General features: G+C 46.3%; 1 protein-coding gene across 1 annotated transcript; it reads left to right on the top strand.

Annotated features, from left to right (window-relative positions):
• The first annotated feature begins 16,640 nt into the window (after positions 1-16,640).
• LOC136577726 (uncharacterized) lies at positions 16,641-49,753 on the top strand. Its single transcript, XM_066577650.1, has 10 exons — positions 16,641-16,663; positions 23,968-24,249; positions 25,475-25,669; positions 27,095-27,129; positions 29,467-29,520; positions 33,511-33,564; positions 42,319-42,372; positions 42,699-42,752; positions 45,762-45,814; positions 49,484-49,753. Exons 2-10 carry the CDS (start codon positions 23,988-23,990, stop codon positions 49,485-49,487), a joined length of 765 nt encoding a protein of 254 aa, XP_066433747.1. The 5' UTR covers positions 16,641-16,663; positions 23,968-23,987; the 3' UTR covers positions 49,488-49,753.
• The last annotated feature ends 22,336 nt before the right edge of the window (positions 49,754-72,089 follow it).

Here is a 72,089-nt window from a genome sequence, read left to right as displayed (position 1 = left end):
CCCTCTGAAGACCTGTCCTGTGTAGGCGTTGCACACCAGGTAGGGTCAGTCACCTCATCGTCCTGCTGCTCTTCCTCCGAATCCTCTGTGCGCTCCTCCCTCGGACTTACTGCCCTTACTACTACCTCACTGCAAGACAACTGTGTCTCATCGTCATCGTCCTCCTCACCCACTGAAAGGTCTTGAGACAGTTGCCGGAAGTCCCCAGCCTCATCCCCCGGACGCCGGGAACTTTCCAATGGTTGTGCATCAGTGACGATAAACTCATCTGGTGGGAGAGGAACCACTGCTGCCCAATCTAAGCAGGGGCCCGAGAACAGTTCCTGGGAGTGTTCCCGCTCCTGAGCAGGTGTCATTGTAGTGGAGTGAGGAGGCTGGGAGGAAGGAGGAGCAGCAGACAGAGGATTCGGATTTGCAGCACTGGACGGCGCAGAACTCTGGGTGGATGATAGCTTGCTCAAAGCACTTTCTGCCATCCACGACAGGACCTGCTCACACTGCTCATTTTCTAATAAAGGTCTCCCGCGTGGACCCATTAATTGGGCGATGAATGTGGGGACGCCAGAAACGTGCCTCTCTCCTAATCGTGCAGCAGTCGGCTGCGACACACCTGGATCAGGAGCTCGGCCTGTGCCCACACCCTCACTTGGGCCGCGTCCACGTCCTCTCAGCCTACCCCTACCCCTCAGCATGCTGTATTACCAGTGATTTCCAAGCCAGGAAAGAAATTGGCGCAAGCCTGCAGCCAAAATAGAATTTTTTCCCTTGTTTTTCAAAGGACAAGCCACACTGCGTGTATTCAATGAATACTACTAAGTTTAATAACTGTGTTGTGGCCCTGCAAATGTGTCAGAGAACTGCAGTGATGCAAAGTTATTGGCTCCAGCAGATCAGGGATTTCCCATGCAGGAAAGAAATTGGTGCAAGCCTGCAGTAAAACGTAGCTGGCTGCGTCTGATTTTTTTTAACGTTCTGCACGCAGCACACACGTACCCAGAGCCCTGAGGACTGTCAGAGGCAGCCAAAATAGAATTTTTTTCCTTGTTTTTCAAAGGACAAGCCACACTGCGTCTATTCAATGAATAATGTATGTCTTCTGGCCCTGCCTACACAATTCTATCCCTGTAGTATTAATGCCGGGTGCAATGGTCTGCACAGCCGGTTTTGAGAAAAAAAAAAAAAATGCAACACTGCTAACAGCAGCCTGGACAGTACTGCACACGGATAGAAGTGGCCCTAGAAAGGACCGTTGGGGTTATTGAAGCCTACACTCACTGCTAACACTCTCCCTGCCTAACCACCACTTCTGTCCCTATTGCAGGGCGCAATGCTCTGCAGATCCAATTTTGAAAAAAAAAAAAAAAATACAGTGCTAACACAGTACTGCACACTATTAGATGTGGCCCTGAGAAGGACCGTTGGGGTTCTTGAAGCCTACACTAACTCCTAACGCTCTCCCTACAGCAGCACCAGCAGCAGCACTTTCCCTCAGCTAAGTCACAAGGCATCTGAGACGAGCCGCGGGAGGGGCCGACTTTTATACTCGGGTGACATCTGATCTCCCCAGCCACTCACAGCAGGGGGGTGGTATAGGGCTGGAACAACACAGGGGGAAGTTGTAATGCCTTCCCTGTCTTTCAATTGGCCAGAAAAGCGCGCTAACGTCTCAGAGAGGAAACTGAAAGTAACCGGAACACCGCGTGGTACTCGTTACGAGTAACGAGCATCCCGAACACCCTAATATTCGCACGAATATCAAGCTCGGACGAGTACGTTCGCTCATTTCTACTAACTAACAACAATAAAATTTAACTGAACTAACTCAAGGTCGTCAGTTCTGTCAGATTTCTTTTTATATATTACTAGCTGATTACCCGGCGTTGGTCGTGTATTATATTTTTAGACACAAAAATAATTTAAATATCTTTGTGTGAGTCTATTGTTCTGGATCCAAATTACTCCAGCAGGATTTGAGGTATTCTGCAGCCTCCTAATTGTATAGCATGGTGTGTACACACATTAAGAAATCACTCTGACACACGTATCAGTAAGAAATCATAACCAGCTCTGGCCCAGGTACAATCCCAGAGCTTCTTTTATCTGCCCTTTATGGCCGTATAACATATGACACACATGGTATATACTCATTATTATAGCTTACGCTATATAGAATCTTCTCCCCTTCCCCCCTCCCAGGTTCTGTAATGCCGTGTGCAATCTGGTCTTTGTCCTCTTGCTATGTGGTCTGTGTACAAACTTCTCCCTTTGTTCCAGGAGTTGAGAAGGGGGAGGATAGGAGGGACGCCTAACGTGTAATTTCCAGTTAGTATATGAGGAGGAGGTCGTCTGTGCAATATCTTACTGCATGAGGAGGAGGTCGTCTGTGTAATATCTTACTGCATGAGGAGGAGGTCGTCTGTGTAATATCTTACTGTGTGAGGAGGAGGTCGTCTGTGTAATATCTTACTGCATGAGGAGGAGGTCATCTGTGTAATATCTTACTGTATGAGGAGGAGGTCGTCTGTGTAATATCTTGTTGCATGAGCAGGAGGTCGTCTGTGTAATATCTTATTGCATGAGGAGGAGGTCGTCTGTGTAATATCTTACTGCATGAGGAGGAAGTCGTCTGTGTAATATCTTGTTGCATGAGCAGGAGGTCGTCTGTGTAATATCTTATTGCATGAGGAGGAGGTCGTCTGTGTAATATCTTACTGCATGAGGAGGAGGTCGTCTGTGTAATATCTTACTGCATGAGGAGGAGGTCATCTGTGTAATATCTTACTGCATGAGGAGGAGGTTGTCTGTGTAATATATTAGTATATGAGGAGTAGGTCGTCTGTGTAATATATTAGTATATGAGGAGTAGGTTGTCTGTGTAATATATTAGTATATGAGGAAGAGCTCGTCTGTGTAATATATTAGTATATGAGGAGGAGGTTATCTGTGTAATATATTAGTATATGAGGAGGAGGTCATCTGTGTCATATCTTACTGCATGAGGAGGAGGTTGTCTGGGTAATATATTAGTATATGAGGAGGAGGAGGTCGTCTGTGTATTATATTAGCATATCTTATGGCAACCAATCATAGCTTAGCTTTCACTTGTTATACTGCTGAGCTAAAATGAAAGCTCTGCTGTGATTGGTTGCTATGGGCAACACAGATTTCCTTTTGGCCAGCTTTCATAAGACTGGGTGCTGGGCTCATTTCTGTGTGGTACATTGTGGCTTAGTGCTGGTGGGAAGCTGTCTGGTAGTTGGAGCAGAGGAGGAGGTTGTCTGTGTAAGATATAATTATCTGAGGAGCAGGAGGTCTGTGTAATATATTAGTATTTGAGGAGGAGGAGGTCGTCTGTGTAATAGATTAGTGTATGATGAGGAGGAGGTCGTTTGTGTTAGATAAGACTGTGAAATAAAAACCATCTGCTCAAGTACAATTCCAGCATTCCCACCACTCCCACCGCAGGGGGAGAGGGGCTATCTTATCCCCCCAAATGTATCCCCATGGAATGAATTATATATGTACCAAATTAGGTGGAAATTGCTCCAGGCGTTCATGATATATATATATATATATATATTATATTATATATATATATATATATATATATATATATATATATATATAATAAATAGCCAGCTCTATTCAACAGGTTTATAGCCAAACCGGCACACCAGCTCACTTTAGGTCGACAGGAGGGTATGCCGGAATCCCAGAATATCTACCAACTCTATCCAGGGTCCCCACACCTGCCCATATCTCTCTAATGAGTCCAACCCTATAGCATGCAGCCTTTCGTGCAACGCAATCTGCAAAATTCTATTCATCACATCTGGAAAAGAAAGGTGTGGTTGCTCCTATCTGGCTGCAATATGAATTCCGGCTGCCCTACAGATAATCTGAATCAATTTATGCACCCGGTATTTACCCGTTGGCTAACGATCTCCTAGGAGAAAAACACCGAAGGGGATTTTTGAAATGGGCCTGCAAATAGCCTATGTAGTAGACTATCCGCCTATCTAGCTGTAGAGGGCGAGGCCTATCTGCCTGTAGAGGTCTACCAAATGCGTAGCCGAGTTCCCTCCTTCATACATCCCCTAAAACATAGGGGTGAAGATGTTTGTTAAATTTTGTTCAATCCGGCAGGCACCATGTGGGTACAGTGCAATATTTTTAAGGATGTTTCCATTAATGTAACCTGATAACTACCTTAAGAGACTGTTTCACAGCAATGGCCCCATCTTTCCACTGACGTGTTAATTCCTAAATCCATCTCCCATTTTGTCAATAAAGCAATCCGCCATCCCCTGTTGGGTTATTCAGGATATTGTTAATTAAAGACACAGTGCCTTTTGTCATGGGATCTTGCAAACACAGTCTCTCAAACATAGTCATGTCTGGAAGAACTTGTGATAGCTGGAGTAATTATGGAAAATGGAAAACTTGATTGACCTGATAATTTTGAGATAGGGGAGGATCAAACTTGGCTTGGAATTGAGCCACTGCTAGCAGGTGGGAACTCTCTACCAAACAATGGAGGCTAGTTACTTCGTTAATTTTCTACCACTGGAAATGAACCAGGTCCAAGCTTGGTGGGAAGCTCACATTTGGTATTAGAGACAACAACCCAGAAGGGTTAGTAGAAAGCTTATATTTATAGCGAATGTTCAAGTACGCAGTGAATAGTAGGTAAACAGGCTAATGCTATATAAATTGGCGACCAATAGGACCATTTGACTATATCAAGTCCAGAAATGTGTGCGGGGCTAATCTCACTGCCTCCAGATCCACCCAGAGCAGGGCTCCATCTCCCTTCAGAGTCGCAATCCATTGGGCAGTTCCAGCAGCTGTGTAGTACTTCATAAAATTAGGGGCAGAAAGACCCCCCTGTCTTTTATGGTAGTACATTACGCTGATTATTTAATACCCCCCCCCCCCCCCCCGGAACTGGAATAGGCAGGGTTCGAAAGAGATATAATATATATTGAGGCGGGCTCATTTTGACAACATGTGTCCTTCCCACCCAAGACAACTTTGGGTCATCCCACTCAAGTAACTCTGAAGAGAGTTTCCGTATCAGGGGGGGATAATTCCACTTATATAGGGTGGACAAGTAGGTGGTTGAGTTAACAACCAAATAAGGGATATAGTGGGCTTGTTAAAAGCCGAAAGTCAATTCACTAATTTTGATATGGAGGGTGATGTATTAACGTAGGCACTATCAGTTTTATCAGAGTTTACTTAATCCCGTGATAGCTGCCCATTTATCAAGCAGTCTCATCAAATTTGGCGAAGAAATTAGCGGCTGGGTGAGTGAAAGCAGAAGATCATCTGCAAATAAGTTTAGTTTGTATTCCTCTTCCCCCAGGCTAACGCCTTTTATATTGGGATTCCGTCGAATCGCAATAGGTTCCATCGCTAGTGCGAAAAGTTTTTTTAGTAGTTGGGAGTTTTAAAAGAGTGGAAGGAGAGGAGGAGAGGGACCTAAGGGCCTGTATGAACCCCATTTGCTGTAGTACAAAGAATAAGTAGTCCTAGACAGGGAGTCAAATATCCAAGGCTAATAGAGTCAGGGGAGTTTTACTCTTTTGTGCCTGATCAATAATATTTAAAACTTTTCTAATATTATCCAGAGCTTGTCTGCGTTGGATGAGCCTACCTGGTCTTTATGGATCAGTTCAGGAAGAAACTGATTTATGTGGGTCGCCAAAATAGCCATAAATATTTTATAGTCTATATTCAAAAGATAGATGGATCTATAATGCTTAGGAGAAAGAGGGTTCTTATTGGCTTTGGGGATCACCGTTAGGTTAGAGTTTCGAAATTCTTGTGGGGGGATATCTCCCCTCATCAGGGTCTGGCGCATACTCTACAGGGGCTTGATTATTGCTTTGTAATAAATGGCTGTAAACTGTCCGGGCCCGGGGTCTTCCCCAATTACAATTTATCGATGGCGTCAGCTATTTCCTCTGCAGTAATATCTGCGTTCAGAGAGTCCATTTGTTCTTGGGAAATGGTGGGTATCTGGACAGACTCCATGAACTTGTGCCCTAAAATCTCCGCACCCCCCTATGTTCCTTGCATAGAGATGCATAAAAATTAGCAAACGTATAATAAATCTTATTTGGGTGGTAGTAGTGGTATTATGGGGGGTATATAGCTTAAATACCGAGTTCAGCTTTTGTGTGTCTCACAATTTTGCTGCTAATAACCTATCTGGTTTGTTTGCATCCACTCCATTGGAGTGCCTGCTCCACCTTTTCTGACAAAAGGGCGTTAAGCTGCAGCTTTATATCTCTGATCTCTTTGGTCATTGCCCATGAAGGAATGCGCTGATTATAATTTTCCAACAGAAACAGCCTCCTTTCCAGAGCCAGGAAAGCTTGTGGCTTTTCCTTTGGGATGGCAACCATATAAGTGGTCCTTGAATTTATGCTTTATGGGACAACCAAACCCATTGAGGCCTCGTCTCTGGGCTAGTGTTAAAAGCCAAAAATTCAGAGATCTGATTGGAAATTTGACCTGAAATGATAGAAACTCGAATAAGGGCCTCATTCAACCGCCATCTGAATAGGTTTACCAGGGCTATATCATCATTAATCTCCGAAAACACAAAGTCATGATCTGAGCAGACACATGGGTAATGTTTGGTGGTCGTTAGGTGGGGTAAGAGGCATGTGGATACCAAAATATAATCAATTCTCAAGTACAGTCTGGGAAAAAAGTGTAACCCCTCTCTTTACCGTGAATCTCCCTCCAGCTATTCGCTAGCCACAACTGAGACAGTTTAACCTCTCACTCCCTCCGCTGCAACTCCGAAAATCTGTCTGGCTTATTATTTGATCTATCTAGAGTTGAGCTGAAAGTAAAATTAAAATCACCTGCCCATAACATCTTATATTGTGGATAAAGCAAAAGCTTCTTAGAGACCGCTCGCATAGCGGGCCAGGGGTTCTCCGAGGGGCATACATATTAATTATGGCCAAGGATTGGTCATGTAATTTGCCCAAAACAATACAAAATCTCCCTTCTTGATCGCTCTCTATCTGTTACACTTGGAGGGGGAATTAATTATGCAAAAGTGTCAAAACACCTCTGTTTTTTTAGGGGCCGTGGCCATAAAGTATCTAGAATAGTGGTGATATCTGGGCGCAGAATTGTGAGAAAAATGGGCCTGCTGGACACAGATTACATCCGGCTTGTGTTTTGCGTATGTTAGCAAAGCCTCTCTCCTTTTACTTGGGGAGTTATACATTATGTGAGATTAAACAGACCATAGGATGGCCTGGCCTAGGCAGCTTTAACTTCTCCTCCCAAGACCTGCGGCCTTCCTTCTAATTGTCCTTTAACCTGACCTATCGCGTACCTGGCGACCTGTGTCCTTAGTAAAAAGAAAATAACATACAAACAGATAAATGATGCAACTCCCTTCGCCTAATGCAAGGAGAAATCGTATCCAGAGCAAACATTACGATAAATGCGATTCTAAGACCTTTGTGAACAAGAATGAAATCGGTCTTTCCTATCAGGAAGCCGGCCTTCATTGAACTACCCGGCAGCTATCAACCCACCTTTGGACTAGCACTTAGTGTCATATTAATTAGCATATTCAAATACTCCTAATCAGCATGGCAGTGAGTTCCCACAGATTAATCTACAGGACTCACATTTGTGTTATAGAACGTCGGCGGTAATAAGTAGAGTCCACACAGTGTTACCTTTTTAGTACCCCAGTTCCTGGGAACAGTCAGGAGGGCCTGGGAGAACTTTATTGTAATAACTGGAAGCCTTTTTGCAAAGGTACACTGATACACCAATGCAGGCAACACAGAGAAAGAAGGTCTGGGAGGAACTAAGGATGATGCAGGTCCTACAATCCTTAGGGTTTGTACGGAACCACTCCTGGAAGGGGTATACTCAGGATGACACCGGCCAGACAGTCCTAGTTATCTTTCCGGGACCGCTCCTGGAAAAAGGGGCAGACTCTCCACAGATATACCCTGGACACAGTACCTCTGCACGATGATCCGGGTCTTTGGTTACTCTTTCACTCCACTCTTAAATGTTCCCTGGCACAGAAACTCTCAGGGAACCGCTCCTCTTCTTCCATTCTCTTCACCACATGAGGATTGAAGGTACCCCCATGGGGCCAGCACGGTGCTGGTATATCTTGATGCCACCACAGTAATGGGTGGAGACGTGAGCTGGCCTGCAGGAACTAGGGGGAGAACCCACAGCTCCGGATTGGCTGGTGGGTACACAAACACACACACTTGCACCGGAGGAGGCCGCTGCTGTAAATGTGCCGCTGGCATCTCCCTGCTGCTGATGCCGGCGGCCTCGCCCAGCTCCCAACCCCCTGCCGCACACCTGCAACCGGAGTCTGCAGCTGTAAGTGTGCCACTGGCATCTCCCTGCTGGTGCTGCTGATGTGAGTGTTCGGAGGATGCTGTCCGGCAACATCTCCCAGCTCCTGACCCCCCGCTGCACACCTGCTCCCTGCCGCTGCTGATGTGATTGTTGGAAGTCTGCTGTCCGGCGGGTTCTCCCAGCTCCTGACCCCGCAGCTGCCAGCAGCTCTGGCAGGTCTGCTCTGGCGGGCTCGCATGTTGAATAGCGGCGGCCTCCCCGCTGTCACAGTGCCCGGTGGGGGGGTTTTCAGGTGTCGGCGCACGGCCCAGCGCACAGTCTCCCTGCTGGCTGCCTCCCCTCTGGGCCTTCCCGGCTGCAAGTGCTACGATGCATCCATCCAAGCACTTCACCGCTGGCTCACACCAGATCACTGCCACCCCTCCTACTGCTGCTGCTGGTTTATTCTGTCTGGCAGACGCTCAGTGTCGCCACCTGCCTCGCAGCCCCCAGTCACTACTTTGAGTCGGGATACACAGTGTCCTACTTGCTCCTTCTCTGCCTGTTACTTCTGTATCTTATCAGCCAATCCGAAGCTAGGGGAGTGACACAGGTATTCACTCCTGGTGACACCTGTAACACCCCTAGTGGCATCAAGATACACCAGTAGCGGCCGACACTCTCACTGCTGACTGTTTGTCCTCCTTATCTGAATCTCCACCTTCCTCTACCACACCCAAATCACTCAAACTTATATCCTCTAGCATACCACATGACATGAAAATGGTTACATTCACAGGCATATCCCAGCTTCATGGAGACATTAACTCTTCACTCGCTGCAGCTGTGCAACACACATGACAAATGACTAGACAACTTCTGCACAGTGCATCTACACCAGACATTACCTGCATGACACTGATGGAGGGGCCAGGAATATATGTTCTGGGCCACTGCAGTGTATATCACTGATAATTGGTGAAATATTATCAGTCACTAATGAAATGTCACCGGAAACAAGTGTAGTAGCACTAATCTAAAATCACTGGATTATCACTAGTGGAATTTAGCTGGAAATGAGTGTAGTATCAGTGGGTATTATTGTATCTTGACGCCACCAGAAGCTCGGGGTTTGACAAGGCTTCCATGGAGAAACGTCCCTGTCACATCGCTAGCCTCGGTAGTGATTTTAGCCAGGGCTGCAGTGTAAGGGTTAGGGTAATTTTTCCTGTTCGCTGTGCATTAGTTGCTGTAAAACGTATCGTAACCCTCCAGCCCAGGCTACAATGAGTACCGCCGCTGTCCTCCCCCTTAGTGTACCGCTGAGAATGTGCACAGCGGAGGAACTGAGCACTTCAGCGGGGTGTAGACCGGAGGAGCGCTGATAGACATCCGATAGCGGGGGGACGGTTAGTGTAAGCAGCAGAGGTCAGCATCTGGAACATCAGCACGCTCCTAGGACCAGAGGAGCGCAGCAATAGATGGACGATTGCAGGGGGTGAGAGTGAGCAGCGAGGTGAAGAGCAGCTGGCCTGCCTGGACCTGCAGGGGAAGCATCTATGCAGTCAATGAGGTAGAGGGGGCATCACCGGGCTTTCACGCTTGTCTCCACTAGCGTCAAGATACATGACGCGGGTATCACGGAGTGAGCCTCTGTGACCTATCCCCCCACTTCCTTGTAACCATCCAAACAATACGCTACTACTTCTAGCTTGGATAATTTTGGCCACAGTGGCCATTTATTTAACTTTAAATTTAACAATGGGTAAAAAACACATTAAAGAAACCAAAAGGGGGGAAGTCCCTGGAGCCTACAACCCCCTCTGTCGCCTCACTACAGGGAAAAGGATCTTCCGTACTGCCTCCCGCCGCTCTCCCACTATCCGACTCGGGAGACCAAAGATCCCTCCCGCTACCGCCCTCCAGTCGCCAGACCGCCGACTCGGGAGGCAACACACACACGGTTGCCCCTAGTCGCCCACCTCCCAACTCAGAGACCCGCTAGCTGTTCCTAGGCCAGCCCACTCATCTCCGCAGGGACTCCGGCCTGACAGAGCTGGGAGGCGACAGACCGACCACACACTGTAAACCAACAATGGGGCGGGAAGGGGGGACAGGCAGCCATCGGCCCTCCGCTCTCCCCCCCCCCCCCCCCCCGCCCCACATCCGAACTGGCTCCGAGAACTCCACCCCCCCCCCCTCCAACTGCCACAGCCAGCATGGCATGACCACCTCATGCCTGCGCAGCCCCCCACAGAACCAGTGCGCGTTCTATCCCATCCTGTATCCCCTCTAACCAAAGATCCGTCCCAATTTCGTTGAGGTGGACCCCATCGCCTCTCCAATAATTTCCCACCCCTTTCTCGAGATCAATATGCCGCACGGCGACTCCTCCATTCCGCACCACAAAGCGAGACACCTCACGATTCACCTTGATCCTTGCTTTATCTATCCCTTGCACCGAACGCACATTCCGCCAAACCTTACGAGGGACCATCTCGGACCAGACCAAGATCAAGCCCCGGTACATCTGCAACAACCGAAGCATATCGTACTGTATGTCTCTGCCTAGCTCTCTGAAGGGTCTACGCCCCAAATTGTTGCCCCCGACGTGTAATACTAGGATGTTGGGCGTCCTGTCTAGAGAGACTAGGCGCTGTACATCCTGCAAAACCCGGAACCAGGCCATGCCCCGCACTCCTATCCAGCGAATTAATGCCGCATCCTTACTCAGTCTGAGTTGCCTCCCATTAGGCCTGATCTTTGCCCTCTCCCCCCCCCCAAAAAAAACATACGAGTGGCCCATTATCCACACGAGTGCAGCACGCGGATCTGTAACAAAAAAGAACAAAACTAACCATAAATAACGCCCCCACCATGTGCCCCCTACCCGCCCTTACAGCAAATGCTGTCTAATATACCGTTTGAACCTCTCCGACTTCCACCGACCAATTCCCATCACCGCCCGACTATCCATACCCCTCGCTGCCGCCTCTGTCGCCGCACCTATTCTGAACGAATGCTTTCCGAAACCTGAACCATCCAGTCCCAGAACAGCTATCGCTCTTTTAAACACCGCCTCAAACTGAAACCTTGATAAATAACAACCGTCCTGATGCTGTAACAGGGGCCCTACCCTGGCCCCTGCTAGAGAACAGTAGTTCTCCTAACAACTAACCGGGCACATGTTTTCCCCTGGAATACGCCCAAGCGACACCCGACGACCCCTTCCGACCTGATCCGTCTTAGAACGCCGAATGACTATTTCCAAACGCCCCTTTATAACTCTAGTGTCCTCGGCTTTCAAACCCCCCCCCTATCTTTTTGCTGGGAGAAACCAATTCCCCCACTCGTAACGCCCCGAAAAAGGCTAACGAAAAAGCGTACTTAAAAAGCGAATACTCAAACCCGTTCCCACAAACCTCCTGCAACGCGAACCCCAATTTTTGTAGTAACTCAAACGAAACCGGGCGACGCGTATCTGGACCCCCCCGCCCCCTTCTAAACCCTTTTAGCGCCTGCCTCACTACAAAGTTCTTCGTTACATCCGTTACACCCCTCAACTTAGCGCCAAACGCCACCCCCCCATAAACCTATTAACTGTAGCCACCGACAAACCAGCCTCCGCGCTTTTTGCCAGCCACCCCAACAATGCCCCCGCCGCGTCCTCGTCCGTCCGTACATCACCCCACTGCCTCAACCACTCCTCCCATTCTACCCATGCTGCCTTGTAAGCCGCCCATGTGCTCCGAGCCAAGGAGGCACCTATCAGGTGCCTCACTGCTCGCTGACCACGCTCCATATGTGTCTCGGGCAGGACACCCCTTCTTCTTCCGCTCCTGGGGCCAACCGTCGGAATCGCTCCCACTGAAAGCGGGAAAGAGCATCCGCTATTGAGTTGCTTACCCCTGGCACGTGTACTGCCCCAATCCAAGCGTTCAGCGACAACGCCTGCAACACCAGGTGGCGCAATAATGCCACCACAGGGGGGGATGATGCAGACAATCTGTTTATTGCCTGCACTACCCCCAGGTTGTCGCAGTGAAAGCGCACCCTTTTATCTCTAAACTGAGTTCCCCATAGCTCCACGGCTACTATTATGGGGAACAGCTCAAGCAGCACCAGGTTTTTTACCAAACCCGACGAAAACCATTCGCTCGGCCACCCGGACGCGCACCACCGGCCCTGAAAGTATGCTCGAAAACCCGAACTTCCTGCGGTGTCGGTAAACAATTCCAGATCGAAATTGTCCACCACCTCCTCCATCATCACTGACCTCCCGTTATAGTTTTCCAAAAACGCCGCCCATACTGCAAGGTCCTTCTTGTGGCCCTTGCCCAGCCGTATAAAATGGTGGGGTAACCGAACCCCTGCTGTGGCTGATGCTAATCTCCTACTGAAAATCCGACCCATCGGCATAATGCGACAGGCGAAATTGAGCTTGCCTAACAACGACTGCAGCTCTCTTAACGTAACTTTTGTGACAACCCTTGCCCTGTTCACCTCGGCCTTTAATTCCGCCACTTTGTCCTCGGGCAACCTGCATTCCATTGCCACGGTGTCAAAGGTAATGCCCAGAAACTTTAAACACGTTGTGGGCCCTTCGGTCTTCCCTGGTGCCAAAGGCACCCCGAACTGACCGGTAACCCATTGAAGGGACCCCAGCAAGTTTGCGCAAAGTGGCGAACTTGCCGGACCTATGCATAGGAAGTCATCCAAATAATGGATAACCGACCTAATCCCTGTGCAATCCCTAACTACCCATTCTAAAAATGAGCAGAATGCTTCAAAATAAGCGCACGAAATAGAACAGCCCATGGGTAGACACCTATCCGCGAAGTAACTTCCTTCCCAAAAACAGCCTAACAAGCGAATACTTTCTGGGGCCACTGGGAGTAACCTAAAAGCGGACTCAATGTCCACTTTAGCCAACCTAGCCCCTTGCCCGTACTTGCGCACCCATTTTGTAGCGGCGTCAAAAGAGGTATACACCACGGAACATATTTCCGGATCGATACCATCATTAACTGACGCCCCTTTAGGGTAAGACAAGTGATGTATGAGCCTGAACTTGTTTGGCTCTTTTTTAGGAACCACTCCAAGCGGTGAAACCACCAAATCCGCAACCGGAGGGGAGCTAAACGGCCCCGCCATGCGTCCTAACTGAACCTCCTTACGCAATTTCTCTGTTACAACCGCCGAGTACCGGAGCGCCGACGGTAAATTTTTTGTAGTAACAGGAACCCTATGAACTGGGGCGGGAATTTTAAAACCATCCCTAAAACCTTCTAACAATAAACTCGCCTTATCTCGGTCGGGGTACCTATTTAGAAACGGCACCATCTTTGCCAGTTTCACTGGTGTCATCCCTTTTTCCAGCTGCCCCGAAAAACTTTCCTTTTCCCTTCTTAAAGCACTTTGCTGCTCCGTGTGATGTAGCGTTACACAGGGAGCAAACGTGCTTGAACCTGCAGCTACTTCCGAATTTGCATTGGCCGTCGTTAAACTGCCAACACAATCCGAGCCTATGACTCCCCAACTGTCCGCCCTGACTTCCTCCCTGGGAACCGCTGGCCGAGCTGCTCGTCCCGGCCCCCCCTGAAAGGGCTGCCCGAACCTAACTGGGGCCATTACCCTCAACCACAGCCCTATGTCTTTCTGATCCCACCGAATAGACGGTTGGATCGCTTTTCTTTGACGAAACTGCTCGTCATACCTAAGCCACGTCTGGCCCCCGTACACCCTGTACGCCTCACCTATCGCATCGAGGTAACAAAAGAGGCCGGATCAATTCTCCGGCGCCTTTTCACCTATAACGCTGGCCAGAATAGCGAAAGCTTGCATCCAATTAGAGAAAGTCTGTGGAATCAGTCGCCACCGACGTTTCTCTTCCTCCTCCTTCTTGTATTCCGTCCTTTTCTCTTTATCCAAATTAAATTTTTCTAAAGGGAGAAGGGAAAAGATCTCAACATATTCGTCACGCCAGATCTTTTCTCTGACCTCCTTTTTCAAGTGCGCACCTAGGGGGCCCTCGAAGCACACGTACACCTCCCCCTTCGCTCTGTCATCCAGGCGAATCCCATCCCCGTCGTTATCTGTCTGAACGCCTACCGTAACAGGTGCTGTTTGCTGCCCCACCGACGATCCCGTCGCAACTCCCCCCGTGTCGCTATCGCGACCACTCAACGCATTGGACGGTAAAGTCCAGGCAGATAGAGGCGACGGCCCTGGCCCTGTCTCTTGCTTGCGCCAAAGCTCCAATAATCTGCCTAAAATTAACCCCAACTCGCTCGCTGCGCCCCGAGTGCCTACCGTCGCCCCCCCGCCCCCTGTCCCCCCCCCCCACACACACACTATCTGCCGCTGGCGCAACGCGGCTAACTGCAGTATGTGTGTCCCCGTGTGTTCGCTCACCTGGCTGCGTAGGGGCTGTAGTCCCACCAGCCGCCGATCCTCCCTCCAGCGGATCCGCGCTGGCAATCGAGGTCCTCATCTGGCTGCAGTCGCCCCACCGGAGTCACAGCCGCTCCTCTTCCGCTCGAACTGGCTCCCGTGGGCCGCACGTCCTGTAGGACTGAAAGAAAACTGTGAGGCTGCTCGCCGACCACCACCTCTCCCGGCAAGCGGCCCCACGCTGCTCCAGCTCTCTCTGCCGACAGTCCGGTGCCAGGCCCCGCCCCCCTGGCAGCACGGGACCTGGAGCCAGACGCTGCGCTGACCCGCCTGGTGAGATTCCTCCCGGGCCTGCGCTCCCCACCTGCTGTGGAATCTGCTGGGAGCCGGAGGGGCCCGTGAGGGACTCTCGATGGGCGCCGACGCTGAGGGGTTAACTTGGGGCTTAGACGCGCCGTAGCGCGAGGCCTCCGTGGCCTCGGCTCTCTCCTCTCTGCTGCCGGCGCCCCGCGCCGCCCGTCTGCTGTGGCATTGCGGCCATTGCCAGTCCCCGGCCTCTGTCCCGCTGCTACTTCCGGCGCACTTCTCACAGCAGCAGCCGGGCTCCGTCCTCTTCCTCTCGTCGGGGCTGCTGCTGCTACCACGGGCGCCGCTCCCTCCGTTCCCGAAGGCTGTGCCGGACCCACTCCCACGTGCTCCGGGCCAGGGGCCCCTCCGTCCAGGATGCTCACCAACTATTCTAAGCCCCGCTCCTCCACCGCTGCCCGGATCCTCTCCATGACGGCGTCCATCGGTAAGTCCTCTTCTGGGCTCTTCCAGACGCTCCTCTTCGGGCTCTTCGGTGCTTCCTGCTGTCTTCACTCTTCTTAACTCTCGGTGTCTTCGCTCTTCTTAACTCTCGGTGTCTTCACTCTTCTTAGCTCACGGTGTCTTCACTCTTCTTAACTCTCCGTGTCTTCACTCTTCTTAACTCTCGGTGTCTTCTCTCTTCTTAACTCTCGGTGTCTTCTCTCTTCTTAACTCTCCGTGTCTTCACTCTTTTTAACTCTCGGTGTCTTCACTCTTCTTAGCTCACGGTGTCTTCACTCTTCTTAACTCTCCGTGTCTTCACTCTTCTTAACTCTCGGTGTCTTCACTCTTCTTAACTCTCGGTGTCTTCTCTCTTCTTCCTCGCTGTCTCCGTCTTCTTCTCTTCTGCTCCTTCTTCCTTCTGCTGCCGACTGAAACTCTTCCTCCTGCTTTTCCCGCACTTTCTAACTGCTCCCCCCTCCCTATTCTCCCCCCCCCCCCACCTCTACACTACTGTTAACCCTAGCCTCCCCGTTAACCCCGTCATGTGCTGCCTACATATATGCGCCTGCGGCTGATATTCCGGCGCTTCTATAATACTGTATAAGTGTTCTAAAATCACTGGAAGCTAATATATTATCACTGTTAATTGGTGAAACATTACCAGTCACTAATGAAATGTCACTGCAAACTAGTGTAAAGTCACATATTGTTGATGGAAACTCGTATTTACCACCAGTGCAATGTCACCGGTCACCGGTGCGCTCTCGATGGTCACTATCATAATGTCACTGGTAACTGCTAACATTTAGCTGGTCACTGCCGTCTTATCACTGCGAAACTAGAACTTGCAACCAAGATTAACATTATTACTGATTCAAAGTAGAAGAACTTAAAAAATTGTATCCTTTCCAGAAATATGTAAGCGATGTCTGATAACAGAGAGCAATAGCTTGTATTCAGATATAGGGATTGTGGGTGTACTGGCCCTTTAAGCAGTCTCATGTGATATAGCGAGTCCACAGGGCACGGGGTAAAGTACCTCCAAGAACGAGAAGCTTTCATTTTCACTTTCCTTTAATAAAAGAGGAGGAGGAAGAGCAGGAAGTCTGTGAAGCAGCAGAGCGGGCAGGTATCACCGGGCAGGGGACGGTTACCAATGTGGGATGATACTCCACTGCAGTAGCTGACAGATATTATGAGGTTCTGCAGCAGCTGAGGTGTATTATGAGGTTCTGCAGCAGCTGAGGTGTGTATTATGAGCCTCTGCAGCAGCTGAGGTGTGTATTGTGAGGTTCTGCAGCAGCTGAGGTATGTATTATGAGGCTCTGCAGCAGTTGAGGTGTGTATTATGAGGTTCTGCAGCAGTTGAGGTGTGTATTATGAGGTTCTGCAGCAGCTGAGGTATGTATTGTTAGGTTCTGCAGCAGCTGAGGTGTGTATTGTGAGGTTCTGCAGCAGATGAGCTGTGTATTATGAGGGTCTGCAGGAGCTGAGGTGTGTATTGTGAGGTTCTGCAGCAGCTGAGGTGTGTATTATGAGGTTCTGCAGCAGCTGAGGTGTGTATTATGAGGCTTTGCAGCAGCTGAGGTGTGTACTGTGAGGTTTTGCAGCAATGTGGACTTGTATTGAAAGGTTCTGCAGCCGCTGAGATGTGTATTATGAGGCTCTGCAGCAGTTGAGGTATGTATTATGAGGCTCTGCAGCAGTTGAGGTATGTATTATGAGGCTCTGCAGCAGTTGAGGTATGTATTATGAGGTTCTGCAGTAGCTCAGGTGTGTATTATGAGGTTCGGCAGCAGCTGGGATGTGTATTATGAGGCTCTGCGGCAGCTGAGGTATGTATTATGAGGTTCTGCAGCAGTTGAGGTGTGTATTATGAAGTTCTGCAGCAGCTGAGGTATGTATTGTTAGGTTCTGCAGCAGCTGAGGTGTGTATTGTGAGGTTCTGCAGCAGATGAGGTGTGTATTATGAAGTTCTGCAGCAGCTGAGGTATGTATTGTTAGGTTCTGCAGAAGCTGAGGTATGTATTGTTAGGTTCTGCAGCAGCTGAGGTGTGTATTATGAGGCTCTGCAGCAGTTGAGGTGTGTATTATGAGGTTCTGCAGCAGTTGAGGTGTGTATTATGAAGTTCTGCAGCAGCTGAGGTATGTATTGTTAGGTTCTGCAGCAGCTGAGGTGTGTATTGTGAGGTTCTGCAGCAGATGAGGTGTGTATTATGAAGTTCTGCAGCAGCTGAGATGTGTATTATAAGGTCTTGCAGCAGCTTAAGTGTGTATTATGAGGCTCTGCAGCAGCTGAGGTGTGTATTGTGAGGCTCTACAGCAGCTTAAGTGTGTATTATGAGGCTCTGCAGCAGTTGAGGTGTGTATTATGAGGTTCTGCAGCAGCTGAGGTGTGTATTATGAGGGTCTGCAGCAGTTGAGGTGTGTATTATGAGGTTCTGCAGCAGCTGAGGTATGTATTATGAGGCTCTGCGGCAGTTGAGGTGTGTATTAGGAGGTTTTGCAGCAGCTGAGATGTGTATTATGAGGCTCTGCGGCAGTTGAGGTGTGTATTATGAGGTTCTGCAGCAGTTGAGGTGTGTATTATGAGGTTCTGCAGCAGTTGAGGTGTGTATTATGAGGTTCTGCAGCAGCTGAGGTATATATTGTTAGGTTCTGCAGCAGCTGAGATGTGTATTATGAGGCTCTGCAGCAGTCGAGGTGTGTATTATGAGGCTCTGCAGCAGTTGAGGTGTGTATTATGAGGTTCTGCAGCAGCTGAGGTGTGTATTATGAGGGTCTGCAGCAGTTGAGGTGTGTATTATGAGGTTCTGCAGTAGCTGAGGTGTGTATTATGAGGTTCTGCAGCAGCTGAGATGTGTATTATGAGGCTCTGCGGCAGCTGAGGTATGTATTATGAGGTTCTGCAGCAGTTGAGGTGTGTATTATGAGGTTCTGCAGCAGCTGAGGTATGTATTGTTAGGTTCTGCAGCAGCTGAGGTGTGTATTATGAGGGTCTGCAGCAGCTGAGGTGTGTATTGTGAGGTTCTGCAGCATCTGAGATGTGTATTATGAGGTTTTGCAGCAATGTGGACCTGTATTGTGAGGTTCTGCGGCAGCTGAGTTGAATAATAAGGTTTTGCAGCAGCTGAGATGTGTATTATAAGGTCTTGCAGCAGCTTAAGTGTGTATTATGAGGCTCTGCAGCAGCTTAAGTGTGTATTATGAGGCTCTGCAGCAGCTGAGGTGTGTATTATGAGGGTCTGCAGTAGCTGAGGTGTGTATTATGAGGTTCTTCAGCAGCTTAAGTGTGTATTATGAGGCTCTGCAGCAGCTGAGGTATGTATTATGAGGCTCTGCAGCAGTCGAGGTGTGTATTATGAGGCTCTGCAGCAGCTGAGGTGTGTATTGTGAGGTTCTGCAGCAGTTGAGGTGTGTATTATGAGGGTCTGCAGCAGTTGAGGTGTGTATTATGAGGGTCTGCAGCAGCTGAGGTGTGTATTATGAGGGTCTGCAGCAGTTGAGGTGTGTATTATGAGGTTCTGCAGCAGTTGAGGTGTGTATTATGAGGTTCTGCAGCAGCTGAGGTGTGTATTATGAGGCTCTGCAGCAGTTGAGGTGTGTATTATGAGGGTCTGCAGCAGTTGAGGTATGTATTATGAGGTTCTGCAGCAGCTGAGATGTGTATTATGAGGCTCTGCAGCAGTTGAGGTGTGTATTATGAGAGTCTGCAGCAGCTGAGATGTGTATTATGAGGTTCTGCAGCAGCTGAGGTGTGTATTATGAGGCTCTGCAGCAGATGTGGTGTGTATTGTAAGGTTCTGCAGCAGCTGAGATGTGTATTATGAGGCTCTGCAGCAGTTGATGTGTGTATTATGAGGTTCTGCAGTAGCTCAGGTGTGTATTATGAGGTTCGGCAGCAGCTGATATGTGTATTATGAGGCTCTGCAGCAGCTGAGGTATGTATTATGAGGCTCTGCAGCAGTTGAGGTGTGTATTATGAGGTTCTGCAGCAGTTGAGGCATGTATTATGAGGTTCTGCAGTAGCTGAGGTGTGTATTGTGAGGTTCTGCAGCATCTGAGATGTGTATTATGAGGTTTTGCAGCAATGTGGACCTGTGTTATGAGGTTCTGCAGCAGCTGAGTTGAATAATAAGGTTCTGCAGCAGTTGAGGTATTTATTATGAGGTTCTGCAGCAGCTGAGATGTGTATTATAAGGTCTTGCAGCAGCTTAAGTGTGTATTATGAGGTTCTGCAGCAGCTGATATGTGTATTATGAGGTCTTGCAGCTGCTTAAGTGTGTATTATGAGGCTCTGCAGCAGTTGAGGTGTGTATTATGAGGGTCTGCAGCAGTTGAGGTGTGTATTATGAGGTTCTGCAGTAGCTGAGGTGTGTATTATGAGGTTCTGCAGCAGCTGAGATGTGTATTATGAGGCTCTGCAGCAGTTGAGGTGTATATTATGAGGTTCTGCAGCAGCTGAGATGTGTACTGTGAGGTTTTGCAGCAATGTGGACTTGTATTGTAAGGTTCTGCAGCAGCTGAGATGTGTATTATGAGGCTCTGTAGCAGTTGAGGTGTGCATTATGAGGTTCTGCAGCAGCTGAGGTGTGTATTATGAGGTTCTGCAGTAGCTCAGGTGTGTATTATGAGGTTCTGCAGCAGCTGAGATGTGTATTATGAGGCTCTGCAGCAGCTGAGGTGTGTATTATGAGGTTCTGCAGCAGCTGAGCTGTGTATTATGAGGTTCTGCAGCAGCTGAGATGTGTATTATAAGGTTCTGCAGCAGCTGAGGTGTGTATTATGAGGCTTTACAGCAGCTGAGATGTGTACTGTGAGGTGTTGCAGCAATGTGGACTTGTATTGTAAGGTTCTGCAGCAGCTGAGGTGTATTATGAGGTTCTGCAGCAGTTGAGGTGTGTATTATGAGGCTCTGCAACAGCTGAGGCATGTATTATGTGGTTATGCAGCAGCTGAGGTATATTATGATGTTCTGCAGCAGCTGAGATGTGTATTGTGAGGTACTGCAGCAACAAGGACTTGTATTGTGAGTTTCTGTAGCAGCTGAGGTGTGTATTATGAGGTTCTGCAGCAGCTGAGGTGTGTATAATGAGGCTTTGCAGCAGCTGACGTGTGTATTATGAGGTTCTGCAGCATCTGAGATGTGTATTATGAGGTTTTGCAGCAGCTGAGGTGTATTGTGAGTTTCTGCAGCACCTGAGGTGTATTGTGAGGTTCTGCAGCAGCTGAGGTATGTAATATGAGGTTCTGCAGCAGCTTAAGTGTGTATTATGAGGCTCTGCAGCAGTTGAGGTGTGTATTATGAGGCTCTGCAGCAGCTGAGGTGTGTATTATGAGGTCTTGCAGCAGCTGAGGTATGTATTATGAGGCTCTGCAGCAGTTGAGGTGTGTATTATGAGGCTCTGCAGCAGCTGAGGTATGTATTATGAGGTTCTGCAGCAGCTGAGGTGTGTATTATGAGGTCTTGCAGCAGCTTAAGTGTGTATTATGAGGCTCTGCAGCAGTTGAGCTGTGTATTATGAGGTTCTGCAGCAGCTGCAGTGTGTATTTTGAGGCTCTGCAGCAGTTGATGTGTGTATTATGAGGCTCTGCAGCAGCTGAGGTATGTATTATGAGGCTCTGCAGCAGTTGAGGTGTGTATTATGAGGCTCTGCAGCAGTTGAGGTGTGTATTATGAGGCTCTGCAGCAGCTGAGGTATGTATTATGAGGCTCTGCAGCAGTTGAGGTGTGTATTATGAGGCTCTGCAGCAGTTGAGGTGTGTATTATGAGGCTCTGCAGCAGATGTGGTGTGTATTGTGAGGTTCTGCAGCAGCTGAGGTGTGTATTATGAGGCTCTGCAGCAGTTGAGGTGTGTATTATGAGGCTCTGCAGCAGCTGAGGTATGTATTATGAGGCTCTGCAGCAGTTGAGGTGTGTATTATGAGGCTCTGCAGCAGTTGAGGTGTGTATTATGAGGTTCTGCAGCAGCTGAGGTGTATTATGAGGTTCTGCAGCAGTTGAGGTGTGTATTATGAGGCTCTGCAACAGCTGAGGCATGTATTATGTGGTTATGCAGCAGCTGAGGTATATTATGATGTTCTGCAGCAGCTGAGATGTGTATTGTGAGGTACTGCAGCAACAAGGACTTGTATTGTGAGTTTCTGCAGCAGCTGAGGTGTGTATTATGAGGTTCTGCAGCAGCTGAGGTGTGTATAATGAGGCTTTGCAGCAGCTGACGTGTGTATTATGAGGTTCTGCAGCATCTGAGATGTGTATTGTGAGGTTTTGCAGCAGCTGAGGTGTATTGTGAGTTTCTGCAGCACCTGAGGTGTATTGTGAGGTTCTGCAGCAGCTGAGGTATGTAATATGAGGTTCTGCAGCAGCTTAAGTGTGTATTATGAGGCTCTGCAGCAGTTGAGGTGTGTATTATGAGGCTCTGCAGCAGCTGAGGTGTGTATTATGAGGTCTTGCAGCAGCTGAGGTATGTATTATGAGGCTCTGCAGCAGTTGAGGTGTGTATTATGAGGCTCTGCAGCAGCTGAGGTGTGTATTATGAGGTCTTGCAGCAGCTGAGGTATGTATTATGAGGCTCTGCAGCAGTTGAGGTGTGTATTATGAGGTTCTGCAGCAGTTGAGGTGTGTATTATGAGGTTCTGCAGCAGTTGAGGTGTGTATTATGAGGTTCTGCAGCAGCTGAGGTATATATTGTTAGGTTCTGCAGCAGCTGAGATGTGTATTATGAGGCTCTGCAGCAGTTGAGGTGTGTATTATGAGGCTCTGCAGCAGTTGAGGTGTGTATTATGAGGCTCTGCAGCAGTTGAGGTGTGTATTATGAGGCTCTGCAGCAGTTGAGGTGTGTATTATGAGGCTCTGCAGCAGCTGAGGTATGTATTATGAGGCTCTGCAGCAGTTGAGGTGTGTATTATGAGGCTCTGCAGCAGTTGAGGTGTGTATTATGAGGCTCTGCAGCAGATGTGGTGTGTATTGTGAGGTTCTGCAGCAGTTGAGATGTGTATTATGCGGGTTTGCAGCAGTTGAGGTTTGTATTATGAAGTTCTGCAGTATTTTTAGGTGTGTATTATGGGGCTCTGCAGCAGCTGAGATGTGTGCTGTGAGGTTTTGCAGCAATGTAGACTTGTATTGTGAGGTTCTGCAGCAGCTGAGGTGTATTATGAGGTTCTGCAGCAGCTGAGATGTGTATTATGAGGGTTTGCAGCAGTTGAGGTGTGTATTATGGGGGTCTGCAGCAGTTGAGGTTTGTATTATGAGGCTCTGCAGCAGCTGAGGTGTGTATTATGAGGTTTTGCAGCAATGTAGACTTGTATTGTAAGGTTCTGCAGCAGCTGAGGTGTGTATTATGAGGCTCTGCAGCAGTTGAGGTCTGTATTATGAGGCTCTGCAGCAGTTGAGCTGTGCATTATGAGGTTCTGCAACAGCTGAGGCATGTATTATGAGGTTCTGCAGCAATGAGGACTTGTATTGTGAAGTTCTGCAGCAGCTGAAGTGTGTCTGATGAGGTTCTGCAGCAGCTGAGGTGTATTATGATGTTCTGCAGCAGCTGAGGTGTGTATTGTGAGGTACTGCAGCAATGTGGACTTGTATTGTGAGGTTCTGCAGCAACTGAGATGTGTATTATGAGGTTCTGCAGCAGTTGAGATGTGTATTATGAGGCTCTGCAGCAGCTTACGTGTGTATGATGAGGCTGTGCAGCAGCTGAGGTGTGTATTATAAGGTTCTGCAGCAGCTGAGGTGTGTATTATGAGGCTCTGCAGCAATGAGGTCTTGTATTGTGAAGTTCTGCAGCAGCTGCGGAATAAGTTGGCGCCATACAAATAAAGATTATTTATTATTATTATTAGTTTGAGGTTCTGCAGCAGCTGTGGTTTATTATGATGTTCTGCAGCAGCTGAGGGGTTTATTGTGAGGTACTGCAGCAATGAGGACTTGCATTGTGAGGCTCTGCAGCAGCTGAGGTTTGTATTGTGAGGTTCTGCAGCAGCTGAGGTGTGTATTATGAGGTTCTGCAGCAGCTAAGGTGTGTATTGTGAGGTTCTGCAGCAATGAGGACTTTTATTGTTTGGTTCTGCAGCAGCTGATGTTTGTATTATGAGGTTCTGCAGCAGCTGCAGTGTGTATTTTGAGGCTCTGCAGCAGCTGAGGTGTGTATTGTGAGGTTCTGCAGCAGCTGAGGTGTGTATTATGAGGCTCTGCAGCGGCTGAGGTGTGTATTACGAGGTTCTGCAGCAGCTGAGGTGTGTATTATGAGGTTCTGCAGCAGCTGAGGTGTGTATTGTGAGGTTCTGCAGCAATGTGGACTTTTATTGTGAGGTTCTGCAGCAGCTGAGGTAAATTATGAGGCTCTGCAGCAGCTGAGGTGTGTATTATGATGTTTTGATGATTGCTGTGGCCTCTCTTTCCTCTGAGCCTGACTCTTCGATGTTCTCCTCAGTACTCCAGAACAGCCTGACCATGAAGCGGGTGGTTGGGATCTTCTCCCGGGAAGCTCCCAACTCCTTCCGGTTCCTCAGTGACTTCTTGAAGGGTGAGGACTGCGTTACAGAGGTGAGAAGCTTCAGCATAACCAACAATGGCTACCAGAGGCTCCAAGAAGAGGCGTCCCGCTGTCACTTTGCCATCCTTTATCATTCCAAGGACAGGGGGAGAGTCAACATCACCGACGTGACCGACTCCCTGTATGACGAGGAGCTCAGATGTCTCTCCCAGACGTTGGGTAAGAACAGGCTGGAGTATCAGGAACTTCCCAACTGAGAGGTCGGAGCCACAGATTTCTCGCATGAGTGTAAAATATGAAAGCAGGAGATTCCCCACTGAGAGAATAGAGAAGGAAATTCCCCCACGTGAGGGGTCAGAGTGGGAGATTCCCCCACGTGAGCGGTCGGAGCGGGAGATTCCCCCACATGATGGGTCGGAGCGGGAGATTCCCCCACGTGAGCGGTCGGAGCGGGAGATTCCCCCACACGAGGGGTCGGAGCGGGAGATTCCCCCACACGAGGGGTCGGAGCGGGAGATTCCCCCACACGAGGGGTCGGAGCGGGAGATTCCCCCACACGAGGGGTCGGAGCGGGAGATTCCCCCACACGAGGGGTCGGAGCGGGAGATTCCCTCACATGAAGGGTCGGTGCGGGAGATTCCTTTACATGCGGGGTCAGAGCTGGAGATTCCCTCACATCAGGGGGTCGGAGCGGGAGATTCCCCCACGTGAGGGGTCGGAGCGGGAGATTCCCCCACGTGAGGGGTCGGAGCGGGAGATTCCCCCACGTGAGGGGTCGGAGCGGGAGATTCCCCCACACGAGGGGTCGGAGCGGGAGATTCCCCCACACGAGGGGTCGGAGCGGGAGATTCCCCCACACGAGGGGTCAGAGCTGGAGATTCCCTCACATCAGGGGGTCGGAGTGGGAGATTCCCTCACATGTGGGGTCGGAGCGGGAGATTCCTCCACATGCAAGCCAGAGCGTGAGATGACGATTTGTAATACGGATGACTTTACATGTGGCTGAGGGAATCACGCCGGCTGACGCTTTCCATAGTTATCCATAGCATTGCTATGGAAAGCGCCAGCACCTGTCCATGAGTGGAGAATCATTGCGATTCTCTGCTCACGGCGGGCAATTTGGAGGCCGGTCAGCCCTATCTGATAGGCGGACCCTATCAGATAGGGCTGACCGGCAGAGAATCGGCGGCGGCTCCTGCTCCCGAGCGGCGGCTGCCGCGGCGGAGATCTCCCACGGGACTTCGCATCGCCCATGGACAGGGGGCCTTAGATAGGTTCATAGTGGAAAATCGCGGTGACATTAGGGCTCCCCTGTGGCCGAATATCGCTTGCAATAGTCTGTCTTGCCCGTTGACACTCAGCCTAACTATGATGTTTCATTCTACGCACCCACATCATAGTGTTTTTGCCTCTGTCACAATCTTATAATGTCTTATTACTGAAGGAAAGAAGAACGTGCTGGTGGTGGCCGATGACCTGGACATCAGCTCTCCAGAGCTGAAGATGAGGATTCTCGGGAGCCAGCCTCTTATTGATGAAATGGCTGCTGATTTTTACCTATTTAGCAAAACAGATAAAAATTCAAGGAATCTTCTGAATGAGAAGCTGCAGAAAATATCATCTCACATCCAAAGAAAAGGTAGCACCTTCCCTCCTCTCCCAGCGAGCAGTCACAGCACAAGCTAAGTTAGTAACAACCCATATATAAGCCAGCTCTCCTCTTTAGGCCTCCTCTACACTAGCGTGTGGCGACAGCTTATTACATGTGGGTTTTTGTGTATGTAATACACATACAATCTGCCATAGGCTCCCATGTTTCCGCTCACACATATTGCGCAAAATACACGCATAAGAAAGATTGCATCATGTTCTAATTTGGAACATATATGCCAAGATAGTGCATGGTGATTGGCGCACGTAGTAAGTAGGCAATGTCATTGCGTACTTGCTACGTACCTTGCAAATGTCTCTCACAAGCAGCGAATTACGCTCGTGTGAAGCCGCCCTTATGTCTACTACAACATCTTTACCTTATAGACAGGGGGCAGGGCGTAACCTCTATCTGATTAGCTAAGACAAACATGGAAGCCTCAGAAGGGGGATGAAGACCCCTTCTGTTTGGTGGATGGAAGAGTGTCTATGACCTCATCACTGAGCGATGGAGATTTATTGTGATCATGGTTGGGTCCCTGCTCCAGATGCTTCCATCTGTGGTCCATTACTGTTGTATCTTGTCTCCACCAGAAGAATGGGTGGAGACAAGCTGCACGCCCACAAGCAAGGCCCACAATTTGATTGGCTGGGCCAGAGAATGGGTTTCCATTATGTCCCCTCCCGCCTCATTGTGCCACTGACGCCAGGTTCGCTCTTCCTTGTGCCTTTATGGGCTTCTGCACTAGACTGCGGCGGAGCAGGGATGGAAGAAGAAGGCAGAGCACCGGGGGCAGTGACACTCCGCCGCTCTCCCTTGTCCTCTTCCCGGCTCTTGCGCTGTCAGTCTCCTTGGTGCCGTCACATATTGCAAGCATTATATGTCGCCAGTGAGGAGACTGACAGCGGGTGACCGACCTCAGCGGAGCAGGAACGGGAGAAGAAGGCAGAGCGCCGGGGGCAGTGACAGTGGGGAAATGCATCGAAGGGGGAAATTACAGCACCGACGTCACCAGGGAAGGTCGCCGGGGGAAGTATCCCTGCAGACCTATGAGCCCCCAGCGGTGCCTGCTTGAGGGGTTGCTGCCCCAGGATATTGACAGCGGGGGAATGCAATGGATGAGGAGGATGGGGGGGGGGACTTAAACCGCCAAAGGTGGAAGGGAAGAAGGTCGTCGCGGAAATTATGACAGCGGAGCTACGAGCACAGGCCAGCGGATTCTCTGGCCCAGCTGATAAAGTTGTAGGCGTTCAGCTTGTCTCCACCCATTCTTCTGGTGGAGACAAGATACAACAGTACTCTGTTGTCCTCCTAACAGAGTCCTGTGAAGAGCAGCCATCGATCTAATATAGCCTAGGACTTGTGTTGGGATAACGTCTCATCTGACCTCCAGTCTCGTCTATGTTTCTACAGATTCAAATAGCAATGAGCTGATGAGGAGCGTCCTGGTAAGTAGTAGACCTAAACATCCCCTTGTCCACATAACGTCTTCACCATTGACTTGTCCACAATTTGTCCTTGACAATGACACTTTCACTCCTTATCATTTCCACTAGGGGGCACTGCTCGTACATTTGTGCTCACTAATCCCTATAGAAGGTCCAGATTTCTGTATATCTAGAGTGGATGATGTTTTTGAAACAAGCTTGAGAACCTTGATCTAAAACTAGATGTGACTTGTTTCCCTTCAGGAAGTGGTGGATTATGGTACAGAATAATCAAACTTTATATACAAGATTGCTGATTTATCCATCTAGAGTATTGCTATCCTCTGCACACATCGCCCTCCTTTTGCTTCCTCTCTCCTTCCTCCTCTTATATTTCATTCACTTCATGCAGAACATTGTGTTCTATGGGACTGTCATAACAGCTTTCCATGTGGTCGTGAATGGTATAACAAAAAACAAGGTCAATTTTTGTAATGTACAATAAATTATGTCATGATGGTTATCTTTGTCACCTGCAGGCAGTTTGTATGTTCTCTCATGGTTGTACACAGGACTCATTCCCAGTTCCAAAAAATACTAATAAATAAGTGAATTGGCTTTCCATGAAAATGAAGAGGCCAGAGACCAAAGTGACAGCCAGTGACCCATGTGATAGCCAGTGACCAATGTGAGATTGGGAATGCTGTGACACAGGGACATATGTAACACATGGGGACAGATGTGAGACACTGTAACGTGATGCTTCGTAATGTAAAACCTCAGACTTCTAGTCACTATTAGATTTTAACAGATGAGCACATCACGTAATACACTCGCTTCTGCACAATTTTTTTGCACAGTGGACAAGTGTAGGTTGCGCTCATGCCTTCGCAAATACCGAGAGTATTTGGACAGCCACCACCCATTCACATGGGCAGGGGAATCACCCCACCCTGATTTAATTGGCTAATTAGCTTAACGTGGTGTCGGTGATGGCAGGTATGTGCAGCATTTAGTGTGTTTGCACACCTCCCAAATACTTCTATGAGGCTCTTTGGCGCACAAACACATGCAAGATAGGGTATTTGTTTTAATCCTGCGAAAACAGCGGGTGCAAAAAAAAGAAGCAAGGTTGAACCCATTGAAATCAATGGGTTCTATTCTCCGTGTTATGTGTGCGGGATTCTCCCACGCGCAAAACTGTACAAAAACACGCACGTCTGTTTAAGTCCTAACAAGAAAACCTCCAGATACGAGCCTGGGGTAGAAAATTAAAGTCCAATGTTTATTTTGGTAAAATCCTACATCAGACTCGTCCACCAGACTACAACCCTGTTAGGACCTTCCACACAGTAACTTTATCAATTTTTAGTATTTGGAGGTAGTAACCTGAATCATAATTTCTAATGTTTTTGGATATGAAGACTTGTGATTTTATAACTACATGAGATGTGATTTTATGCTTCCCTGTACATGGTGATGGGAGTTACTCTGCTTATTTATAAGGTATTAGTGTAGTATGTCTCCACCGGAAGTATGAGTTGGCCAATCTCACCTACATGTAATGCACAGGTCACAGCCAAAGCTGGTAAAAGCACCCGATTGGTGGAGACCAACCAGGAGCTTAGCGGTACTACACTAGTACCGCTAAGTACTATTAGGAGACTTCCAGGCCGGCAACGGTTGGGAGGATTGTTCAGAGGCAGTTTCTTTGCTGCAGTTATGCCGGACCGGAGTGTCAGCCCTCCGCATCCCGACTGGTCCCGGAGTGTCAGCTCTCCAGTATGGCACCGGTCGAGAGGAGTATCCGGAGGGAGCTTCCTGGCTGTAGTCATGCCGGAGCTGGGAGCTGCCTACTAGTACTGAGCGGCACTAGTGTAGTATGTCTCCACCAATCAGGAGCTTTTACCAGCTTGTGGCGGGACCTGGGCATTCCCTGTAGGTGAGCCCGGCGAACCAACCCATATTTATGGTAGAGACATACTACACTAATACCTATCCATAATAGGGCAGCCCAAGGTATTGTGATAAGCAATCATTAAAATTTATATAATTTACATTATATCACTGATTTATCCAGCTAACAAGAAAGTACATAAGATAACATTCTATCTTTGGTAAACTCCTGGAAGCCAAACATTCTCAAAGACCTGTGCTCTATTCATTTCTGTATTAGAAGCTTCTCGACAGTCTTGCCAGGACCTTTCGCACAATCATGTTTTGGTTTATCAGTCTATCAGTTTTTTAGTATTTGAAGGTGTTTCTTATTTGCAGTGCTTTAGAACATTCTAGTGATATTGGAATATAAAGTCTGGAGAATCCTGATATAAAACCAGATGTGACTTTGTTTCACTTTAGGTAGTGGTGGGATTTGTTCAGTCCAGCTGCGCCATGGTCATCCACTGTGTCATGGTACGTAATTATCAAACTTTACATTATATTCCTGAATTAATCAACTAACAAGAATGCACATGAGTGAATAACAAAAGTCCTATGTCTGATATAATCCTGCATGAAACCCAAACTTCTTGAGGACATATACTCCATCCAGTTCTGTAAGAGGCGAGGCTTCTCTATACCCTTGCCCGAGGCCTTACACATAGTGATGTCATGCTTTACCTTATATACCTTATTTATCCAGCTAATAAGAAAGCATATAAGATAATAAACATTCTATCTCTGGTAAACTCTTGCAAACCCAACTTTCACAAAGACCTGTGCTTTATCCATTTCTGTATAGAAGCTTCTCTACAACCTTGCCAGGACCTTCCAGGCAACCATGTTTTGGTTTACCAGTCCATCAATTTATTAGTATTTGAAGGTGTTGATATTGGAATATAAAGTCTGGAGAATCTATATATATAAAGCTGAAAGCCCTCACTGACTGACTGACTGACTGACTGACTGACTGACTGACTGACTGACTGACTGACTGACTGACTCACTGACTGACTCACTGACTCACTGACTGACTGACTGACTCACTCACTGACTGACTGACTGACTGACTGACTGACTGACTCGCCAAAAGTTCTCCAACTTCCCGATGTCGTAGAAACATGAAATTTGGTGCAAGCATAGATTATCTCCAAAATAGGAAAAGAAATTGGGCCCCAACTCGATTATTCAATTCTAGCGCAAAAGAATTGGCGTCGAAATTTAACGTACATAATCTAAATCTCTCACTTCCCAATGTCATAGAAACAGGAAATTTGGCACGAGCATTGATTATGTCATAAATAGGAAAAGCTAATGGGTCCCAACTCGATTATTCAATTCTAGCGCAAAAGAATTGGCGTCGAAATTTTACGTGCGGAATGTAATTTCTTCACTTTCCGGTGTCATAGAAACAGGAAATTTGGCACGAGCATTGATTATGTCATAAATAGGAAAAGCTAATGGCTCCCAACTTGATTATTCAATTCTATGCGCAAAAGAATTAGCGTCCAAATTTTACGTACGGAATCTAATTTTCTCACTTTCTGGTGTCATAGAAACATGAAATTTGGCACGAGCATTGATTATGTCATAAATAGGAAAAGCTAATGGGTCCCAACTCCATTATTCAATTCTATGCGCAAAAGAATTAGCATCCAAATTTTACGTACAGAATGTAATTTCCTCACTTTCCAATGTCATAGAAACGTGAAATTTGGCACGAGCATTGATTATGTCATAAATAGGAAAAGCTAATGGGTCCCAACTCGATTATTCAATTCTAGCGCAAAAGAATTGGCGTCGAAATTTTACGTGCGGAATGTAATTTCTTCACTTTCCGGTGTCATAGAAACAGGAAATTTGGCATGAGCATTGATTATGTCATAAATAGGAAAAGCTAATGGCTCCCAACTTGATTATTCAATTCTATGCGCAAAAGAATTAGCGTCCAAATTTTACGTACATAATCTAAATCTCTCACTTCCCAATGTCATAGAAACGTGAAATTTGGCAGGAGCATTGATTATGTCATAAATAGGAAAAGCTAATGGGTCCCAACTCGATTATTCAATTCTAGCGCAAAAGAATTGGCGTCGAAATTTTACGTGCGGAATGTAATTTCTTCACTTTCCGGTGTCATAGAAACAGGAAATTTGGCACGAGCATTGATTATGTCATAAATAGGAAAAGCTAATGGCTCCCAACTTGATTATTCAATTCTATGCGCAAAAGAATTAGCGTCCAAATTTTACGTACGGAATCTAATTTTCTCACTTTCTGGTGTCATAGAAACATGAAATTTGGCACGAGCATTGATTATGTCATAAATAGGAAAAGCTAATGGGTCCCAACTCGATTATTCAATTCTATGCGCAAAAGAATTAGCATCCAAATTTTACGTACAGAATGTAATTTCCTCACTTTCCAATGTCATAGAAACGTGAAATTTGGCACGAGCATTGATTATGTCATAAATAGGAAAAGCTAATGGGTCCCAACTCGATTATTCAATTCTAGCGCAAAAGAATTGGCGTCGAAATTTTACGTGCGGAATGTAATTTCTTCACTTTCCGGTGTCATAGAAACAGGAAATTTGGCATGAGCATTGATTATGTCATAAATAGGAAAAGCTAATGGCTCCCAACTTGATTATTCAATTCTATGCGCAAAAGAATTAGCGTCCAAATTTTACGTACGGAATCTAATTTTCTCACTTTCTGGTGTCATAGAAACATGAAATTTGGCACGAGCATTGATTATGTCATAAATAGGAAAAGTTAATAGGTCCCAATTCCATTATTCAATTCTAGCGCAAAAGAATTGGCGTCGAAATTTTACGTGCGGAATGTAATTTCTTCACTTTCCAGTGTCATAGAAACAGGAAATTTGGCAAAAGCATTGATTATGTCATAAACAGTAAAAGCTAATGGGTCCCAACTCGATTATTCAATTCTATGCGCAAAAGAATTAGCGTCCAAATTTTACGTGCGGAATGTAATTTTCTCACTTGCCGGTGTCATAGAAACGGGAAATTTGGCACGAGCATTGATTATGTCATAAATAGGAAACACTAATGGGTCCCAACTCCATTATTCAATTCTATGCGCAAAAGAATTAGCATCCAAATTTTACGTACAGAATGTAATTTTCTCACTTTCCAATGTCATAGAAACGTGAAATTTGGCACGAGCATTGATTATGTCATAAATAGGAAAAGCTAATGGGTCCCAACTCGATTATTCAATTCTATGCGCAAAAGAATTAGCATCCAAATTTTACATACGGAATGTAATTTTCTCACTTTCCGGTGTCATAGAAACAGGAAATTTGGCACAAGCATTAATTATGTCATAGAAACGTGAAATTTGGCACGAGCATTAATTATGTCATAAATAGGAAAAGCTAATGGGTACCAACTCGATTATTCAATTCTATGCGCAAAAGAATTAGCATCCACATTTTACGTACGGAATGTATTTTTCTCACTTTCCGGTGTCATAGAAACATGAAATTTGGCACAAGCATTGATTAGGTCATAAATAAGAAAAGCTAATGGGTCCCAACTCGATTATTCAATTCTAGCGCAAAAGAATTAGCGTCCAAATTTTACGTATGGAATGTAATTTTCTCACTTTCCGGTGTCATAGGAATGTAAAATTTGGCACAAGCATTGATTATGTCATAAATAGGAAAAGTTAATGGGTCCCAACTCGATTATTCAATTCTAAGTGCAAAAGAATTAGCGTCGAAATTTTACGTACATAATCTAAATCTCTCACTTCCCAATGTCATAGAAACATGAAATTTGCCATAAGCATTAAATATGTCATACATAGGAAAATTTAATGGGTCCCAACTCGATTATTCAATTCTAGCGCAAAAGAACTAGCGTCCAAATTTTACGTACGGAATGTAATTCTCTCACTTCTTGGTGTCATAGAAACATGAAATTTGGAATGGGCATTGATTATGTCATAAATAGGAAAAGTTAATGGGTCCCGACTCGATTATTCAATTGTTAGCGCAAAAGAATTAGCGTCCACATTTTACTTACGAAATCTAATTCTCTCACTTCCCAATGTCATAGAAACTTGAAATTTAGCACGGCCATTGATTATGTCATAAATAGGAAAAGTTAATGGGTCGTAACTCGATTATTCAATTCTAAGTGCAAAAGAATTAACGTCCAAATTTTACATATGGAATTTAATTCTCTCACTTCCTGATGTCATTTTATATAAAGGAAACGTTGCATGGTTACCTCCCCGTGGTGTTTCCTGGGTAACGCAGAGAACTATGCAAAATGGTGAACATATGTTTTTCCGGTATTTCTAAAGTAACCATGACTTTATAAGATTTTCTGTGTGAACACCAGATAAACACCAGTACCAAATTAACTCGGGTGAAGCTGGGTATATCAGCTAGTCCTTATATAAAACCAGATGTAACTTTGTTTCACTTTAGGTAGTGGTGGGATTTGTTCAGTCCAGCTGCGCCATGGTCATCCACTGTGTCATGGTACGTAATTATCAAACTTTACATTATATTCCTGATTTATTCAACTAACAAGAATGCATGAGTGAATAACAAAAGTCCTATGTCTGATATAATCCTGCATCAAACCCAAACTTCTTCAGGACATATACTCTATCCAGTTCTGTAAGAGAAGAAGCTTCTCTTTATCGTTGCCCAGGGCTTTAAGGCCCATTTAAACACGACAATTATCACTCAAAATTCGCTCGAAGGCAATCTCTTGAGCGATAATCATTGTGTGCATTTTTGCGCTCTGAGAACTGCTGTGTTCTCGGAGCGTTCAGCTGGTATACAGCTGAGAGCTCCGAGTGGTATGCAGAACACATCTGGATCGCTATCTTCTGTATACTCCTGCTATATATCCAGAACACACCTGGATTGCTGTCTTCTTCATACTCCAGCTGTGTTCTCAGAGCGAGATACCAGCTGAAACAATAGTATCAGCGGTATCCCGCTGAGAACTCAGCGCGCGGTCCTAATAAGACTCATGGCTGTCTATCAGCTATCTGAAAGACAACGATGAGTGAATCGTACATGAACAGTGCACGATGGCCGCGCTTAGACACACCGATTATTGCTCAAAAGACGGCTTTTGAGCGAATTGTGAGCGATAATCGTTGTGGCTTAATGGGGTCTTACCTGATATAATCCTGCATGAAACCCCAACTTCCTGAGGACATATACTCCATCCAGTTCTGTAAGATGTGAAGCTTCTCTATACCCTTGCCAGGGCCTTACACATAGTGATGTCATGCTTTACCTTATATACCTTATTTATCCAGCTAATAAGAAAGCATATAAGATAATAAACATTCTATTTTTGGTAAAATCCTGCAAGCCCAACCTTCTCAAAGACCTGTGCTTTATCCATTTCTGTATTAGAAGCTTCTCTACAGCCTTGCCAGGACCTTTCACACAATCATGTTTTGGTTTCTTAGTCCATTAGTTTTTCAGTATTTGAAGGTGTTTCTTATTTGCAGTGTTTTGGAATATTCTAGTGATATTGGAATATCAAGTCTGGAGAATCCTTATATAAAACTAGATGTGACTTTGTTTCACTTTAGGTAGTGGTGGGATTTGTTCAGTCCAGCTGCGCCATGGTCATCCAGGGTGTCATGGGAATCTATATATATAAAATTGAATGTATGCGTGTGTGTCTGTCTGTCTGTGTGCGTGTCTGTTTGTCCTTTATGCGCTACTACACCATTCATCCGATCGCCATGAAACTTTGGGAAGTTGTTGAGTACACTCCTGGGAAGATTATAGGCATAGTACAATAATGCTACGATAAATAGCGCACGTGCGTGCGTCGTCGACAGTTACGAACCCCCCACTTAGATCGTTCGATTTCCATCATTGCCACTAATTCTCTCACTTCCCGATGTTGTAGAAACATGAAATTTGGCACGAGCATTGATTGTCATAAATAGGAAAAGCTAATGGGTCCCAACTCGATTATTCAATTCTAAGCGCCAAAGAATTAGCGTCCAAATTTTACGTACGGAATCTAATTTTCTTGCTTCCCAATGTCATAGAAACTTGAAATTTGGCACGAGCATTGATTATGTCATAAATAGGAAAAGCTAATGGGTCCAAACTCGATTTTTCAATTCTATGCGCCGAAGAATTAGCATCCAAATTTTACGTACGGAATGTAATTTTCTCACTTTCCGGTGTCATAGAAACGTGAAATTTGGCACAAGCATTGATTATGTCATAAATAGGAAAAGCTAATGGGTCCAAACTCGATTATTCAATTCTATGCGCAAAAGAATTAGCGTCCAAATTTTACGTACGTAATTTTCTCACTTTCCGGTGTCATAGAAACGTGAAATTTGGCACGAGCATTGATTATGTCATTAAAAGGAAAAGTTAATAGGTCCCAACTCGATTATTCAATTCTATGCGCAAAAAAGTTAACGTCCAAATTTTGCGTACGGACTGTAATTTTCTCACATAGAAACTTGAAATTTGGCACGGGCATTGAATATGTCATAAATAGGAAACGCTAATGGGTCCCAACTCGATTATTCAATTCTATGCGCCAAAGAATTAGCATCCAAATTTTACGTACGGAATGTAATTTTCTCACATAGAAACCTGAAATTTGGCACGGGCATTGAATATGTCATAAATAGGAAAAGTTAATGGGTCCCAACACGATTATTCAATTCTATGCGCCAAAGAATTAGCATGCAAATTTTACGTACGGAATGTAATTTTCTCACTTTCCGGTGTCATAGAAACGTAAATTTGGCACGAGCATTGATTATGTTATAAATAGGAAAAGTTAATGGGAAGTTGTTGAGTACACTCCTGGGAAGATTACTGGCATAGTACAACTATCCTACGATAGGTGGGGTGCGTGCGAGCGTCGTCGACAGTTATGCCCCCCAGACAAAGATCGTTTGATTTCCATCTCAAGCACAAAAGCAAAAGGCATTACGAGTAACGGGATGAGTGTTCAACTACAAAATGATGCATCCGCCGAACGTTTCGCAAGAAAATTGCTGGATATTGAGAATGCTGAGGTAAAATAAAAGCTGCGCTGTGATTGGTTGCTATATATTATACCGCTGAGGTAAAATCAATGCTGCACTGTGATTCGTTGTTATATTTTATACTGCTGAGGTAACATATAAGCTGCGCTGTGATTGGGTGTTATCTATATATATAAAATTGAATGTATGCGTGTCTGTGTGTCTGTCTGTCTGTCTCTGTGTGTGTCTGTTTGTCCTTTATGCGCTACTACACCATTCATCCGATCGCCACGAAACTTTGGGAAGTTGTTGAGTACACTCCTGGGAAGATTATAGGCATAGTAAAACTATCCTACGATAAATGGCGCGTGTGCGAGCGTCGTCGACAGTTACGCCCCCCCACGTAGATCGTTTGATTTCCCACACTGCCACTAATTCTCGTAGAAACATGAAATTTGGCACGAGCATTGATTATGTCATAAAAAGGAAAAGTTAATGGGTCCCAACTTGATTATTCAACTCTAAGTGCCAAAGAATTAGTGTCCAAATTTTATGTACGAAATCTAATTCTCTCACTTCCCAATGTCATAGAAACTTAAAATTTGGCACGAGCATTGATTATGTCATAAATAGAAAAAGTTAATGGGTCCCAACTCAATTATTCAATTCTAAGCACCAAAGAATTAGCGTCCAAATTTTTACACTTCCCAATGTCATAGAAACTTGATTATATCATAAATAGGAAAAGGTAATGAGTCCCAACCAATTTATTCAATTCTAAGCGCCAAAGAATTAGCGTCCAAATTTTACGTATGAAATCTAATTCTCTCACTTCCCAATGTCATAGAAACTTAAAATTTGGCACGAGCATTGATTATGTCATAAATAGAAAAAGTTAATGGGTCCCAACTCAATTATTCAATTCTAAGCGCCAAAGAATTAGCGTCCAAATTTTACGTACGGAATCTAATTTTCTCACTTCCCAATGTCATAGAAACTTAAAATTTGGCACGAGCATTCATTATGTCATAAATAGGAAAAGTTAATAGGTCCCAACTCAATTATTCAATTCTAAGCGCCAAAAAATTAGCGTCCAAATTTTACGTACGGAATCTAATTTTCTCGCTTCCCAATGTCATAGAAACTTGAAATTTGTCATGAGCATTGATTATGTCATTAATAGGAAAAGTTAATAGGCCCCCAATCAATTATTCAATTCTAAGCGCCAAACAATTAGCGTCCAAATTTTACGTACGGAATCTAATTTTCTCACTTCCCAATGTCATAGAAACTTGAAATTTGGCACGAGCATTGATTATGTCATAAATAGGAAAAGTTCAAGGGTCCCAACTTGATTATTCAATTCTAAGCGCCAAAGAATTAGCGTCCAAATTTTACGCACGAAATCTAATTTTTTCACTTTCTGATGTCATAGAAACTTGAAATTTGGCACAAGCATTGATTATGTCATAAATAGGAAAAGTTCAAGGGTCCCAACTCGATTATTCAATTCTAAGCGCCAAAGAATTAGCGTCCAAATTTTACGTACGGAATGTAATTTTCTCACTTTCCGGTGTCATAGAAACGTGAAATTTGGCATGAGCATTGATTATGTCATGAATAGGAAAAGCTAATGGGTCCCAACTCGATTATTCAATTCTATGCACAAAAGAATGAGCGTCCAAATTTTACGTACGGAATGTAATTCTCACTTTCCGGTGTCATAGAAACGTAAATTTGGCACGAGCATTGATTATGTTATAAATAGGAAAAGTTAATGGCAAGTTGTTGAGTACACTCCTGGGAAGATTACTGGCATAGTACAACTATCCTACGATAGGTGGGGTGCGTGCGAGCGTCGTCGACAGTTATGCCCCCCAGACAAAGATCGTTTGATTTCCATCTCAAGCACAAAAGCAAAAGGCATTACGAGTAACGGGATGAGTGTTCAACTACAAAATGATGCATCCGCCGAACGTTTCGCAAGAAAATTGCTGGATATTGAGAATGCTGAGGTAAAATAAAAGCTGCGCTGTGATTGGTTGCTATATATTATACCGCTGAGGTAAAATGAAAGCTGTGCTGTGATTGGTTGCTATATATTATACCGCTGAGGTAAAATCAATGCTGCACTGTGATTCGTTGTTATATTTTATACTGCTGAGGTAACATATAAGCTGCGCTGTGATTGGGTGTTATCTATATATATAAAATTGAATGTATGCGTGTCTGTGTGTCTGTCTGTCTCTGTGTGTGTCTGTTTGTCCTTTATGCGCTACTACACCATTCATCCGATCGCCACGAAACTTTGGGAAGTTGTTGAGTACACTCCTGGGAAGATTATAGGCATAGTATATTTATGCTATGATCAATGGCGCACGTGCGAGCGTCATCGACAGTTACGACCCCCCCACGTAGATCGTTTGATTTCCCTCACTGCCACTAATTCTCGTAGAAACATGAAATTTGGCACGAGCATTGATCATATCATAAATAGGAAAAGTTAATAGGTCCCAACTCAATTATTCAATTCTAAGCGCCAAAAAATTAGCGTCCAAATTTTACGTACGGAATCTAATTTTCTCGCTTCCCAATGTCATAGAAACTTGAAATTTGTCATGAGCATTGATTATGTCATAAATAGGAAAAGTTAATAGGCCCCCAATCAATTATTCAATTCTAAGCGCCAAACAATTAGCGTCCAAATTTTACGTACAAAATCTAATTCTCTCACTTCCCAATGTCATAGAAACTTAAAATTTGGCACGAGCATTGTTTATGTCATAAATAGAAAAAGTTAATGGGTCCCAACTCAATTATTCAATTCTAAGCGCCAAAGACTTAGCGTCCAAATTTTTACACTTCCCAATGTCATAGAAACTTGATTATATCATAAATAGGAAAAGGTAATGAGTCCCAACCAATTTATTCAATTCTAAGCGCCAAAGAATTAGCGTCCAAATTTTACGTACGAAATCTAATTCTCTCACTTCCCAATGTCATAGAAACTTAAAATTTGGCACGAGCATTGATTATGTCATAAATAGAAAAAGTTAATGGGTCCCAACTCAATTATTCAATTCTAAGCGCCAAAGAATTAGCGTCCAAATTTTACGTACGAAATCTAATTTTCTCACTTCCCAATGTCATAAAAAACTTGAAATTTGGCACGAGCATTGATTATGTCATAAATAGGAAAAGTTAATAGGTCCCAACTCAATTATTCAATTCTAAGCGCCAAAAAATTAGCGTCCAAATTTTACGTACGGAATCTAATTTTCTCGCTTCTCAATGTCATAGAAACTTGAAATTTGTCATGAGCATTGATTATGTCATAAATAGGAAAAGTTAATAGGTCCCAAATCAATTATTCAATTCTAAGCGCCAAACAATTAGCGTCCAAATTTTACGTACGAAACCTAATTTTCTCACTTCCCAATGTCATAGAAACTTGAAATTTGGCACGAGCATTGATTATGTCATAAATAGGAAAAGTTCAAGGGTCCCAACTCGATTATTCAATTCTAAGCGCCAAAGAATTAGCGTCCAAATTTTACGTACGAAATCTAATTTTTTCACTTTCTGATGTCATAGAATCTTGAAATTTGGCACAAGCATTGATTGTCATAAATAGGAAAAGTTCAAGGGTCCCAACTCGATTATTCAATTCTAAGCGCCAAAGAATTAGCGTCCAAATTTTATGTACGGAATCTAATTCTCTCACTTCCTGATGTCATCTATATATATATATATATATATATATATATATATAAATGAATGTCTGTCTGTTTTTCCTTTATGCATTACTACACTAGATATATAAAAACGAATGTATGTATGTATGTCTGTCTTCGCAGCAACGCGCGATGGGTAAGCTAGTATATTATAAAGCTGAGGTAACATCAAAGCTGCGCTGTGATTGGTTATATATTATACAACTGAGGTAACCTAAAAAAACTGTGCTGTGATTGGTTGTTATCTAGATATATAAAAACGAATCTATGTCTGTCTGTCTTCGCAGCAACGCACGACGGGTAAGCTAGTCTATATATATAAAATTGAATGTATGCGTGTCTGTCTGTGTGCGTGTCTGTTTGTCCTTTATGCGCTACTACACCATTCATCCGATCGCCATAAAACTTTGGGAAGTTGTTGAGTGCACTCCTGGGAAGATTATAGGCATAGTACAAATATTTTATGATAAATAGCACGTGCGCGAGCGTCGTCGACAGTTACGACCCCCCGACGTAGATCGTTCGATTTCCATCATTGCCACTAATTCTCTCACTTCCCGATGTTGTAGAAACATGAAATTTGGCACGAGCATTGATTATGTCATAAATAGGAAAAGTTAATGGGTCCCAACTCGATTATTCAATTCTAAGCGCCAAAGAATTAGCGTCCAAATTTTACGTACGGAATCTAATTTTCTCGCTTCCCAATGTCATGGAAACTTGAAATTTGGCACAAGCATTGATTATGTAATAAATAGGAAAAGCTAATGGGTCCCAACTCGATTATTCAATTCTATGCGCCAAAGAATTAGCGTCCAAATTTTACATACGGAATGTAATTTTCTCACATAGAAACTTGAAATTTGGCATGGGCATTGAATATGTCATAAATAGAAAACGCTAGTGGGTCCCAACTCGATTATTCAATTCTAAGCGCCAAAGAATTAGCGTCCAAATTTTACGTACGGAATCTAATTTTCTCGCTTCCCAATGTCATGGAAACTTGAAATTTGGCACAAGCATTGATTATGTAATAAATAGGAAAAGCTAATGGGTCCCAACTCGATTATTCAATTCTATGCGCCAAAGAATTAGCGTCCAAATTTTACGTACGGAATGTAATTTTCTCACATAGAAACTTGAAATTTGGCATGGGCATTGAATATGTCATAAATAGAAAACGCTAGTGGGTCCCAACTCGATTATTCAATTCTATGTGCCAAAGAATTAGCGTCCAAATTTTACGTACGGAATGTAATTTTCTCACATAGAAACTTGAAATTTGGCACGGGCATTGATTTATGCCATAAATAGGAAACGCTAATGGGTCCCAAGTCGATTATTCAATTCTAAGCGCAAAACAATTAGCATCCAAATTTTACGTACGGAATCTAATTCTCTCACTTCCTGATATATATAAATGAATGTCTGTCTGTCTGTCTGTCTGTCCTTTATGCATTACTACACCATTCATCCAATTGCCATGAGACTTTGGGAAGTTGTTGAGTACACTCCTGGGAAGATTACTGGCATAGTACATCTATCCTACGATAGGTGGCGCACGTGCGAGCATCATCGACAGTTATGCCCCCCAGACAAAGATCGTTTGATTTCCATCTCAAGCACGAAAGCAAAAGGCATTACGACCAACGGGATGAGTGTTCAAGCAGAAAATGATGCATCCGCCGAACGTTTCGCAAGACAATTGCTGGATATTGAGAATGCTGAGGTAAAATGAAAGCTGTGCTGTGATTGGTTGCTATATATTATACCGCTGAGGTAACATGAAAGCTGTGCTGTGATTGGTGGCTACTTCTTATACTACTAAGGTTGCATGAAAGCTGTGCTGCGATTCGTTGTTATATATTATACCACTGAGGTAACATGAAAGCTGCGCTGTGATTGGTTGCTATATATAATACTGCAGAGGTAACATGAAAGCTGCGCTGTGATTGGTTGCTATTTTTTATATTGCTGAGGCAGAATAAAAGTTGCACTGTGATTGGTTGTTATTTCTCTTACTGCTGAGGTAACATGAAAGCTGCGCTGTGATTGGTTGTTATATTTTATACTGCTGAGGTAACATGAAAGCTGCGCTGTGATTGGTTGTTATATATTATACCACTGAGGTAACATGAAAGCTGCGGTGTGATTGGTTGTTATCTAGATATATAAAAACGAATGAAATGTATGTATGTCTGTCTTCGCAGCAACGCGCGACGGGTAAGCTAGTGTAATAATGAAACTTTACAATATATTCCTGATTTATTCAACTATCAAGAATGCACATGAGTGAATAACAAAAGTCCTATATCTGATATAATCCTGCATGAAACCCAAACTTCTTGAGGACATATACTCCATCCAGTTCTGTAAGAGGCGAGGCTTCTCTATACCCTTGCCAGGGCCTTACACATAGTGATGTCATGCTTTACCTTATATACCTTATTCATCCAGGTAACAAGAAGGCACATAGATAATAAACATTCTATATTTGGTGATGATGTAACTTTGTTTCACTTCAGGTAGTGGTGGGATTTGTTCAGTCCAGCTGGAGCCTGGCCATCCAATGTGTCATGGTACGTAATAATGAAACTTTACATTATATTCCTTATTTATCCAGCTAACAAGAAAGCACATGAGATGATAAACATTCTATCTTTGGTACAATTCCACAAGCCCAAATAGATAGAGCGCCTGTGCTCTATACATCTCTGTAATAGAAGCTTCTCTACAGCCTTGTCAAGACCTTCCACACAATCATATTTTGGTTTATCAGTCCATCTGTTCTTCAGTATTTGAAGATGTTCCTTATTTGCAGAGTCTTGGAACATTCCACTGATATTGGAATATGAAGCCTGGAGAATCCTGATTTAAAACCATATGTGACTTTGTTTCACTTTAGGTAGTGGTGGGATTTGTTCAGTTCATCTGCGCCATGGTCATCCAGTGTGTCATGGTACGTAATAATCAAACTTTATAAACTTTACATTATATTCCTGATTTATTAAACTAACAAGAATGCACATGCGGGAATAACAATAGTCCTATATCTAGGGTTGCTGGGTCTGGCCGGTATTTTTGCTGTCAGGCCAGTGCTGGTATTCTTTTTACGGGCCCTGTTACAGGCTTGTTTTTTCAGAGCCTGCACTGCCCCCTAGCGCCGGTTAACCCTCCTCCAGCAGTCCTGAAATCACAGGGGAAACACAGACCTGAGAGTCGGCAGCTTCCAGGACCTCCGATGATGTCACGTCATGTGTGGGAGGAGTCAGGGATCACAGGACCACGGGGAGCTCAGTAAATATAAGATTGTGTGTGTGTGTATCTTGGAGCTGTGGGGGTCTGGATGGAGGGAGGGAGTGAGTGGAGCTGTGTGGAGCTTTGTGTGGGGGTCAGGATGATGTAGCAGAGCTGTGTGTGTCATTTGTGGGGATCAGGGTGGATGTAGTGGAGCTGTGTGTGTAATGTGTGGGTGTCAGGATGGATGTAGTAGAGCTGTGTGTGATGTGTGGGTGTTAGGTTGGATGTAGCGGAGCTGGGTGTGAGATGTCTGAAGATCAGGATGGATGTAGTGGAGCTGTGTATTTGATGTCTTGGGATTAGGATGGATGTAGCAGAGTTGTGTGTGTGTATGATGTGTGGGGATCAGGATGGATGGAGTGAATTTGTGTGTGTATGTGATGTGTGGGGATCAGGATGGATGTAGTGGAGTTGTGTGTGTGTGATATCTGGGGATCAGGATGGATGTAGCGGGGCTGTGTGTGTGATGTCTGAAGATCAGGATGGATGTAGTGGAGTTGTGTGTAATGTCTGGGGATCAGGATGGATGTAGTGGTCTGTGTGTGATGTCTGGGGATAGGGATGGATGTAGCGGGGTTGTGTGTGTGATGTCTGGGGATAGGGATGGATGTAGCGGGGTTGTGTGTGTGTGATGTGTGGGGATCAGGATGGATGTAGCGGGGTTGTGTGTGTGTGATGTGTGGGGATCAGGATGGATGTAGCGGGGTTGTGTGTGTGTGTGTGATGTGTGGGGATCAGGATCGATGTAGCGGGGTTGTGTGTATGTGTGTGTGATGTGTGGGGATCAGGATGGATGTAGTGGGGTTGTGTGTGTGTGTGATGTCTGCGGATCAGGATGGATTTAGGGGTGTTGTGTGTGTGTGATGTCTGGGGATCAGGATGGATATAGCGGAGCTGTATGTGTGATGTCTGGGGATTAGGATGGATGTAGCAGGGTTGTGTGTGTGTGATGTGTGGGGGTCAGAATGGATATAGCGGAGCAGTGTGTGTGATGTCTGAGGATCAGGGTGGATGTAGTAGAGTTGTATGTGTGATGTCTGGTGATCAGGATGGATGTAGCGGCGTTGTGTGTAATGTGAGGGGGGATCAGGATGGATGTAGCGGCGTTGTGTGTGTGATGTCTGGGGATCAGGATGGATGTAGCGGAGCTGTGTGTGTGATGTGTGGGGATTAGGATGGATGTAGCGGGGTTGTGTGTGATGTGTGGGGATCAGGATGGATGTAGTGGCGTTGTGTGTGTGTGTGATGTCTGGGGATCAGGATGGATGTAACGGAGCTGTGTGTGTGATGTCTGAGGATCAGGATGGATGTAGTGGAGTTGTGTGTGTGACGTCTGAGGATCAGGATGGATGTAGTGGTGTTGTGTGTGTGTGTGTGTGTGATGTTTTGGGATCAGGATGGTTGTAGCGGAGCTGTGTGTGTAATGTCTGGGGATTAGGATGGATGTAGCGGGGTTGTGTGTGTGTGTGTGATGTGTGGGGGTCAGGATGGATGTAGCAGAGCTGTGTGTGTGATGTCTGAGGATCAGGGTGGATGTAGTGGAGTTGTGTGTGTGATGTCTGGGGATCAGGATGGATGTAGTGGCATTGTGTGTGTGATGTCTGGGGATCAGGATGGATGTAGCGGAGCTGTGTGTGTGATGTCTGGGGATTAGGATAGATGTAGCGGGGTTGTGTGTGATGTGTGGGGATAAGTATGGATGTAGCGGAGCTGTGTGTTTGATGTCTGAGGATCAGGGTGGATGTAGTGGAGTTGTGTGTGTGATGTCTGGGGATCAGGATGGATGTAGCGGAGCTGTGTGATGTCTGGGGATCAGGATGGATGTAGCGGAGCTGTGTGTGTGTGATGTGTGGGGATTAGGATGTATGTAGCAGGGTTGTGTGTGATGTCTGGGGATCAGGATGGATGTAGCGGAGCTGTGTGTGCGATGTGTGGGGGTCAGGATGGATGTCCAGCTGGCCCTGCAGTGATAGTGTCGGGACCTGAGGAGGAAAGCGGAGGATCAGTACATGCGGTACGAGGTATGTACCATGTATGCATGTAATCTTGTATGTTTAGGTGGTATACGTTATACCAGCTGTCCATATAATTACATACAGGACATATCTACCTTACATCAGCATCACTATATACGAGGGAGTTATATCTCCTGTATATAGTGATATGAACCATGCTGGGGTAACCTGGTCCATATAATTATATATGTGTAGATTGTATGCAATGCGAGTGTCTGCAGAGTGTTCTCGCGAGTAGATGCCATTTGAATCACACTAAACGTCATCTACTCGCGACAAAACTCTGCCCTGGATCGCGCACAGCCACTGGACGGGATCCAGGAGATAAAGGAGAAAGAAAATGCAGTGATAAGCCACGCCCCTTTTTACCATGGCCGGTATTTTTTTGTGACAAAGGTGGCAAGCCTACCTTTATCTGATATAATCCTGCATCAACCCCAAATGTTTTGAGGACGTATACGCCATCCAGTTCTGTAAGAGTAGAAGCTTCTCTATAGCCTTGCCAAGACCTTGCACACAGTGGTGTCATGATTTATATGTTCAGCAATGTTTAGTATTTGAATATACTCATTATTTACTATGTTCTTGGAATATTCTAGTGAAGTATGAGACTTTCATTCTAAGCCTAGAAATGATTTTATGTTTCACTGTAGAAAGCGTGGGATTTGTGCAGCTCATCTACGATGCGACAATCCAGTATGTCACGGTATGTAATAAACTTGATGCGCTCTACATGTTGAGCAAAATCATAAATTTTCATACAATGTGTCCACTGTAGAGTTGTCCATAACCTGGACACATCCCATTTCAGGCTCCTTCACTCTGACATATTTGCAAGAGCAAATTTGCGTGCTCAATGCTCAGGAAATAGAGCCCATTCACTTAAATAGGGGTGCTCACATTTCCAAATTTTGCACGCGCATTTTGGTTGTGAATAATATAAACACGGGGTTCTCTACTTTTTTGAGCATTTGCACCTCAAAGGTCCCCATAGACGTCAATGAGGGTGTGTGCAAATATGCGAGCAATATGCAAGGAGATGCATAATATGCTGGGAAAAAACACATCTGGAACTGCCTAACAAGTTCAATTGGTGCGTCTTGTTTGCCGCATGCAAAGGAGCAGGCAGGAAAAATGTAGTAAAATACGCCAATATTGGCGCAGCAATGTATCGTTCATTCTGCAAAAATATAGTGCTGAGGTGTGTGCAAATCCATATATCTTGTCCTTCTTGTCATTCATACTAGGGGGCATTCTAAGTTTTCCATTCCCTGCTCAGACCAACATGCACCGTTTCCTTCAGGCTTCTGTATTGTTTGTGAGCATTAACCCTTTCGGCAGTGCAGGATATAATTTTTTTTCTACTGAATTAACCTGCAATTTTCACACAAAAACACATTGCCCCCCCATAGAAATCGAGGGCTGATGTGCGATATCACAGGACAAGATTCGCACTTGCCCCAGTAAATACGACCTGAGAAACACAGGTGGGATGGTGTATGATGGTCCAGCAGTGACAAACCGAGGCAGTACTACATCAAAATGGTTAATGATTGTAGTGCGTGGCTGCAGAGGAGGCTCAGAACATTCAACCATACAGAAGGACACTTATCTACAGATGGATACATACACTAATGAGTGATCGTCACCTTCACGTCCTCATACACTAATGAGTGATCGTCGCCTTTCCAAAGTCATACACTAATGAGTGATCGTCACCTTTCCATCCTCATACACTAACGACCGAACGTCACCTTCCTGTTCTCATACACTAACGAGCAATCGCCACCTTCCCGTCCTCCTACACTAACTACCGATCATCACCTTTCTGTCCTCCTACACTAACTACCGATCATCACCTTCCCGTCCTCATACACTAACGACCGATCGTCATCTTCCCGTCCTCATACACTAACGACCGATCGTCATCTTCCCGTCCTCATACACTAACGACCGATCGTCATCTTCCCGTCCTCATACACTAATGAGTGATTGTCACCTTCCCCTCCCCATACACTAACAAGCGAACGTCATCTTCTCATCCTCATACACTAACGACCAATCGTCATCTTTCCGTCCTGAAACACTAATGAGTGATCGTCACCTTTCCATCCTCATACACTGAGTGATCGTCACCTTCCCATCCTCATACACCAACGAACGAATGTCACCTTCCGGTCCTCATACACTGATGACCGAACGTCACCTTTCCGTCCCCATACACTAATGACCGATCTTCACCTTCCTGTCCTCATACACTAATGCCTGAACGTCACCTTCCCGTCCTCATACACTAATGACCGATCTTCACCTTCCCGTCCTCATACACTAATGCCTGAACGTCACCTTCCCGTCCTCATACACTAATGACCGATCTTCACCTTCCCGTCCTCATACACTAATGCCTGAACGTCACCTTCCCGTCCTCATACACTAACGAACGATCGTCACCTTCCCGTCCTTATACACTAATGAATGATTGTCACCTTCCTGTCCTCATACACTTATGGGGCATTGTCACCTTCCCGTCCTTATACACTAATGAGTAATCATCACCTTCCTGTCCTCATACACTAACAAGCGATCGTCACTTTCCCGTCTTCATACACTAATGAGTGATTGTCACCTTCCCGTCCTCATACACTAATGAGTAATCATCACCTTCCTGTCCTTATGCACTAACGAGCGATCCTCACCTTCCTGTCTTCATACACTAAAAAGCGATCGGCACCTTCCTGTCCTAACGCACACTAACGACTGATTGTCCCCTTCCCGTCCTCATACACCAACGACCGATCGTCACCTTCCCGTCCTCATACACTAATGAGTGATCGTCACCTTCCTGTCCTCATGCACTAACGAGCGATCGCCACCTTCCGGTCCTCATACACTAACGACCGAACGTCACCTTCCCGTCCTCATACGCTAACGACCGATCGTCACCTTCCCGTCCTCATACACTAATGAGTGATCGTCACCTTCCTGTCCTCATGCACTAACGAGCGATCGCCACCTTCCGGTCCTCATACACTAACGACCGAACGTCACCTTTCATACCCATACACTAATTAGCAATCGTCACCTTCATGTTCTCATACACTAACGACTGAACATCACCTTTCCGTCCTCATATACTAACGACCGTTCGTCGTCTTCCTGTCCTTATACACTAATGAGTGATTGTCAGCTTCTCGTCCTCATACACTAATGAGCGATCGTCACCTTCCCGTCCTCATACACTAACGAGCGATCGTCACCTTCCCGTCCACATGTACTAACGAGTGAACGTCACCTTCCCATCCTCATACACTGAGTGATCGTCACCTTCCCGTCCTCATACCCTAATGAGTGACCGTCACCTTCCCCTCCTCATACACTAACACCTGAACGTCACCTTTCCGTACCCATACACTAACGAATGATTGTCACCTTCCCGTTTTCATACACTGAGTGATCATCACCCTCCTGTCCTCATACACTAACGACCGAACATCACCTTTCCGTACCCATACACTACAGCTGATCGTCACCTTCCCATCCTCATACACTAACGAGTGATCGTCATCTTCCTGTTCGCTAATTGTTCGGTCGGTTTAATCAGCGCTCGTTCAGTTGTTCTTATCACTTATAGAGCAGCTTACTGATTTAGGGTGCATTCCCACGAACGTATATCGGCTCGGTTTTCACGCCAAGCCGATATACGTTGTCCTCGTGTGCAGGGGGGGGGGGATGGAAGAGCCAGGAGCAGGAACTGAGCTCCCGCCCCCTCTCTGCCTTCTCTCCGCCCTTCTGCACTATTTGCAATGGGGAGAGGCGGGGGCGGGGCTAATTCCCGCCCCACCTCCTTTCATTGCAAATAGTGCAGAAGGGCGGAGAGGAGGCAGAGTGGGGGCGGGAGCTCAGTTCCTGCTCCTGGCTCTTCCATCCTCCTTCCCCCTGCACACGAGGACAACGTATATCGGCTCGGCGTGAAAACCGAGACGATATACGTTCGTGGGAACGCAGCCTTGTGGTTGAAAAACCAACGATGATCTGCTGTGTATATCGGCTGCGAACAGGTTAGCGGTGACGTCACTCGCTTGTATCGGCTTGTCTAAAAGAACCCTCCGTCCTGTATAGTATCCATGGCTTGTCCCTCCTCCCCAGCGCACCGTGTGGTCATAGGTCTGCAAGAAATACTTCACAAATGCTGTTTTAGTTTCACGCATTAACTAAAGATCAGCATGATGGCTCTGCCATCAGAGTTCTGCTCCGCTGGGATTAAGCCTGCACTTTCATTGGTAGCTGTGAGCCACGCTCATCTCTTCTGTTGGAGGGATTTAGGAGAGAGGGTTACAGAGCTTCTTCTGATGGCCATGTCGGTTATATATTCCAGGTGAGAAGAAGGGACGTCTCCTCATCATTCCCGGGAATTTCCTGTGTGTACGCAGGCCCCTCGCTCAGTACCACCTGAGACCCTCATACCTTCAGGACTACTAGCCATAGAGACTACCTGTACCTGCAGTACGCCATAACGTAAGACCCTGCTGCGCCCTCCGCCATCCAGCTCCAGCTGCTGCCAATGACTCTCATCCGGGGGCTCAATAATAAAATGTCATTATTTGTGCTTTTTGTAAGACATCCGACAATAAATATTCTTGTATAATTGTTTTGCCAATTTGAAAAGTTTTAATAAGATGATAATTGAACAAAACTGTATAAAATAAGTGATAATTTACTAAGATACATGAAATAGGTGATATGGCATACACTTTTACAATATTTCTTATGCAAAGGTTAAGTAATGATATCCCCAAGGGATATACATCAACACATTCATATTGCACATGAATAGGCCTACATCACAAACACATCTTCTGTGTGGGAACATCAACTGGAGGAAGAAGCAGCGGAAGACAGAGAACCCATCCCATCTGTAGGAGCCTTCCTTAACACATCATCTGTCTGGACATCAGCTGGAGAAGCGGGCAGCGGAAGACAGAGAACCCATCCCATCTGTAGGAGCCTTCCTTAACACATCATCTGTCTGGACATCAGCTGGAGAAGCGGGCAGCAGAAGACAGAGAGCCCCTGGGAACTACACTATGAGAGAGCATCCCCTACTCATGGGTCCTTGGCTTCTGTCCTCCCTGCATCTATTCCCATCTTTTATACACTATGGAATAGCTTAGTCATCTACTATGTCCTAAGCTTGCATCTTTGCAAAGAACAAAGGTTTGTTTCCCTGAGGTTATCACACATCCAAAGAGTATTATCAGCCATTCACATGGGTGGCTGCCGCGTGATGGCAAAAAAATATGTTGCAGTGCAGAAATCCTTCGGTCGGCAGAAATCCTCAGAATGACTGCTAATTAGAGATGAGCGAGCACCAAAATGCTCGGGTGCTCGTTACTCGGGACGAAATTTTCGCGATGCTCGAGGGTTCGTTTCGAGTAACGAACCCCATTGAAGTCAATGGGCGACCCGAGCATTTTTGTATATCGCCGATGCTCGCTAAGGTTTCCATTTGTGAAAATCGGGGCAATTCAAGAAAGTGATGGGAATGACACAGCAACGGATAGGGCAGGCGAGCGGCTACATGTTGGGCTGCATCTCAAGTTCCCAGGTCCCACTATTAAGCCACAATAGTGGCAAGAGTGGTGCCCCCCCCCCCCCCACTGTCAGCATAAAGATCGTTCTCCTCTGCCATAGCTGTAACAGCTGTGGCAGAGAAGGACGATGTTTGCCCATTGAATTCAATGGAGCCGGCAATACAGCAGGTTCCACTTAAAGCAATGGGCTGCCGGCGATCGCGGGATGAATTGTCGGGAAGGGGTTAAATATATAAGCCGTTCCCTGCAATTCATCCAGAAATGTGTAAAAATAAAAATATATACCGGCGTATAAGGCGACGGGGCGTATAAGACGACCCCCCAACTGTCACCTTATACGCCGGCAATACAGTGGAGCAAAGAATAAAAATCATTACTCACCTCTTCTGACGTTCTGCGGCGCTGCTGCAGGCTGTCGCTCCCTCCTGGTCCCCGGCAGAGCATTGCTTTCTGGACGCAGTGGTTGAAATCCCCGCCTCCAGAAACACACGTGCCTTCAGCCAATCACAGCCATTCAATGACATCATTGAAGCCCTTCCCGACAATTCATCCCGCGCATGCCGGCAGCCCATTGCTTTCAGTGGAACCTGCTGTATTGCCGGCTCCATTGAATTCAATGGGCAAACATCGTTCTTCTCTGCCACAGCTGTTACAGCTGTGGCAGAGAAGAATGATTTGTCTTCTATATGTTCTCAATGGGGTCGGCGCTGCTGCCGCCGGCCCCATTGAGCGCGTATAGAGAAGAGAACAGAAATCGCAGATCGCACATAGGTGCGATCTGCGATTTCTATGGCCTAAGAAGGACCGTTGGGGTTCTTGAAGCCTAAAATCACTCCTAACACTCTCCCTATAGCAGCTCCGGCATCAACAACACTTTCCCTGAACTAATGTCAGAATGCATCTGTGGCGAGCCGCGGGAGGGGCCGATTTTAATACTCGGGTGACACCTAATCTCGCCAGCCACTCACTGCAGGGGGGTGGTATAGGGCTTGAACGTTGCAGGGGGAAGTTGTAATGCCTTCCCTGTCTTTCTATTGGCCAGAAAAGCGCGCAAATTTCTCAGGGAAGAAAATGAAAGTAACCCGAACACCGCGTGGTACTCGTTACGAGTAACGAGCATCTCGAACACCCTAATACTCGAACGAGTATCAAGCTCGGACGAGTACGTTCGCTCATCTCTACTGCTAATGCCTAAATAGAGCCATCAGTCTTCTTTTCCCAGCGTTGGACGCAACTAAACTCAACTGACACCCACGCGTGATGAAGTCTACTAGAGCGGGGTGATAATTACTGCCATTCTATGGCCATTGACTTTCATGTCAAGTTTTCTGAATACGTACTAATTTCCCTGCACTGTAAAGTCTGCCTACTGAAGTTTGTTGTAACTAAGTAAAGTCACTAGTAAAGTTTTTACTGCGCCTTGACCGTTCCGGAGGACCCGAGGTACTTTACACTTGTTAAGTGTTATTTACTCGCCGTATATGAATGCCAGTGTGTGGAACGGTGGCGTCACAAACTGACAACTACAACCCCCATCAAGGGGGCAGGGCAGGCAAGGGGCTACATGTTGGGCTGCATCTCAAGTTCCCAGGTCCCACTATTAAGCCACAATAGCGGCAAGAGTGCCCCCCCCTCCCAACAACTTTTACTTCTGAAAAGTCCTCATTAGCATGGCATACCTTAGCTAAGCACCACACTACCTCCAACAAAGCACAATCACTGCCTGCATAACACTCCGCTGCCACTTCTCCTGGGTTACATGCTGCCCAACCCCCCCCCCCCCCCCCCGCACGACGGTTAGGAACGGACGTATTTTAGCAATATTTCTGAGATGCATGTGGCATGTTTGGGCCAGAGACTGGATATGGGGGGCAAAGAAGAGGTCAGAGTCCAGTGTGACTCCAAGGCATCGGGTATGCCGTCTGGGGGTTATGATGGTGCCAGACACTGGAATGGAGATGTTGAGGGGAGGTCGGTTAGAAGGTGGAAAGACAAGGAGGTCAGTTTTAGAGAGGTTTAGTTTGAGAAAAAGGGAGGACATAGTGTTAGAGACAGCAGACAAACAGCCCGTGATATTTTGGAGGAATGGTCCAGAAATCTTACGAGAGAAGGTGTATAGTTGGGTGTCGTCAGCATAGAGATGGTATTGGAGGCCAAATTTGTGGATGGTTTGTCCAATTAGGGCAGTATAGATAGAGAAGAGAAGGGGACCAAGGACCGAGCCCTGGGGTACCCCAACAGCGAGAAGAAGTGGAGAGGAGATAGAACCAGCAAAGGAAACACTGAAAGAGCGGTCAGAGAGGTAGGAAGAGAACCAGGAGAGAGCAGTGTCCTTTAGACCAATAGAGTGGGGCATAGTGAGGAGGTTATGGTCAACAGTGTCAAATGCAGCAGACAGGTCAAGGAGGATTAGTAGGGAGTAGTCACCTCTCGAAACCAGACTGGAGGGGGTTGAGGAGTGAGTTGTCAGAGAGAGAGTGTAAGGTGGGAGTAGACCAGGCGTTCTAGTAATTTGGAGATGAAGGGGAGGTTTGAGACGGGTCGGTAGTTGGCAGCATCATTTGGGTCCAGGGTTGGTTTTTTAAGCAGAGGAGATATGATGAAGTGTTTAAATGAGGAGGGGGAAAGTGCCAGAGGTTAGGGAGAGGTTGCAGATTGCAGTGAGGTGAGTAATGAGAGCTGGGGAAAGGGACCGAAGGAGGTGAGAGGGGAGAGGGTCGCTAGCGCAAGTGGTGGGGCAGGCAGCGGAAAGGAGCCTGGAGACTTCTTCCTCTGTTGTTGGTTCTAACGTAGATAGTGAGTAGGTGCTGGATGCAGTGCTGCTGAAACTGGGATCAGGGCTAACCATGCAGTTTTCAGAGATTTCTTTTCGAATGTTGTCGATGTTTTTCTTTGAAATAGGCAGTTAGTTCCCCAGCAGTCAGGTCTGTCGCAGGGGCCTGTTCTGTGGGGCTGAGGAGGGAGGGAAAGGTCTCAAAGAGTTGTTTGGGGTTGTGGGATAGTGAGAAGACAAGGGAGGTGAAATAAACTTGTTTAGCATGGTGAAGAGCTAGGTTATAAGTTTTAAGCATGAATTTGAAGTGGAGGAAGCCTGCAGGTGGCTTTGACTTTCTCCACAGCCGGTCGGCGCACCTAGAGCACTGCTGGATGAAGCGTGTTTGGGACGTGAGCCAAGGTTGCCGTGGTCTGCGTTTGACGGCTCGAGTCACGGGCGATGCCGCTTCATCCAGGGCGCGACTGAGGGTGGTGTGGTAGTATTTGGCTGCCACGTTAGGGCAGGGGAGGAGAAAGATAGGGGATAGGGAGGACTGAATAGTTTCTGTAAACTGTTTAGTGCGGACAGACTGGAGGTTCCTAGAGGTGCGATAGATAGGAGGGTCAGGGGAGATGCTAGGGTGCCTGATGGAGAAAGAGAGAAGGTTGTGATCTGAGAGTGGAAAGGGGGAATTAGTAAAGTGAGAGGCAGAGCAGAGGCAGAGAAATACTAAATCGAGAGTGTTACCATCTTTGTGAGTGGGGGAGTCAGAGATTAGTGATAAGCCAAGGGAGGAGGTAAGCGTTAAAAGCCAGGAGGCAGATGAGGAGCTGGGGTCATTAGTAGGGATGTTGAAATCACCAAGGATAAGGTTTGGGATTTCACAGGATAGAAAGTGGGGGAGCCAGGCAGCGAAGTGGTCTAGCAACAGGCGGGTGGGACCTGGGGGGGGGCGGTAAATAACTGCGACACATAGGGGCAGTGGGCGGAAGAGTCGCAGGGTGTGGACTTCGAAGGAGTGGAAGGTAAGTGAGGGAGCTGAGGGAATGACCTGGAAGGTACAATTTGGCGAGAGGATGATGCCTACTCCTCCGCCGCGTCTGTCATCCGATCTGGGGGTGTGGGAGAACTGCAGGCCATCATAGGACAATGCAGCGGGGGAGGTAGAATCGGACTGCTGTATCCAGTGTAGCTGTGAGTGTGTTACATGCAGATTAAGAGTTCCATAGGGCGCATTTGAATGGGGCAGGGGGGGGGGCATTTTGGTAAAGAGCAGTAGGGGGTGGGCCTGGGTTGGGGGATATGTCCCCTGCGGCTAGGAGTAGCAGGGTAGCAAGGGTGAGCGCATGGTTAGGGGATTTGTGTGGGTGGCTGAGGTGTTTCTTTGCAGTGTAGGGGGGTTGGAGGCATCTTAGGAAGTTGAAAAATGCATGGGAGCCATACATGGGTGGGGAGAGGAGGGAGGGGCTGATGTGGATGGAGTGTGTTGGGCCAGGGTGTTGGAAGAAAGTGTTAAGGCTTGAAAAGAGGATAGTGATGGAGATCAGTGCAAAGAGGAGAGTATTTTCCTCCAGGCTTTGGACAGTTGTGGATTTTACCCTCTTACATAAACAAACTGTGTCCAGCAACACTAAGATGAGACAGGGAGAAAGCTATTTGGGGAGGTAATGAGGAAAATACATATGGTAAGTAGATACAAAGTGACAGAACTTCTGATACATGTACTGCACCGTGCAGACCAGCAACCTATTAATGACGCCATAATAGTTCGGCGGGTTGCCCTGCACCTTAAAAAATAAACCACATTGGTACTGCCACCCTGGGCTCCCCCTGACATGTTAAAGCCACACTGCATGTACATAATAGATAATAAATGCAAGGCATTAGTTGGATTTTGGCCAAGATACATCAGCTCACTAACCACGTCAAGGTTCCTTGCTTCTAGTGAGTCCCTACACTAATATAAATACATTACAGAAGTGGAAATATAAAAACAATCACAGAAAATGTCCATCCATATACTTACTGACTAAGGAGGGCAGGTAGCTGCATCCCCTCAGCATGCAGGTAGCAAACTACCAAATGAGTCACATCTACACCTTGCATATACGGTATTGATGCCCCACCCCTTGTTGTTCAGTCCATGTTCAGATCTAAAGTATTGCATTGTGGGAGGAGTAGCATTTACACCAGAGTCAGGTGTCTAAAGGCTGATTTAGACACAACGATTATCACTCAAAATTTGCTCAAAAGCCATCATTTAAGCGATAATCGATACGTCTATCTTGTGCCTGTTGTGGAGTTTTTGTTAAAGATTCGCTCATCATTGGCTTTCAGTCCGCTTAAAATCCATCATTCGGCCGTTTGCTTTTCGTTTGGTCAAAATGACATCGTTCAGCGATTTTAGGGGAGCTTTCAATGCAAACGCTACACAACAATAATACAGCGACTGAAAAGCCCGATTTTAGATAGGTTAAAAACATCCATCTTTAAAAGCAAAACCATCGCTCACTTTTATCATTATAACGAATTTCGAGCTATATAATCTATGTGTCTAAATGGGGCTTAATACAGGAGTGTCTGTACGGGATGCAGTGCATCTTCAGAGGCTAATTGTTAGGCTTGTGATCGCAGCTCTAGATGCGACTAGTGTAATGTTCCCTACAGTCAGGTCATGATGGGAGTTGTAATTTTTCAGCAGCTGGTGAGATGCAGGTTGGGATCATGGGACTAGTGTATACGATGTGCTATACATCCAGATTAGTACAAAAAGTGATGTATTTGTACCATCACTGAGTGCTATATGGATCTGAGCTGGGAAATTACGTTTGCCTACCCCCACCCCCTCATGTGCCATGTATAATACTGCTGTCTGTGGTAGAGTGGCCCTTGGGGGTCCTCTCAGATACCAGGATATGCCTGCTCCTTCTTCTTCCCTGCATTTTACTGATACCAGGTACTGCCAGCAGTGGTGCCACCCTGGTCACTGCACATTGTGGCATTGGTACTGTTGCACCTTGTCTCCACTGGAAGAATGGGTAGAGACAAGGGTTTGGAGTCCTCAGCTACAGGTTATGCCTAGGTCATCGCCAGAGCTGGGGATTTGCTTCCGCACACACACCTCCCCACATGCACTGCCCATTTCCCTTGCCCAGGTCACTCCTGGCTTTTAGCATTTTTCTCCCCCCAGCAATGCAGCAGCAGCAGGTGGCCCCACTGGAATGGTGATCACTGGCATTACCAGCTGCTGTGTGGTGGAGACAGTGACAGGGGAGGATGAAGCATTCAGCCACTGCCAAGAGCCGCAGACACACACAGGGGAGTGGACTCCCCCTTCAGCTGCCGCATCCCCCTGTGACATGGCCCTGGCAGCTAACAAATCTTGCCTCTCTCTGTTCCAGCCGGCGCTACAGTAAGGAGAACAGTGTCGTCGGCGGGGGCACCATGGAAACACAGACCACAGCGGGCCACAGGATGACTGCGGGAAACAGTAGGGGATCAGAGCTGTAAGTGCAGTATGGACAGCAGGGGCACCATGGAGGAACAAACCACAGCTGCCCGCAGGATGACAGCGGGAAGCAGTAGGGAAGCAGAGCTGTGAGCGCGGCATCGGAGCATGGAAGAGAGTGACACCCAGGCCGCCTGCAGCCGCCGCAGGAAGAACTAGAGCTGAAAAGAAGAAGTAGAAAACTGAGGGGGGCATTATCAGGGTGGTAAGAAGGCGTTACCTGTCACTGGCCAGGTCTCCACCCATATTTTTGGTGAAGACAAGATACAAAAGTACCTGTGGCATCTTCAGATGTGTGAGGCTCAGCTTGTGAACAATCATTTCTTCTTGGACAATTGTGAATGCACAGTCACTAATACTAAACCCAGGCATTAAGGAGTTAATGAGAGCTGAGAACATCTGGGATCTGGGGCCCTTCCAGGTGGGGCCCTCCAACCTCTGACTTAATCTGGAAATTACAGATAAGAAGAATATCAGATGTCCTGTCCTGTTCTGAGTACAGGTTAGCTGTACAGAGTATTGTAGGAAATGCCAGTCCATTGTACTCATGATTAGATCCTCAACAGAGGCGACATCTGCAAGTGACAGCGACCATAGAGTGGCTGTGTGACAAGAGCTATTAACTCTTCCCTGTTGAAACAGGTGTGATAGATTGCTAGCTCTTTGTCACAGAATTAATACTATGTCTCTCTTGATAGGGAGGCAGCTAAAGGTCCATCCACTGAAAATCTCCTGAGATGTGGACCTGGATTCTACCATGGGAAACACTTATTTACTAAACAGGAGCAAGTAAGGGGTTACTGCTGCTTCTAAGAGCTCAATGAGTAGATATGACGACTTCAAGGAAGCGAGAGACAGATGTCTTGGACTTGGTACAGCAGAACCTGACACATCTTCACCTGGACAGCAAGGAGCGTCGAGGCCACCAATATCAGCTACTGGCACAGAATGCTGCTCCTCCTGCTCACTGCTTATCTCCTCCGAGGTGAGCCCAAGCATGCCAGAACTAGATAAGATGGGGGGTCAGGGTATCTAGGGGTTAAATACATTCATTTATAAACATGAAGGGTCTGGGAAAGTGAGCACCCCCACTTAAGGGGGGTTCAGACTCTGGTGAACACGTACTCAGTGAGGACCAGATCCCTAATCTTTGCATCCTCTATTTCTTGCTGTAGAGTCCCAAGGAGACCTAACAGCCCATATACAGATGGTTGGCACAAGCGGCTCTATCTCATTCAACACCAACACCTGGATTCTCCGGACCAACCTGAGCGGCACATGTGGCTCTGTCAATATTTCCATGCATGAGTTCCCAGTGGTTTATGGAGCATGGCAGGATCCTTGTGATGAGCGGTTCATCGGTCACCCTCATTACTTCGTTACTATGGATGGAGTGGGTGAAGTGGTCATTGACAGTAAAATAAGATATGATGGGCGGTCGCTGAGTCTGCAGACCTGTGGCCGGAGGACATGTGTGAATATCCAGGAAAGTTCTCAGCACACCTGGCAAGCCAAGCTCCGCTCTTTCATAATCGGTCAGGCATACTTTATACAATCATCACTGCAGAGCACCATCTTGGGTGTGCTGGATGTGGCCATGCTGGAAGGGACCCCAACGTCCAACGCCTCGCTGCTCTTCTCCAGCTCATGCCACACAGATAATGGATATGTTTTTGGCAGCATTCAAGTTGGAAGCAACCACAAGTTTGTGAAGAGTCATGTAGATGTGAGAAACGTCACTGTGATGTCATTTCTTCTTGTGAAGTACAATGAGAGCTGGGTGTGTGCAGAGGTGAAGACCATCACCCCAAAAGAGGCAACTGCAACAATCAGCATGCTGGGAATCAACGGGAGCATTACCTTCAGACAGAAGTCACCTTTTCACCCCACTCACATATCCATTAACCTGTGGCGGCTTCATGGACACGCTTCCTACTATGGAATTCACTCCCTTCCTGTCCTTCCTCGTCAACACTCAGGGCAGGACATCTGTTCTACAGCAGGGAAGCTGTGGAATCCGTGGGATGTCAGTGGTCAACCTTTGTCCACTCCCAGTGGTCATAGCTCTTGGCCTTTAGGGGACTTGAGTGGTCGTCATGGCACCCTTCAGGGTCAGGAGCTGTTTCGGATTGAGTTAACTGACTGGAATTTGCCAATGTTTGGTAATAACAGTATTGTTGGTCGCTCCGTGGTTGTATCTAACATCAGTGGTGCAGCGTGGGCCTGCAGCACCATCAGACTGGGGGGAGAAGCCATAAGAGCTGCTGCTATCTTCAGGAAAGGGGTGATTGGTAGAGTAATGTTCCAGCAGGCCCTGAATGACCCATACAGTGACCTCACCATATATGTGGAGCTGTCCCACACTTCAGAGAGGGTTAGTGGGGGTCACAACTGGCATATTCACAACCTTGCACTCCGCACAGAGTCAGAGAGCTGTGCCAATGCCGGCGGACACTTCAACCCATACAAGGTACCAGTCAGCAAAAACTACAGTGCAGGGTGTAAGTCGATGCATTCTCTCTTGTGTGAGGCTGGAGACTTTGCTTCCAAGCACCAACCCATCTCCTTCTTTACATCCAGTCCAACAAGATATATATTTACTGATGATTCTACATCACTCAATCGGCCAAATTTCATCATTGGTCGATCCCTGGTTGTCCATGGAGCAGATCGCACCTCGACACGTGAGGCCTGTGCCAACATCCTCCTGCAACGCAGCCAAGAAGGAAGGACCGCTACTTGGTTTGGAGCTGGCAAAGCCCATGGGAATCTCCGAACTTCACAAGCCTGTGATCTTGACCCAACATTGGTTCAGTTTAATTTCTCTGGACTGAAGAGCCTTGCTGTGGGTTTCCACATCCACCTTCTTCCAGTGAGTGGAGCATCGGATGATCCTTGCTCAAATTCCCAGATCAGAGGCCACTTTAACCCTTTTGTGGTAGTTTCGTCGACATCTCCAGCAGCGGGTAATGGCACAGATGATGAGTATGAGGTGGGGGATATCAGTGGTCGGTGGGGGTCTTTATACAACCAGGACAATGTGACCAAACAATACACAGACATGAACCTTCCACTGTCAGGGATGCATGGCATTCTCGGACGATCACTGGTGATTCACTACACCAATGGTTCAAGGTGAGTGATGGCATCTTGGCAGATGGTAAATACTGTGCACGTTTACCCTCAGAATTCCTGTAGAAATGACAATCTACAAGGCTCAGTGCCAAAATTTAGTCACAGTATTATGAAACAACTTGTATTACTATGATTCACAATATTTTATCAGTGATGTCATCACCAGGGGGTGGAGCAGTCACAACCTCTCAGACATGATATACGACATGCTGGTCAGTAGTAATAGATGAATAGCCATTACTGTAGTATATGATGTGTGGATCTCCTATCCGGTTACATGTAAATATATCCCTGATATCATCACCAGGGGACAGGGTTGTTACAACCTCTCAGGCATGATGTAGAGGCTGTAGCAACCTCTGAGACATGATATACAGGCGGGTTATAGTGCTTACTGTAGTAAAAAGTATGTGGATCTCATGTCTGACCACATGTAATTTTATCTGTGATGTCATCACCGCGGGGCAGGGCTGTGACTACTTCTCAGACATATTATAGAGCTGTTCCCTAAACTATGTGTTCCCGTTGCTGTGAACCCTACAAGCTGCACCTTCCCAGGCAAACGTTAACCCCTTCCCGCTGCAGGGCGTAAGTTTACGTCCTGGCAGCCTGGTACTTCCCGCAACAGGGCGTAAACTTACGTCCCGGAGATAGCGCGGGATTACATATGATCCAGCACTATCCCGCAGCGGGAGCCGGCTGTCAGTCACAGCCGGTGTCCCGCTGCAACAGCGGGGGGGCATCGGAGTTGCGCCCCCGCTGTTAACCCCTTCCCTGCCGCGATCTAAGTAGCCGCGCTCCCTCTGTGTCTCCGGCCGGAACTCGCGATGTCATCGCGAGAGCCCGGCCTGTCACCATGGCAACAGGACGCCAGACACTGGCGTCCTGTATTGCCTATGCCTAGGATCGCTGTATAAGCGATAAGGCATGGCAGAGCAGTAGCTCTGCCATGCCTTATAACAGCGATCATCAGGGCAGTGGTTAAAGTCCCTCAGAGGGACACAAACAGTGTAAAAATTTTATGCTTTTTCTCAGATTAGCATAAAAAAAGGTAAAAAAAAAATAAAATCCCACATATTTGGTATTGTCGCATCCGTAACGACGCGTACAATAAGTTGCACATGCTTTTGACTGTGCACGGAAAAAAACGCTAAAAAACAGGCAAAATGCTAATTCTTAGCATTTTGCCTCACTAAAAACGCAATAAAAGTGATCAAAAAAACCGTATGTACCCCAAAATGGTACCAATAAAATCTACAGCTTGTCTCGCAAAAAATAAGCCCTCATAGAGTGCCGTACATCAAAAATAAAAAAGTTACAGGACTTTGAATGCAGCGATTTCGAAAAAAAAAAAAGATTTCCAAGAAAAAGGGTTTTTATTGCAGAAAAGTGGGAAAACCTAAAAAAAATGTAAGAATTTTTATATCGTTGTAACCGTACCGACCTGCAGAAAAAATGGAATGTCTCATTTATGCTGCATGATTAACGCTGTAAAAAAAAAAAAAAAAATCTATGGCAGAATTGATGCGTTTTCTCTCCCTGCTATCATTAAAAAAAAAAAAAGTTTTACAATATAGTCTATGTACCCAAAAGTGGCACCATTAAAAACTACAGTTCGCCACGCAAAAAACAAGCCCTCATACGGCCGCGTCGACGGAAAAATAAAAAAGTTATGACTTTTGATAAACGGAGAAGAAAATCCGCCAAAAATTGTTGCGTCCTTTGGCTCAAAATAGGCCGTGTCATGAAGGGGTTAATACTACACCAGAATAAAATTTCACCTGTTTTCCTTGTGACTTAAAAACAAGAAAATGATATATGAATACGATAACTTTATTTTTTTAAAGTAGTCGTACAACAATTGCCAAGTACATCATCGCAACTGCTTTTTTGTAATAGAAGAAATTAAATTAATATGTCACTCTGCTGTAAGACAGTGAAGACTGTTAGAAAATATGGAACATTTTCTTCCTTCATACTGTGGACATATTTGTAGAACTCTTTATCCCATTGAACAGCTTAGTTTTGAACCAAGTGTTATCAGTATGCCCATGTGTTGTACGGCACCTTTTAGTGGGTGCGGGGATACTTGTCTCACAATCAGACACCAGGCTGCTCATCTTCCTCCACACCATTTTTTTCAAGTTCTGACTCTTCATCACGAGGTTCTGAACTTTCGTTATAGCAAAGCAGCGCAGTGATATTAGATTTACATGAACAGGTCGGATTCCGCATGCGGGATCCTGCAGCGGAATCCGGCTACAACTGCGGCCGGCAAACCTGCCTTCTTTAATTTTCATCTGTATTGCGGATGGCCGCGGACACTCACTGTCGGACATGCGCAGTAAAGTTTGTTTGTTTTTTTCCAAATCTTTGTTGTTCCCGCTCCATCGCTAGGCAATGATGCTGGTATCTGTTACCTATCCACAACGTCTATTTCGGATGGGCCGTAGGTCAAACGGCTTCCATTGACTTTAAGAGAAGCTGTCTATGCAGATGCCGCACCATAGTAAAACATGATGCAATTTTTCCTCTGCTCGCGGAAATCACAATTTGTCTCCATGAGTCTGCAAGAAAAAGTGATTTTTCACAGCATTTTCTGAACGTTATTTGGTGCGGATTCTGCAATGCAAATCCGTTTGCTTGCCACTGGCCTTTAGAGAACTTTGCCACAATTTTGGAATACGAAAATTAATAGCGCTCTCATGGAAACAGTTTGAAAATTTCATTGGGTAAATTTTCCCCCCGAGTAGGAATCCAGGGTTAATAGCACAACAGTAAAAAGGTGGAACACAGCTTACCCAAAATCTTGATCCATGGCCCAATAAGGGGTGTGCACGGGGAATAACGCCAAGCCGGTTTCTCGGGAATGTAATGTGGGAAAATGAATGTATATTATATCGCTGCAACACTTCTCAAAAAAAAATGGGGGCGTGGCTTGCGGATGAGCGGCTAGGACGTGTCCCTGCACCGCTCCTGACACCAGCACCAAAAAGCAGACCCCAGACGAAAACGGGACCCCACCAGCGACCACCATGGTGAAGAAGTTAATGCAGGAGACCTCCAGGAGAAAATCGAGCACACCGGGGAGAGGACTAACTTCATACCTGCGTCCGTCGGCAAGCCCGGGAGGAAGCGGGGAGAAGAGCAAGATGGCGCCGATAGGAGAAAAGAGGAGCGCCCACGTGACCGGCCGGCGGCAGAGCGCTGAGGAGAAAGAAGAGAACGGAGCCGGCATAGAGAAGCAGGGAAAGAGCGGAGGCAAGCCGCAGGCAATGGAACCAGAGACAGGGAGCCCCCTGCATAGCGATCCCCTTACAAATGAGCAGAGGCAGGGCAGCAGCTCCAGAGAGGCGCATCAAGAAGAGAACAGCAGACAGGAGGGAGGACTGCAGAGACACAGCAGCCAGCAGACCCCAGACGACCAGCAGGTTAGAAGGGACATACAAGGGGGGGCTACCCCACATCCCCAGACCCCTGCCAGGACTGAGGGGAACAGCACTGCCCACAGAAATGCCCCACATGCAGACACTGTAAAGGGGCTTCTTCCCATATAATGAGAAAGGGCAGAGCACAGGATGAACAGGGCTCAGAACCAAAGGGACATTCCACCCCCAAACCCCCCCATCAAGTCCCCTCAGCAGACACTAATGAGGCAGCAAAGGGAAAGAGAGCCCCTACAGACGCCCTTAGGACCACAGAGGAGAGTCTGCACCTCCATAGAAGTGATCAATGGGGAGAACCTCCACCCCCGCTACCTGACCACCCATCCACAGAGCGCAGGGGGGAAAAGCGTGACTCCGCAAGGTGCCCTACCCAACAATTAGAGTGCATTGATCCGCAAGAAGATTGGGACTGGAGGGCCCACCTTAGGGCTCTACCCACTAAAGGGGAAATAAGCCAACTATTCCAGAAAATGGAAGCGTCCCACAAAGAAGATATAGTAGCCCTGCAACAGGACATCTGCCATATCGGGCAAAGAGTAGAAGCAGTTGAGGAGAGCCATGACCAAATCTACAATACCATGGACGTCCATTCGCAGGAGCTGCATCAACAATCACAACAAATAGCAGAGCTCTACTGTATGATAGACGATCTGGAAAATCGTCATCGCCGAAACAATGTGTGGATCAGAGGCCTCACCAAAGACATCGCTCCCTCCCAACTAGAAACCTGGGCACGTGAATTCTTTAATGACCTACTCCAGAAACCTCCAGACTCCGAAATTGAAATAGATAGAATCTATCGCTCCCTGGGCCCAAAGCCGACCGATCCCAAGAGACCTAGAGATGTGATATGTAGAATCCATTTCTACTCAACTAAGGACCAGATCCTCCAGCGAGCCAGGAGAGCAGGAGAGTTATCATACCAAGGCACACCAATAATGATCCTAACAGATTTATCTCGTCGCACCCTCCAGCTACGCAAGGCCCTGAGACCGCTGGTGACACTTCTGAGAGAAAAGGGAATCAACTATCGATGGGGTTTCCCGTTCCAATTACACGCTAACAAAGAAGGCAAATCAGCTACGTTCAAAGGCTTGGGTGACTTACCGAGATTTCTTTCCACATTTGAGCTGCCTTCCATCTCTTTGCCTGAGTGGCCAATTCCATGCTCTCTGCCAATTCCTCCACCAAGAAACGAGTGGCAGGAAGTTGACCAGAGACCAAGGCGTCGAGCACAGCGTCAGAAGACACGGGAGACACGTGCGTCTCCAACCGGAGACCTAACTTGAGGAGAACACTACAGCCAATCTCCAACGAGCTCGTTAAAATTACACAAATTTGTCCAAGAGGGGTCCCGGACATATCTGGGGTTGATAAAGTTTAAGCATTTACATACTAAAGTTATGGTGCGGGTGGGGGGAGCGGTTGTTCGTCGGTTCGAGAGATTGTTCGCTTCCACAAACCCAGCGGGTAGCGAAGGTTTGAGCAACCTTCGCGGTAAATCGTCTAACGATATTTTCCGTATGTTTTATACGTTGTCATCCCACGTTTTGCTTATCCACCATGTGTGTCACCTTCCCCTCCTCCCCATTCCCCTGGTCTTCCCCTTCCCCTTTCCTCAGTTCTACCTAGGGTGCAGCCCAAGCATTTGCCTGATAGCCGTCTGCACTCTCAATAGCAATGAGTGACTTAACCTGTTGTACGTTTAATGTAAAGGGCTTAAACATACCACAGAAGAGAAAACAGATATTATACCATCTCCATAAGAAAGGAGTAATGGTAGCTATGCTACAGGAAACGCACTTCAGAACAGACAGTGTCCCTTCTTGTGGCACTAGATATTATCCTACCTGGTTTCATAGCCCACACCCCTCTAAAAACGCGGGAGGTGTTTCAATAGCTTTCCACAAGGAGTTTGGACACCAGGTCCTGGAATCCAAAATAGACCCGGAAGGGAGATACATTTTTCTGAAAATAGAATCTGTTGGTAATATGATAACTGTCGCTAACATTTATCTTCCGAACCAGGACCAAGTCAAGTATGCAACAAGATTCCTGAAGTCGCTGGCGGAATTCGCGGGAGGTTCCAGGATCATACTCGGCGGAGACCTGAACCTGGCCCTCGACCCAGAGATGGACACGTCATCGGGTAGGACTTCTATCCCCCGAGCGGCACTCCGTTCACTTAAACGCACGTTAGACACAATGCATCTGGTGGATCTATGGAGGATCCTCCACCCACGGACCAGGGACTACACATTTCACTCCCTAGCGCATAACTCCTACAGCAGGATAGACCTGCTACTAGTATCCCAGAGTTTCCTGGATTGCTCCCCGAAATGTTCTCAGGGAGATTTTGTATGGTCTGACCATGCACCGGTGATGGGTGGATTCGTGGGTTGGGGCAAATGTCAGAGAGGCTTCTCCTGGAGACTCAATGACAACTTACTTAAAGACTCCCTGTGTGTCTTAGATATCAAAAAAACTATAACAGAGTTCACAGAAGTCCACCAAAATGATAAAACGGGAGCCCCAATCCAGTGGGAAGCCTTGAAGTGTGTGCTTAGGGGCGTTTTAATCTTTCACGGGACAAGGCGTAAAAAGGAAAACTCCGCAAAATTAAGTAAGCTAATTAAGAACCTACAAATCAAAGAAGCAGATAACAAACGAGTGCAGCAAGAGGTCCTCAGAACAGAAATTTCCACATTAAGGCAGGAAATATTGAGCATCCTGGACCAACAATCCCTGGCCTCAAGAGACAAATTTCGGAGGGGCGCCTTCGAATACGGCGATAAATGTGGAAGTTGGTTAGCAAAGACCCTACACCCCAAAGCTCCACTAACACACATCCCTAAGATCCAGACGGGCAGAGGAGGGTTAGCACATGCCACTTCAGATATCCTAGGGGAGTTTAAAAACTACTATGAGAAGCTCTATAATATCAAGGGAGACGCCCCAAATTGTACCCAAAGTGAGTTAGCTGAGATAGAGTCATACCTGGACCTCAATGGGCCTACTAGAATGACTCCAGAAGAATCCGAAGACCTAGAATCAGACTTCTCATCCCGGGAGCTAGAGGAAGCCATTAAAAACTTAAAAGTAAATAAAAGCCCAGGCCCAGACGGATATACAGGCAGATTCTACAAGCTGTTCAGAGAAGAGATCTCCCCCATGCTACTGAAAGTATTCAACACGGTAGGAGAGGGCAGTTTATTCCCAACTCAGGCACTCATGGCACACATTTCGGTCATTCCCAAACCAGGAAAGGACGCCTCGGTCTGCGGCAATTATAGACCAATTTCACTTCTCAATATAGACATTAAATTACTTGCAAAGCTGATAGCGTTACGCTTACAAAACATCATCCCAAGCGTGATACATAGAGAACAGGTCGGGTTCGTCCCAGGCAGGGAAGCCAGGGACAACACTATAAAGTCCCTGGCCTTAATAGCCAGAGCCAAGCAAGCCAACCGCCCCCTGTGTCTCCTGACGGTGGACGCTGAGAAGGCGTTCGACAGGGTTAATTGGAACTTTTTAGCAGCTACCCTGACTAAAATTGGGATTGGCCAACGAATGCTGGGAAAAATCATGTCCCTGTACAAGGGCCCCTCAGCCAGGGTTAGAGTCAATGGGGCCCTGTCGGACGCCTTCCAAATACGAAACGGAACCAGACAGGGCTGCCCCCTGTCCCCATTCCTATACGTTCTCATCATGGAAGCTCTGGCGAATGCGATTCGCCAGAATGAATCTATAGCGGGTTATCGTATTGGAGGCACGGAGCACAAGATGGCTCTTTTTGCAGACGATCTCCTACTCTACCTAACTAACACACGCATTGGGCTTCCAGCGTTACACCAGGAGTTCATGCGGTTTGGGGGGCTAAGTAACTATAAGGTCAATGCGCAAAAGTCAGAAGTACTTAATGTCTCATTGCCGCAGACCGAGGTGTCTCAACTAGAAGACCAATTCCCCTATCAATGGAGACACACCGCAATAAAATATCTAGGTATACAGTTACCTGCGGACATGTCACGAGCATTTGAACTAAATTACCTACCATTCACCACTAACCTAGAGAGAGAACTAAACAATTGGAAATCCCTACTTCTCTCCTGGGGGGGAAGAATCAACGCCCTAAAAATGGACTCCCTTCCCAAGTTCCTGTACATCTGTCAAGCGATCCCAATAAAACTACCCAACTCTTATCTAAAAAAAACTACGATCGATAGTCACAGCGTTTGTATGGAAAGGGAGGAAACCCCGGATGCGATACTCCCTACTCACGAGACCCAGGGGTAGCAGTGGAATGGGCCTACCTGACTTAGCCCTCTATCATAAAGCAAGCATCACTAATTGCATGCTAGACCTACTCAAAAGAGAAAGCTCAAAACTCTTGGTGGAGGCAGAACACGCGCTAGTACCAGGATCCCTATGGGGAGCAATCTGGATCCCACCCAGATACATAAGAGCTATCCCTAACATATCCCCATTTATGGGTCAACTTCTCCATACATGGGCAGAATTTGCGCCGAACACAGGCCTAATAACGGTGCCAGGCCCACTTACTCCACTGATAGCTAACCCACAATTTGAGATATCCATGCAGGGACTTCCAGTCCTGGGGATACCGATCTACCCAACTCCGCACCTCCGGGACGTGATGAACCCCACGGGAATGAAACCGCTGTTGGAAATCTTGGGTGAGAGAGACGCGCAACCAAATGCGTGGCTGCAATGTTTTCAGCTTAGGAGGCTTGTGGGGTCCCTGGTCCCTCAGGTAAATCTTATGAGACCGCTTACGGCCTTTGAGCAGAGATGCATGTCAACGGGTGTCCAGAGACACATGATATCTGTAATCTACGGAGAGCTGCAATCTCGGGGATCGGAGTTCCAGATGCCTACCTACGTGGCCAACTGGGAGAGGGAAATGGGACGGAGCCTCCCACAGGAGGACTGGGAGAGGGCATGGAGCATGTGTCACAAATTATCATCAGCATGCAAATTACAAGATCTTAATTTTAAGATTATGTCCCGATGGTATAGGACCCCGGAGACCCTACACAAAATATACCCCCTTACACCACCTACATGCTGGAGATGTAATGCGGACAGAGGTGATATGTCCCACATCTGGCGGAGCTGTCCGGCAATAGCCACATTATGGAGAGAGGTAATGGAGATACATAATGCCATTTGCTCCCCCCAAGTCACATTAACCATAGAGATGGCCCTTCTCTCAGTCCTCCCGGGATCAATCAAAACGATCAAAAACAGCATTTTACGTTTCTTTATTTTAGCAGTCAGAAGAATTATACCGAGACTGTGGAGGTCTAGTACCCCACCGTCGAGGGCCATGTGGGTGGAAGAACTTAACGAACTTATGCACTTTGATGAGCTGGGGGCAGACGAGAGTGGAGCCCTGGAAAAATTCTACGGAGTTTGGCAGGTGTGGATCTCCTTCCGGACTTCAGGGAGGTTAAAGACGTGGATAGAAACCGGCAGACTTTGAAGGGCAAAATAAACGCCCAATAACACACATGGGCCTGGGCTCCGCTCCCGTCTTCACCACGAAAGATTAAGGTATGGCTGACCCCCTTCCTCCCTCCCCAACCTTCCCTAATGTGTCTATGTACAGTTGTTTGTCTTGTTTTATATACTACACTGTTAAGTGATTTAAACCAATGCACCAATGTTGTGACGAGTCACTTGGACTCCGAGATAGTGTTTGATGTGTAAGTGACTTAATAAGTGATATACTGAAGTCCAGACTTGAACACAACTTGTTATGATGTTTGGAATATTGGCAAAAATACAAATAAAAAACGTTTGAACAAAAAAAAAAAAAATGGAAACATTATCTATTAGAGATGAGCGAACGTGCTCAGCCACGCCCCTTTTTCGCCCGAATACCGCGATTTCCGAGTACTTCACTACTCGGGTGAAAAGTACTCGGGTGCGCCGGGGGGTGGGGAGAGGCGTGGCGGCGTGGGGTGTAGCAGCGGGGAACAGGGGGGAGCCCTCTCTCTCTCCCTCTCCCCCCCACTCCCCGATGCAACCCCCCGCGCCGCCACGGCGACCCCCGAATTTTTTCGCCCGAGTACGGAAGTACTCGAAAATCGCGGTATTCGGGCGGAAAAGGGGCGTGGCCGAGCACGTTCGCTCATCTCTATTATCTATATATATAACTAGCTTACCCGTCGCGCGTTGCTGCGAAGACAGACAGCCATACATACATTCATTTTTATATATCTAGATAACTAGATAACAACCAATCACAGCACAGCTTTCATGTTACCTCAGCGGTATAATATATAACAACCAATTACAGCACAGCTTTCATGTTACCTCAGTAGTATAAGAAGTAGCAACCAATCACAGCACAGCTTTCATGTTACCTCAGCAGTAAAAGAAATAGCAACCAATCACAGCACAGCTTTCATTTTACCTCAGCATTCTCAATATCCAGCAATTGTCTTGCGAAACGTTCGGCGGATGCATCATTTTGTAGTTGAACACGCATCCCGTTGCTCGTAATGCCTTTTGCTTTTGTGCTTGAGATGGAAATCAAATGATCTTTGTCTGGGGGGCATAACTGTCGACGACGCTCGCACGCGCGCGCGCCACCTATCGTAGGATAGATGTACTATGCCAGTAATCTTCCCAGGAGTGTACTCAGCAACTTCCCAAAGTTTCATGGCGATTGGATGAATGGTGTAGTAATGCATAATGGACAGACAGACATACATTCATTTTTATATCTATAGATGACATCAGGAAGTGAGAGAATTAGATTCCGTATGTAAAATTTGGATGCTAATTCTTTTGCGCTTAGAATTGAATAATCGAGTTGGGACCCATTAACTTTTCCTATTTATGACATAATCAATGCTCGCGCCAAATTTCAAGTTTCTATGACAGTAGGAAGTGAGAGAATTAGATTTTGTATGTAAAATTTGGACGCTAATTCTTTTGCGCTTAGAATTGAATAATCGAGTTGGGACCCATTAACTTTTCCTATTTTTTTCATAATCAATGCTCATGCCAAATTTCAAGTTTCTATGACATCAGGAAGTGAGAGAATTAGATTCCGTACGTACAATTTGGAACGCCAATTCTTTTGCGCTTAGAATTGAATAATCGAGTTGGGACCCATTAACTTTTCCTATTTATGACATAATCAATGCTCGTGCCAAATTTCAAGTTTCTATGATATTGGGAGGTGTTACTTTATGTTACTATGTTATCTGCATGACTATAGTAAAGGACTGAGAACCATATTGTCAGGTTGTGCTGCTGAGATCTGTTGTTCTATATGAGTTTCCAGCAGCACAACTTCACAGGTGTGGGATAATTGAGTTTGCTGGCTGTGGATTTCTCCAGCCAGCCAATACCACTGGTCTCCTGCTCATATATACCATCCCCTGAGGCTGGTGGAAGCTGGTTTCCTAACACCCTGGTGTTTGCTCCATGCATAGTGTTTGTGTGTCTTTGTGTGAACAGTGTTATGTTCTGTGTGCCTGTTTAGGTGTCCAGACATGAGGTGTGAACAGTCCTGTTCTATCTGTGTTGTTTGCGAACAGTGATGTGTTCATTGGGTCTGTGCAGGTGACCAGACTAGGTGTATGTACAGTCCTTATCTGTCTTGCGTGCAAATCCCTGGTGTGTTGGTGTGAGCTGTGTCCTGTCTTGCTTTACATCGTTTACCATCTAGGACAAGGTAGGTCCCTAGGTTCCAGCGCAGGGCCATCCCTGTCGGGATGATCATCTCGAATGCAGGCAGGTTTCACGTGGCCGTTATCTTGTGAGTATAGGGACCCATGAGACAATGAGGACCCTTGAAGCAGACTCGTGGGCTTAAGTGACTTGGCCATTTCACGAACTAATACCTTGTACTTTTATAGCTATTCCATCTGTTATGTGTGCACATATTTATGGTGCGTATTTTGGTCATTAGTTCTTTAGGTGTTCTGGTGAGAGCAGGTTGGAGTCTCTATTCTGAGTAAAGCCAACTCTATGCAGATATGTGTTGATCTATCTTTCCTTTATTGGTGTTATTCACAAGAGCTTTGCTTTATTTCATACTAGCTTGTTACCCGAGACTTTGTCTGTGTGGAATTTCTATTTATGTATCTAATCTGTTTTTTGCTGTATATTAAAACGTAAAAAGTTGAAATAGTAAAAGGAATGTGACTGCAGTCTGCTGTGTCAGCACAGTTCTGTACATGACGTCTTTGGTCTTGTCATCTTTTGCTCAGATACAAAGGTTTTGTGGGCTTTATACACGTGAGCACGTCACATACAGCTGCCCATGAGAAAAACATGTTTTTTCTAAATGTACACCTGCTACCTAAAGTGTTTGACCTTCAGCCTTATTGATCATCATCGCAAATGCTATTTTTAGAGAGAATTGCAGCTTTTTGAATTGAAGAGGCGGTTTGTGTTGTACAGCCCAGCTTTCATTTATTATACTACTGAGGTAAAATGAAAGCAGCGCTGCGATTGGTTGCTGTTTTTTATACTGCTGAGGTAAAATAAAAGCTGCTCTG

Source organism: Eleutherodactylus coqui, chromosome 8 (genome assembly GCF_035609145.1).
Source record: "Eleutherodactylus coqui strain aEleCoq1 chromosome 8, aEleCoq1.hap1, whole genome shotgun sequence".
Lineage (NCBI taxonomy): Eukaryota > Metazoa > Chordata > Amphibia > Anura > Eleutherodactylidae > Eleutherodactylus > Eleutherodactylus coqui.
The sequence above is the reverse complement of the archived record's forward strand: the minus strand, read 5'-3'. Positions and strand labels throughout refer to the sequence as shown.

Bases quoted from the DNA above. Each gene is read 5' to 3' on its own strand.
- LOC136577726 (XM_066577650.1), top strand. From the start codon at position 23,988: ATGAAGCGGGTGGTTGGGATCTTCTCCCGGGAAGCTCCCAACTCCTTC. The intron at 24,250-25,474 runs GTAAGAACAGGC...TTATTACTGAAG, and splicing joins ATGTCTCTCCCAGACGTTGG to GAAAGAAGAACGTGCTGGTG. The intron at 25,670-27,094 runs GTAGCACCTTCC...ATGTTTCTACAG, and splicing joins ATCTCACATCCAAAGAAAAG to ATTCAAATAGCAATGAGCTG.